The 72089-nt window shown below is 37.4% G+C and overlaps 1 protein-coding gene and 2 long non-coding RNA genes across 3 annotated transcripts in view; 1 reads left to right on the forward strand and 2 right to left on the reverse strand.

Annotated features, from left to right (window-relative positions):
- Positions 1 to 1095, forward strand: part of LOC139124319 (uncharacterized) — a 2021-nt gene extending 926 nt beyond the window's left edge. Inside the window, exons 1-3 of the long non-coding RNA XR_011549908.1 lie at positions 1 to 100; positions 390 to 576; positions 996 to 1095. The exon at positions 1 to 100 is cut by the window's left edge and continues 926 nt beyond it. This is a non-coding gene — a long non-coding RNA (uncharacterized lncRNA). The remainder of the gene's footprint in view (positions 101 to 389; positions 577 to 995) is intronic.
- A 22444-nt stretch (positions 1096 to 23539) lies between these two features.
- On the reverse strand, positions 23540 to 25612 carry LOC139123638 (uncharacterized). The gene is made up of 2 exons (XR_011549738.1): positions 25229 to 25612; positions 23540 to 23733 (listed from the first exon to the last, which is right to left on the reverse strand). It is a non-coding gene; the product is annotated as an uncharacterized lncRNA (long non-coding RNA).
- A 5513-nt stretch (positions 25613 to 31125) lies between these two features.
- LOC139123637 (uncharacterized) lies at positions 31126 to 35717 on the reverse strand. The gene is made up of 11 exons (XM_070689808.1): positions 34448 to 35717; positions 34132 to 34235; positions 33961 to 34028; positions 33639 to 33751; positions 33377 to 33486; positions 33012 to 33113; positions 32732 to 32824; positions 32301 to 32443; positions 32052 to 32204; positions 31775 to 31893; positions 31126 to 31411 (listed from the first exon to the last, which is right to left on the reverse strand). The coding sequence occupies exons 1-11, from the start codon at positions 34561 to 34563 to the stop codon at positions 31378 to 31380; spliced, it is 1155 nt and encodes a 384-aa protein (XP_070545909.1). The 5' UTR covers positions 34564 to 35717; the 3' UTR covers positions 31126 to 31377.
- Between the last annotated feature and the right edge of the window lie 36372 nt (positions 35718 to 72089).

Consider the following 72089-nt stretch of genomic DNA (forward strand, 5'->3'; position numbering starts at 1 on the left):
GATTAGTGACTACATCATTAGATGAGCAGACATTTGGTGGAGCCAGAGAGATGATGGAGTTGAATTTTTTGATGGGACTAACGAACAGGACAGTAAACAAGTGAGTATCACAATCAATTAACTGCTGGAGAAATTTGATCTTTTTATGAGAAATTTGGAAATTAAATGGCATTCGGAAAGATGTAATGATCGGTCTTTTAACGTGTCATGAACATTTGAAAAGCAAAATAATTAGAAAACAGTTGTTCAGCACAAAACGGCAAGGGAATCGTGATAAAAATCATTACAATGAAACGTGTCAGACTCAATGGTATTGAAAATAATTGACAAACATCACAAATATACTTATCTTGTTAAGTAATACTGCATTCATCCACAATAATTTGCAGGAGTGTCCAATACTCAAACACTTCAGGGCATCCACTCTCAGTAATGTCATGACCTCTGTTAAGCTGACCTGGAATGAAATCACAGATAAGGTTAAGAAAGGGCAAATAACCATACCACTTAGACGTGTCAGGATATATTCTAATGACAGACTGGTTGAAACTCTTGACCTCACACATGTACATGGTGGTAAGTAATCTACAATATACTTTTATATACTCTGATATATTGTGTATTGTCTAAGTTATCACTCAAAATTATGAAAAAATAGAACATTACTTTGTCAGTACTGTGTAATACTGTTGATGAATTGGTTATACAAGCACAAAACTATGCTAATTTAAATTGGCCTTGCATTCCCACACACTCTGCCTCTGACCTCCATGGACTATGAAACAATTGTTTGTCTGAGTTATCACTCTGAACAAGAAAAATACCGATGGACATGAACTTGTGTAAAGTGTAACAAAAATGGTTCAAGCATGATACAACATTGAAGAATGCCAGAGATATTCCCATTAGATTTGTCCATTAAAAGTATTCATCATAATTCTCTACACAGTATTAAAATATTAAGTGTATAATTTTAAATTTTGAGATACTTCTAGATTGCCATGAAGAACAGGATGAACTTCCTGTATCAACAAATGATGCATCAGAAGAAAGTTACAGAACAACTAATAGTGACAATGAGCCAAATGTTATAATGACAGAGGTAAATTTCTTCACAATGCCCATTATTATTTTGCTCCATACCCATATCAACTGAACACAGTACTGGTATATCATTCTTTGTTTATTACTTTATTATCAAATTACGTTGGCCTTTTGGCTATATACACTAGCCTGTGTGATGCATATGTCATACGAATAGCAGATCCCCCCCAAATACACTAGCCTGTGTGATGCATATGTCATACAAATAGCAGACCCCCCCCAAAAAAAAAAAGGAGGGGTAGTTAAAGGGCCACTATCTGTAACTTGGATGTTTCAGAGGTTTGTGTACATAAACTACAGTTCCTGTAGTTCTATCTACAAAATCCTAGAAGTATAATTCAAGTTTTATGCATGTTAACAACACATATGTTTACTGACCATTGCTATTCACAAATGAATTCAAACCCTTACTTGAATGCAATTACAATGCTTTGAACAATAAAAATATTAATTTTGAGCACTTGGGCTATACTTGAAGGTTACTACACTGATTTAACACTACTTTAGGAGCCAACAAGAAACATGGCTAATACTGAACAATATTCAAAACATACAGATATTTGAGCTTAAATGTGCATTTTCACTTTTACTTTTGTCCCATACAATTATTTGTGTCTCCAGAAGATGTATTACTGTGGTAGTGCCTAACACTTGTGAAGCTGTAATATACATACGGATAATTTCACTTGAGTTTTCAACTTTTATGTTTACTGTGTAAAACATAAAAGACCAGTATAATGTCCACAGAATGTACATAATTACATGCAAATATCACTAACAGTGTTATTATTATAAATTGAAGTCATTTTAAGACCTGCAGTCCTTTAGCAATAATAACAATGTCAGCTACACATACACAATGTTGACAAGTAATTCTGATTTTTGTCACTTTCAAGAACAGTCTTATTGAACAAAACTACAGAAAAGGTCTCAGAATTTACACCCATTACTTAAAGAATAGCTTAACAATAACCAAAAGAAAAACACTTACCTTACATATAGATTACTACAGAAGATACCATTGAACCAATTGATGAGATGATGATGATGATGATGATGAATGATGATGATGATGATGATGATGATGGTACTTGTGATAATGAGCTGTCACCTCCAGGCACATCAACAGCACACAGCACTTTGAATGCAAGAACAGCTGATGCAACACATCTATCGTCAGTGTTTCCTGAAAACAAAAGGCAAGAAACAGTGAGCAAAACAAGCAAAACTGTTGAATATCTTCAGTCTATACTGGGAAACATCACAGAGGTTGTACACTTAACCAAGTGTAGACACAAAGTTGATACTTGCAATGATCAAATGTATAAGGAAGAATACAAAACAGCTAAAGCACTAATTGGTACTAAATTACTCAAATATCACAGAGAAGCTTCTCTGAAAATTACAAAATGGGAGCGCCAGTTTTGTGTAGATCACCGGACAGCTACCAAGTATTGATAACTACAAAAAAAAAATAAAGAAATATATGACATATACCAGAACAGGGAAATTGCAGCAAAATTTCTTCAGCGTTGGGAAATTAAATATTGATCAGAATTAACAAACTAAATGCTTACCATGTGAATAGGGTTTTGTATACTACTGGTAGTATATGGTATTGTAATTGTCATAATTTCTGGTGTGTGTTCAGTAGTAAACACCAGTGTCAGCTCTGAGCTGACTCAAATTAATCTAGTGTGACTTGAGTTATTCACACTTGAGTTAAACAAGTAGTGTGCCAATGTGAAATCAGGGTAGGGGAGGGTAGACTCTGCCAGTTGTCAATGGGTGATCACTTATACATGCATTTGCATAAACAAGTGTCTGAGTCTTTTTATCAGTTGATCATCCTTCATAAAGATTTTGTGGCAGGCCTCATTATCATTACTCAGGTACTGGTAAATCACTTGTTTTACATGAAAAATTATGACAGACAGCCTTGAATTTTAATTTTGTTAGGATAGGTCAGAGGGATTGACACCTTGTGTTTGTCTGGCTGCAGGGCTTGAGCTGTTGAATGTTGAATGTTGTTACAGGCCTGACATGGTCCCAGTCAATAGATCTGAACCTAAACTATTTATAATAGTAATTACTAAGGAATGTACATATTCTTATCATTGTCTATACTATTTCTGTGTATTTTCACACTTAAGATATCTAAGTAGACTCTAAGAGTGGGAATTTTCAGGCTGCCAGTTGGTTTTCAAACCAGAATTGAAGTAAATACTTTTGATTATTCACTGTATACTAATATTACCTTCCTTTCTCCTTGTAATATAAATTTACTTCTGAGACAAGTCAATTCCGTGGCAAGACATACATGGAAACATCTTTGTGTTTGATATGTGTAAATAATCTCATGGAAAATGGTATGATTGAATATGACTCTTCATGATTGAACTAAATAATAAATTGATATTATGTACACACACCTCTTTATGTTAGTCATAGTGACATGTTGATCATGAGTTGTACATTCGTATTTCTTAAGCTAATGAGAGAACACTTTCTGAAGAAAACGTCAAATAAAAAGTAAGAGAAATTGTATTGAAAATCGAGCTGTGTACACTTGTTATTACTTGAGCCAAACACTTTTTCAAAGGCTTGGGGACCATCACACACACACACATACACAATCACAAATCACCACTCAGCAATATTAGAAGAATATGCTGGCAAAATGTAACATGTACTTTGATGACCGTCTGAAGTTGTCTCTTGTCAGCTATCATGGTTTGGGTGTACAATATTGAACTTCACATCGCTATGATTATCCTGTGTAGATTTTACTAATGATGACATACACTGCAATCAGAATTATGAAGAAAAGGACAAAAGGTGGGAAACTAATGGATGGATCATGGTTGAGCCTACTCATCAAAGCACCTCTACAGGCAGAATTAATGGGGTGTATGTGTGTGTGTGTATGTGTGTGTGTGTCTGTGTGTGTGGGTGTATGTGTGTGTTGGTGTTAGTTAGAGTGTGTTTATGTTTGTGAGTGTGTCTAAAACTGTTTAGATGGCAAACATTCGACAAGGCTGGAATATTTTGAAACCTGTCAATCAGGCGAATCGCTATTAAACTTATTGTTTGTTTTGTTCTCTTTTAGGTTGTGACGGTTTGATGCGATATTGATGTCGTCCATCTTTGCTTTGTAACTACCAAGGGCTGATCGCTAAGGCCGCTGAGAATATTAAGTGTACTTGTTACCATTTTAAAGTTACTGATAAGCATCTGGAGAACAGGTCCTGCTGTTGAAAGGGAAATATTTACTGGTGAACAGCTTAGATTAGATTCACAAAAACAGTTACAGGAAGTAACAATCTCCGTTGTTTTAATTGACCTATTGTCAGAAGAGTTTATAATCATGAACTCTACAGACGAGCTTGTCATTTCTGCAAAGTTATCGATTACATTAAGTCCCCATATATGGCAATATCGATATTTGGATTGTTAAACAATTCTTTCTTTGTATTGGTGATCTGTAAAATTAGGGAAATGCGAACGAAATCGAATGTTTTATTGGTTAATTTAGCTGTCTCAAATATTATTTTGCACATCTCCGGAATGATATTCAGTCTACCAAGTCATGTCCTTGGTACATTTGACAAGCTATCGCTATGCTCAAACCTTATTTTGTGTTCACCGCACTTGAAGCAAATTTTACGATTCTGTTGATCGCAATTGAACGATACATCGCAGTGTGCCATCCTTTTAAAGCACATATATATTTGAAGACGCCTAAATTCGTTATCAGCATCTCGGTAACCTGGTTGCTGAGCGCACTTTTTACATTCGGAATGGACCATGATTGCTTTCCATATTATACACCTTTCTCTCTTTATTGCATTACAATGTCTGCTATGTCGATCACTGTTTTTATCAATATTACTTTTGTGCCTATATTGTACATCTTAATTGCAAAAGAGTTATTTGGAAGAAGAATGTTATCCACTGTGCCTAGAGCACTGTCACTTGTAAAAGATTCAAAACGAGTATTTCGGACTGTTGTCGTTACGTCGGTTGTTTATTTCATCTGTGTTTTTCCATATACAATGGCCGTAATTGTCGTGGCAATAATATCCATGGTCAGAAATGTCAGTATCATAATGTTAGTGTTCACTACATGTGACATCTATGCCGCGGTATTTATTACCGGTGCCTGGGCAACGTTTCAGTGTTCCACTATGCCTTTCATCAATTTGCTGTGCAACTCAAAGTACAGAAATGCCGCCAAAAGTGTTTGCTGTTCATGTGTTGCTCATTCTACAGGACGAAACGAAAATTCTCCATTGCGGGTTGTTAACGGTTCAGTTTCAACAACTACCCTTTAAAAATTGTGCATGGGTCATGAAAATAGTTAAGAATTACACAGTATCAAATCGTCATAAACTGTGTGGTCTAGCAACATTGTTTAGGTTCAAGCTGCCATATATAAATATGACAAAGGAATCTATAGGAGCCGGGTACAAGCTGCCCAATGTCGAGCTGTCCGTCTGTTTTCTGTCTGTCTGTCTGTCTGTCGATCGGTCGGTCCATATGAACGTCCGTCACTCCCAATATTTATGTATTGTACATACATACATACATACATACATACATACATACATACATAGATACATAGATACATAGATACATAGATAGATACATAGATACATAGATACATAGATACATACATAGATAGATAGATACATACATAGATACTGAGATACATAGATACATTCATACATACATACATACATACATACATACATACATACATACATACATACATACATACATACATACATACATACATGCATGCATGCATGCATGCATGCATGCATGCATGCATGCATGCATGCATGCATGCAGCATGCATGCATGCATGCATGCATACATACATACATACATACATACATACATACATACATACATACATACATACATACATACATACATACATACATACATACATACATACATACATACATAAGACAGAAAGACAAAAAGACAAACACAGACAGATCAACGTATCAACGTACGTAGGCACGTAGGTATGTTTCGTCACAGAGAACATACATAACCGATTTTGGAGATTCAAAATGGATTATATCCCTGTGTTTGCTCTACAGGAAAAATGAATTTTCGATTTTCGAAAAAAATAGGGTAGAAAAAATTTACTTCACACCACGAGCGTTAATATTTATCTTTACGGCCCTGATACTGTTCTGCGGATCGAGGTCGCATGGCGGAAGGGCCCGCGTGTGCGAGGGCCAATACGCCATACGACCAAGGCCCGCAAAAGCAGTATCAGGGCCGTAATGGTTTCATCATCTACCGTATTGAATGATAAATATGTAGTTTACATAATATTCAGTATCATTTTGGAGATAAAAATGCTCGCGCTATCGAAAGTTCATCGCCATTTTTGTCATTTTTTTTCGGAAAAGTGATGGCCGCTTGCCTTCGCGGATAGACATAAAGACGTCATTTATTTACCTGCAGAATTCTAGAACGCGCAAAGCAACATGCGTACTCGTATGTGATCAACAGAGATCCAGGCTGCAATCGAGGTGTAAGAAGGACAAAAGCGTGATGTCAAATTATTGTAATTTATACTGAACAGGCACACACATAGTATACACAGGATGATATAAGCCTATGTCACCACTACGATCTAAGCGAGCAGACGTTTTCCTTATCCAATAGAACTATAGATTATCATCTCGCTACCATTTGCTATCATAATAATACCTCCGAAACGAAATGAAATCTGTCATATTGATCTACCATTAAGCTATACTCACTCTGAAGGCGTGGAGTTGTATTTCATCCCTAGCAATGAATTATTTCTGCTGAAAGAGGGGTCCTACACACTATGTGTACTGCATTTGCTCTGGTGATGTGATGAGATTTTGCGAGAGGCAAAGAACCATTTTAGGGATATCATATATGGGGAATTGGACAATGGAGAATGGGGTGATTGGAGTCATGCAGGACAATAATCTAATCTATTAATTTTGAGACTGACTGCAACTATCCGATTGACGGAAGGTAACATGTTGACAGAAAGACCAAGTCAATATAAGACTAAAATAACTATAAACGCCATTATGTATTGATCGGGTTTCAGAACACATACCACTTCTTGTTGATCAGTAAATCTTGCTAATGTTTTATGACTCTGCCATTGTATTTTAGTGTTTCTTTTGCAGTCTTGCTTTTATTCTGGTTATATGTTCTAAGTAGAAAATTTCTAGTCCAATGTTCTTTAACTGTATTTGTTGGTGTCTTGGCATATCATGGGTTAAGAAAATCTTGAGATGGATGATTTCTTTTGACAAATCCATAGTGAAATAGGTGAGAGATGTAACACACCACGTTAGTTACGTTTCACCGCTAACCCAGCAGCTTCTTCAGACTGACAACTCAAGCCATACAGCCTCGATCTTTTACAGCTGCTATCTGCTGCCGTTGAGGGCGTGTGTGAAGTGTGACAAACTTTCCGTATGCCTATGATAGATGGAGGAATAGTATTCGAAATGTTTGAAGGGCGGTATACAAACGTGAACGACCCTTGTACAGTTACTGTCCTAAAAGTTGGGACATACACTTGCATTTCTAGAACTTTCACTATTTAAAAAGGGTAAAACAGATTTGGAATTACTCTTGCTATATGACTGCTTGTGAGAAGCAGTATCTACTTCCTAATTAAAGTATGCAAAAATATAGAATGCTGGGCATATTGTCTATTATATTCCACAGCAGGGATTTTTACATACGTTTATTGCAAAATTCGAATACTGATTTTTATTAAAAATAGCAAAAAATCATGCTTTCAGTAGTTGGGATCAAAGTTAGTCAATACAATAAGTAGTAGTATTTGACAAAATATTGCAAAACTCACCTCAATGGGGATATAATGCAGTTAAAGGGAAAGCAGCACATTATTAGTTTTTGACAAACTTTATTATTTCAAGAGTGTAAAAGCTAAATAACTACCTGTCTGCTGCTAACAATAAACTACCCACAATGTTCATTTTGTTATGACCCTATAGAAATTCATTTCAGAACATACAGAATCTGCACATGCTAAGATGGTCATGAAATTGTATTAATTCTTAAAGATGGAAACACAATACACCATATTGAAACACTCTTTGCATGATTCTCATAGAAATGGCAAACAGATATCAACAAATCTTACATATTCTCTCCAATACAGCTTGGCAAGTGAATCCTAGCCATGGTTTTCAGTTTCATCTTCCAGTCACATACAAAATACCGCTGTTGCGGTTTCTCAGACATTACTGCAGCCTCGATTGCACCACAACCCAGTCCATGCCCCGGTACCCTTCCATGGAATACTTTGACATCATATCAACTTGTGCCTCGAAGCTGTCCTTCCCATAATCCTTCCTGATCTCATCTGTGGCTTCATTTCATAACTTGTCGCCGATTTTACGGACACTTTCCGGAGTGTAGATACCGGTGGCTACGATAAAGTTTGCAGGTTCAACAACGCAAACGGAAATTCCCCAGGGTTTCATCTCATATCGAAGACAATCCGAAAATGACTCCACACCGTGTTGCAAATGGTGTAGGCTGACCGACTAGGTGAATTGATGAGTCCAAGTATACTTGTCATGTTGACGACACGACCTAAATAGAAGGCAAAGCAATCAATATTTACAATAAATTACAAAATGAATTTTCATTTAGTTGTCACCGTCATCATCTCTCTGATCTATTATCGAACAAAAAGTGCAATAAGTAGAAAACAGTGCATTCCTGTGTTTAAATGTTGACTATTCTAGCAATAAACAACAACAGTAACAAATTACCGGCCGTTTCATATGAAAACATCGTGTATAATTAAATTAAGATAAAGTACTTAACACTACAGTTTTTTGTTTTGCTAAGGATTGTACAACATTGAGTGGCAATGATCACGTACGCCGACAACTATGATAAGACTCTGCAACACATTGTCTTTCAATCTTTAAAACGTATCTGACACTCTATCTATGTTAAACATAAATGTTAAAAAAGACATTAATTGTTAATGGAGAACTGGAATCGATTCACTTCATCGCTAGCTGTCTTTTGGTTCGCTATATATTGACATTGATATACTTATAAATTTCACTAGCCAAGTAAAATAAACTAAATGACGACGTCCTATTTGAAGAACTTGCTTTCTTTCACCGATTAGCAAATATCTTGACTATGATGCAGCTTCAACTGTTCACTAACCTCACGTGGAGCGACCGCGTTGGCAACTCTTTGTTAGATTATCCTATTTGCCAAGCCAAAAACACCCAACCCGCACGTTTACCGCCAGATATCTTATGGCAATTTGCCAGGTTGTGAAAGACCTCCGTACAGTTTTAGCGTATGTACCGAATAGAAGGTGTAGTCCAAGTTAATGAATGTCTGCAAGTAGGCTAAAGATAGCACTGTTTTAACGCGACAGGTTGATTAGCAGCTCATTAACATAATAAATGAACTCATGTTCTTTTATCATATATTGACATTATTTCAACGAATTGAACGGACTTGATAGATACATTGGTTATACTAAGTTAAAAGGGGGAATGGCTGTATCTTCAGATCAATTTTATACCGATTTTGTTTCGTATGTTATCTGCAAGTACCTGTTCTACTCCAAAAGTACGCTAAAATGTTGATGTTTAGCTTAGCCACACCGTGTCTGAATGTAATACATTTTTTTTATTTCAAAATCAGTCGACAAATGAACAAACTGACTTGACAAAATAAATACTGGGTAGGAACATGGTTTTGTTGTAGAATTACAAACTGACTTTGACGTCAACAAAGTAAGCGACAAGTCATGGAAAGTCACATTTGTTGGCCATTCAAGTTATGCCAAAAAGATGATAAAAAAGACAGGTACACCTTAACTTAAAATGACAATAGTTTTTTAATGCCGCTATACAACACATCAATTATCATGCATGAATTGCGTTTAGCTCTATAATAGACATCCAGGTTGTGAATAGCAAAATTTACAGGTATTGACACCAGAAATTTTCTAACCCAGGAGTTACCACATAGTTTTTGTGAAGCAGAAATTCTGCAACCGGTGTCTTCCCTCGATTGGCACCTTTGTCATGTATAAGACAACGAAAAAAAATAATTGCTCGAAATCCACTTCATTATAGCATTCAACAACCCGTGATCAATAGTCGAGTTGTATTTTCTCTAGCTATAGACAGCGCTCTGGCAATCATGTTAGACATATTAACACTGTTGTTCTTTTACTAGATAAAACTAACACTTGTTTTTAGTTTGCTTATTAGGTTGTAAATTATGCATGGACGTCATTATTTCTATCCCCGTCAAAATATGAAGTTTGATATAAACATGCTCTTCTATACTAACATTAATCATACAAAGCAAGACTAGTATTTACATTGCTATTTTGGTCATAATGTATGCATGGAAGTCGTTTCCTTGTCGCTATGAAAATATGAAAGCCTGAGATATACGTGTTCATTTATAGCAACAAAAAATGAAACATCGAAGTGTTAATTCTAAAACGAGAACATCTTGGCAAAAGAAAAATACCAGATACAATAAGTAAAGTCTAATTTTTATATATGAATCATGAGTATTGAACAAACTGAAAAATTATTATGTAATAACGTCGGAAATGATTATTTTCAAGATTCTTACCACACATTATGTCACCTGCGTATTACTGTCGTTTCTTACAAAAACAAATTTGTGTACACAGGCTCTGTCTCAAACACTTTATTTTCGTTCATGATTTGTTCTCAATTCGCCTTTTCTCTATTTCTGTCACATAAAATATATTCATGTTATAGCAGGCTATTTCACTTCACCGGAGGTTTCTTATGTACTTTCAGAGCGAACAATTTACATTTTAAAATGTCGACACAGGTTCTAATAATTTCAAGTAGGTTTATGCTTACGTTCAGTACGACGATAGGTGTAAAATATAGGCTGGAATGCACAAGTGAGTATTTTTACGTGTCGTGGAAAATAACCTCAGCCCTTCACGAACTTTACGAAGCCCACCAAAAATCGTGGCAAATTAGAGCTTTTCAAGGCTAGCCGGCCGCGCAGCATACAAAGCGGGCAGCTCTATGGGATCTACTAATGTAAAGTGGACATAAAAAGTCGTACCAGTCAGTTCATTACCAAGAATTATACATGTCCCTAGATGTCCCATATTCCGATTTTATTAGCTCAGAAAAGTATTTGTGACCGGATTAGGAAAAACGTGAAGTGAGTAAAGAGTCGTAACTACACCGTACTTCAATCGATGTCCATGTTGTTGCCGCGAGAAAGAATAAAACATCTCAAAGGTATTTGTATCTGTATTTGTATATTTTCGTTACTGGCTTGCATACTCATAACTGAACTTGTTTGAAAGACCTGCACGCATTTTTTTAATTTCTTGGCAGTATCTTGTGCTCAATGTGCGAAACCTACATGAAACAGGATCACGACTTTTCTAAGACGTCACGGTTGTAGATATATATTACGAGCGAATCGTAAACATTGATATGTGAACCTTCTTTATCGTGTATTTTCATGGCTATTGTCGGATTTTTGTGGCCCATTAATGGCTATACGTTTATTTATATTCAATATATAGATATTAAAACTCGTCATCAAGAAGGGTATGTCGTAAAGCGGTTCAGTCATGATGCACACGACTAGGACCGCACTCGTCAGCAGCGTAGACGACATGAAAACACAGTACGGGACAGTGGATGATGAGAGGTGTCGCGATGTCAGTCGAAATGCATGCAAATTTTCAATGCGTTTGTTTGTTTTGTTTTTTGTAAAGTACTAGTTGTCATTGTACTTGAGTGCAATGAAAAAAATCTAAGAGCAAACATTAAAATTTTAACCAAAATGATAAATGGCGTTTCGTTGTGTCACAAGTTCCGAAGACTCGGCTGTTTTACGTATATGATCGTACAAACGCGTACACGTGGCAATAAGTACTTGCGGTTACAGTGAAAATATGATTCGTATTTAACATGTTAAAATACAAGTTCATATCAGTACTCTCAATATGTCAAGACCAACCAATGTACGAGGAGTAACAATGACATGTGACATAACATGACGTGGTTCAAACCCCTTTCAGTAAAAACGTGCAAACTCGTCTGCAGTGTTTCCTTTCTGGAGACAAGCCTGCACCATTGGTTTCCTGCCAACAGACACTATTTCAATCTTTTCTGCAGCAGGTGAATCTAATTGTGTGAGATAGAATAAGAATACTCAACATCGTAGCTGAGAAACTCGTTCATGCATTCGTTACTTCTAGACTTGACTATTGTAACAGTCTGTTCTATGGCATCTCAAATGACCAGCTGACCCGTCTGCAGTCTGTTCAAATGCAGCAGCCCGTCTCGTCACAGGTACACGCAAATACGACCACATCACCCCTGTTTTCATTAATTTACACTGGTTACCTGTGAAAGCTCGTATTCAATTCAAAATTTTATTGACTACTTTTAAGATTGTTAGAGGTGATGCACCGCTTTATCTGACCGATTTAATTGATCTGTACGTACCGTCAAGAAATCTGCGATCTTCTGAGAAATTGCGTTTAACTCCTCCTCGCGGATATTTTAATAAGTCCTACGGTCAAAGAGCATTTTCGGTATGTGCTCCTTTGCTGTGGAATGCACTGCCTTCAGAAATTCTTTGTGCCAGAAATGTTACTTCTTTTAAACGTTGTTTGAAGACCCATCTTTTTACCAGTTTTACTCATAATTGTAGTTTTTTGAGTTTTTAGCTGTTTTGTATCTTTTGTATCTTTTAAATACTTGTGTTCAGCGCACTGAGACGTTTGTGGAGTGCGTTTTTTAAGAATTAAATATTATTGTACTTGGGCCTCAGCCCAAGTACATTTGTTTTCATTCCGTGGGAAAAAACTGTAAGGTATAACCATTTCTGGCTGAGACCAGGGAGGGCAAAATGTATTGGCTTCATCTTTCTTGGCATAATAAATGGCGTAATGATGTTAACTGAATGGAAGTGCTGCTCTCAGCCAGTCTTGAATAAGTGAGATGTGAATATAAATGCTTCTCTATCTGAGTTTTTGCCACAAAATCTTCTGAATATAATCAAAATGTGCATCGAAATGCAACAATTAATGCACCCTCCGTTTACTAGGCGATGGCACGACCCTTGCTACACCCACTGGACGAGCCAAAGTGGGAGGGGTAATTTCGGTTTGGTCGAACAGGAGGGCTCGAGACCAGAATTTAACATTTAAACTTGAAACATGTTTAATCACTGACAAGATGTGGATTAGTGTTAATCAAGAGAAAGTTTGAAAAGGAAAGGTTTTATATCCCGGACACATGAAAAACATTACGACTGGAAACTGTACCCCCGTTGAGAATAGTAATGCCCACAGCGATGGAGAACACTTATCCTTGAGCTGAGAAAACCAGACCATCATTTCGAAATAGAGCTCCAGATTCGAGAAGCTCGTTAAAAATAGCTAGGTACACCCCGTAAAGGGGTGGTTTCGAGTCTTGAGGGACAAATTTCGCCTCCTTCATTTAGAAATCGTACGTTTGTTTTTCCAGGGGAACACATCATTTGACACAAAATTTGCATGAAAAGGGGTCGCCAGTAAGCACGTGGTCAAATCTGGCATAAGAAACAATATGAAATGTTGGGTAAAGCCAGTCCAAAATAAACTGATTTGAACTTTTGTGTTTTGTAATTTATACCACTGCAGTAACATGACTTTTTTTGACAACATCACACAATGTAATACGTTTTGAAACTGAATACTCCGACGTATTCTGTGTCCCCTTTGCTAAAAAATACGGTATGCCGATTACCATGTAAGGAGATGATGACGTCAAGACAGATTTGTAGTGCGTTTGGTCTTGGATGGTGCACGAAGTTTTGTCGAGGTAGCTTGTGTATTTATTTCCTAAATGGGAGATATTAGGGTCGATCTAAAAGAAGGCCGAAAAATGTTATGATACTCTAAGCGAGCTGAACTCCAATGCGAATGGTTGGATAATTTGGAGGATGTCTAGACTGATCTCGTCTCATTTTATTTGGCGGTCAGTATTGAATTTCAACTGCGTCACAAGTTTGCGTCGAACGGTCAACGAACGATATTTTAGAAATCTGGAGACATGGCACATCGCAGTTTTATTTTAGTATTTTATATTTTACAAAAGATGTAAGAAGCAATGATTTTGTTGAAAATTCTGAAAAAAATATAGGAAGATTTGATCGCGAACACATTTTCACTTGGGGGTCAACTAGCCCTGCGTACGATGCTGTGTGTTCCGCTACAGCTAACCGCCCCGCTCACCACAGCCCTGCAAAGACCGTACGTTGGGTCGGTGACTTCAAATCCATTTTGGGACTTGACGTAAAAAGCCAAATTACTGCCGAAATTCAGCGTTCTTGGGCCCAAGTCGTATCCAGCCTACCTCAGCTACTCGATCGCTTCCAAAAATGACAGTCTTTTATTCACTTCTCGTAAATAACCGTCGATGTCGGCAACTCTCTCGCTGGCCCTGCGTACGATGCTGTGTGTTAGCTGTAGCACATAGCATCGTACGCAGGGCTAGGGGTCAACATGGGGTCGCAGCCATGTTGCCTCAAAACTTATTTCTGTCTGCACTCAAAACTCAAAAATGTCGCATATGAACCTGAAAAATCGATGTAATTTTGTCAAACTTCGGCGAAATTTCAGCCTATAGGTAAATTTACTGAAATTTGATCGACAAATAATCCTGAGCTTGAACGTACGTGACAGCTCGCCTTCTCCGGGAAGTCATGCATCCGGCCAGCTGCCCATATGGCCGGGTGCATGAGATTGTTTTCAAGCGACGGCGGCAGACCGTACGGGGCTCTGGATATGAACCTACCGCCGGTGTAGCTGTAATAACTATTGCGTTGTTTTAATCACCATGGACGAAGTCCGAGGGGACTTATAGGTTTGGTCATGTCCGTGCGTGCGTCCGTCCGTTCACGCCTAGTACCCAACCCCATACAGATGCACGTCGATTTGTTTCACAATGCTATCAAATTTGGCCGTGTTAGAGGACTTTTTAGTGTACACCTCCATAGACTCCCATGTATAAGGCAGTTCTCCATAGACTCGCATGTATGATGCCAAGAAAAATAAAAATTTAGTTTCTCATCGTATTCATACTGCTAAAGGATGCAGTGACACAGTTTTTTGTCCCCACGGATAAAGTCCAGGGGGCTTATAGATTGGCTCATATCCGTCCGTGAGTCCATCAGTGAGTCCATCGGTTCACTCAGATATCTCAGACATTTTGACAAATATCATGTGACCTTGGTGACCTTTGACCTCAAATATACATTATTGTCCATAACTCAGTAACCACAAGTGCTAAACCTTCCTATTTGGTATCATGGACACCTTATGATGCCACATATTGTACGCCATTAATTATGTGCATATCTAATTATGAGCGAGCCAATAGAGCAAGAGGTCTGATTTCTGGTATATAGGGATAAGTTAACAATATAATTTGTTTGACAAAACTTCACGTGACCTCAATGACCTTTGACCTCAAATATACATATTTGTCAACAACTCAGTAACCACAAGTGCTACACCCTTCATATTTGGTATGATAGGACACCTTATGACACCATATATTGTACCTCATTAATTATGCGCATATCTTATTTTGAGCGAGCCAATAGAGCTAGAGGTCTGATTTTTGGTATATAGGAATAACTTAGCAATACAATTATTATGACAAAATGTGACGTGACCTCATGACCTTTGACCTCAAATATATATATTTGTCCACAACTCAGTAACCACAAGTGCTACATCCTTCATATTTGGTATGATAAGACACCTTATGACACCACATATTGTACCTCATTAATTATGCGCATATATAATTTTGAGCGCGCCAATAGAGCTAGAGGTCTGATTTTTGGTATATAGGAATAACTTAGCAATGCAATTATTTTGACAAAATGTCACGTGACCTCGATGACCTTTGACCTCAAATTATATATTTGTCCACAACTCAGTAACCACAAGTGCTACACCCTTCATAAATGGTATGATGGGACACCTTATGACACCACATATTGTACCTCATTAATTATGCGATATCTAATTCTGAGCAAGCCAATAGAGCTGGATGTCCGATTTTTGGTATATAGGGATAACTATAGGGTAGAAATCTAAATATGCCCATCTAAATATTAGACATCTACCATCGAGAACAAAAGAATTTGCTGTAATTTGAATATTTAAGGAGTTTAAGCAATTCCCGCAATAAATAAAGAACCCCTGCCTAAAACTCCACAAAAGTTGCTAGACATATTTTGCCGTTGTCATGCCATTGCTTCGTTAATAACCAGTTAATCAATGCCTCATTGACAGGAGGAAATTCAAGACCATATTTGAATAGTAGTATATATTGTCCTCAAAATTACTCTATCACGGCCCAAGTACTCATTGCCTTCAGCAATACTGCCTTGTTATTATTATTATTATTAAAATGACTGACGACGAGACTTTTATATAATTCATTCAAAAATAAATTTGTCACTTCGTTAGTGCTCAGGTATGACGGTCCCTAAGCCAACGCTAGTACATGAAGTGAGTACGTAATTATGTCTGATGGTTGTGATGACAAAGATGATGCAGCGTATTATCATACTGAGCACTCAGTCGTGCTTACGTGATGAACTCTGTTCAGCTTCACTCTAGCTCTTACTTGGAAATAGCCTCAAGCTGTCTGTTGTGAACAGTCGTCGTACGCTGTCCAGTCCTAAGGCCAAACAAAAAATGTGTTGTTCTGATAACCCGACCTCACCTATTTTAAGAGCTATATAGACGCGGAAGTAAAATAGAGTTGAGGGATTACGAGAGCCAAGAAAACCGTTGATGCGGAGACGAGAGACGAGCAGGTCTGAAACCGAACTGTGCTTTAACGGTACAATTTGCTGTCAACGAATTATGATTCAGACAGTTCAGTTTCTATGACATTCAAACAAACATACATGTCAACCAGTAATCCAATTTGATGTTTGAATTGTTAACAGCTACAGGGTTTGAACCCCTGAAAAATGCGTATTTAAAAATAAAACTATTGTGTAAACAAATTGATACCGACCTACCTACCCTTATTTTGACAACCATGCTATCGGAACAGCACATATTGTTTTTTTTCTTTGGCCTTACCACATATCAGATGTACCATATGACAGTAATACTTGTGTAATTGAAGACGAACACGCTGGTAGAATTGAGACAGGTGACTTTATTTACAACACGGGAATCAACCCGAGTAATGCCCTCTGATAGTCATCTCTCTCTGACTGAATTTCATTTCTCATTTATTACAATTTAATGTTTACTTTCCTACGTAATCTACCTTCACTCTAAAAGTAATACACATCGTATTCTAATGACACACAATCTCGTGATACAAGGGATTGCTGACACTCCATGATTTGTTGTTTCTGAAAACGTAAATTCATTGCCAGTACTTTTATCGCCACCAGCGTGGGCGTTTTCTCACCTTGAACATTACGTGACATTACCTGAGAGACAACGTGTCGTACCAAGCCCCGTCGTACCTGGCCGTGACAGTATTATTTTACGTTAGCTGGAGATAGTAAAAGTTGCAGAGTTCTCATCTGGCATAAGGCGAATTGAGACGACTGTAGCGGCGTTCGTGCTTCCTTGACTTCAGAATAATACTATGAAATTGCACGGATGTTCTTAACGACCTCGCAAATTATCAAAATATATCTAGCGGTGAACGTTCGCTGTAGTGGTTTTGGCTAAGCAAACACAGCAACTGTTTTTTGTGTTCCAAGCGAAGTCAGGTAAGTTTACAGCTCCTGCCGTATCATTGCCATAATTCATTTGTTAATCAGCGAAAAGAGACCTGCTCTTTGTATGGGATGTTATCGTTGAGTCATGTTACTTGACTCATAACATAGCTACGTGAATGTCATAACATATTAACTGAAAGATGACGAATGGTAGCAATGGGGTTAGCCTATTGCAGTCATCATTTGGAAGTAAATGTCATTTTATAAGTCTCATATTGCAATAGTGTTAGTGTTTTTGAAGTTTGATTGACGATTTACATCAGAGTCGTGGTGTTGGTTCAGAATAAGTGTATCGCATTTGTTCACATGTCTTTTTGACGTACATGGGAAATCGTCATATTGTGTTCTACTCTTCAATATACTTGGGCGTTGTCAAAATACTAAGGTCATCAAAATGACAAGTACTGTTGTCCCGCTTTGCGACGTTAACAAAAACCATATTATTTATTATTAGTTTTTTGAGCAAGTGTTGTTTACTGGTGCCATATGTGTACAAGGCCAGCTTGTCTGTCTTCAACTCTACCTAAGGCCATAAAAATTGATGAACATTTATTTTCAAACGCAAAAGAGAGAAATCTGCCCTCGTCTTAAAAGGTGTGATGTTCATCAGTTTGTAGACACAATCACGTGAACAGATAAAATGAATGTTGTTACATATTAATACTGCATGATACTACTCAATTAGAGCTACATTAACCATATTAATCATGCTGCTCTTTATTCATACTTATAATCTCATGAGTATGAAAATGATTTACTGCATACTTTCCTTCATAAATCCGATAAAGTTGAAATTTTGATACACCGAATGCTGATAAAATCTACACACTCTGAGTTTGTTTAAAAATGTTTCCACCAAACGGAATATTTTGTATCAAATTTGAACACCACCTACAAATAGAATGGTACGTCCCATCCAACTAAATGACAGTGTAAAGCTATTCATCACATGAAAAGTCTTCTTACTTTTCGTTTGATGTGGATTGATCAAAATTACTGTCGGAGATTGCAAAAATATTGTCGCGATCTGGGTCTTACTGCCCTAGATTACTTTCTTTCAATAATTAAACGGCCTATCGCCCTAGAGATATGCCAATAATTTACTGGATACTTTCATTCATAATCCGCTAAAGTTGAAATTCTGATAAACCGAATGCGATCATAACCAATCAGACATACGGATTCGGTCACATGAACTTGTCAATCATTGTCTCGTGCTGTCCAAGTGAAATAAGCCGTCGGCTGGCAGGCGCAGGAAAGCTTGACCGCGCCTGACAGTTACGTATTATAGCCAGAGTTATTTGTAACTTTTTCAATAATATTTAGGAAGGGAAGGCAACAGATGACAGAAACAGTAGTTCTAATTATCGGAGGTATGGTTTTCAAAATATCTTGTTATTGGCGAGCCCGGAAAGGTCCGTTCGAAGGCGCCCACTTTGACCAAGACTAAATGTACCCGCCACAGCGGGCCGTCACCGGTAATGCATATATCAATGTTTCCACCGGTGGGGGTGCTGCAGGCCTAACTTGGGAATGTTGACAATTTCATTAGCCATGTCCAATTCCCCTCTTGGGCTATGATGATGTTAAATAGCCAGGGGTGGGGAAATATAGGTGATTAGCTGGCTAATGTGGACAATGAAAGCGGGAAAATTTGAGTCAAGACAAATTTAAACTCAGTCCGTGACTTTCTCTGGAGGATGGTGTTCTCTGCGTGATTGTGTACAATCATACACATGCACCAAGGACATGTTATTTGAAAAAGCCTAGCAGGTTGAATATACTCTCTTGAAGTTAGCAGCGCGAGTGGTAGGAGAGTTACATAAAATAGCTTAGTACCCTGCTAAGGGGCCGTCGATAATAAAAGCTGACGCACAAGAAACGTAATTCATTCGTTTTACTTGAAACCCCCTCCCTCCTCCCCTCAAAACGAAAGTTCTTTTGCGAAATCAATTTCGTATTATGATGCCGTTTCTGACAAACCCACATGCACCTCTCCGATCCGCACCCCCATGAAAAAATACCGGAAGGAACAGAACGAAAACAGTTCCCACTTTACGAAAAGTTGAGGTAAAATGAGTTTTTTCTTAAAAATCATGGAATCATTTTTTTTCTTTTCAAATTTCAAAGAAAAGTGCTTGAAAATCCTATTACAAATTAATGTGGTTTCATTTTTCTATTTTTCTATGAAAAAAGAGAGTCCATCTTGATACAAATATGGCCATGTAACATTTTCTGATGAAAAATGTGACCCGAGAAATTACTGCACATGAAATTCATTTTTTTCCAAGCAAAAGTCCACAAAACACATACGTGATTAGCAGTACTTGCCTTATATGATAAAAAATTTCAATTTCAGAGTTAAGGTGATTCAGTTTGTCAACCATTGTTGAAAAATTGCAACATTTATACTCTGTTCAAAATCTCAACTATAGTTGACAACACTTCAAAGTCAACTAATCTGATTAAACACTACTTATTATACTCAGTTCCAAATCTGAACAATTGTTGACGATACTTCACATGGTGAACTCGTCTGTTCTAATGCTATTGGCCATACTCAGTTATGACTGTTTAGACATTTCCTTAATTGAATCACCATCACTAGAGGACAATATGTGTAAATATAGAATGTGTGCACAGATAAAGGTGATAGTGAAATTCTTTGTGGAAAAAATGAAAGTGACAGGCATAAATTACATTCAATTACAATTCATAACCATTTATTGACATATATATAAGGAATTTAACATTTCAATGAGTACATGTAGTAGTAATATACATTACAAAAAATATTCACATATACATTTTACATTATGTTTAGAGAGAATCTGATTTGAAAAAAAAGTCAATGTTTGTGTTACATCAGGTACAAATATATTCAAACAAAGTATATCTCAAAATTACAGTTATAATTTGCCATACTTAGATTGAATGCTTTTCTACACTGAGCCATTAGGCTGCGTTGACAAACAGCTCTAGAGGGGGGATTCCAAAATAAGTTCTCAGATTTTTTCAAATACCCCCTAACAAATTTTAAATAAAATTTACAATGTGTTCAAAGCCCCCTCTCCTCCCTTCTGACTTGCTATAATTCTTAGTCACTCCCAAAGGAAGGCAAAATGTGGCCAATATAATGCTTTGTCTGAAAATATCAAATCATAATGCATGCGAGGCTATTGGGCAAATTATTACAATTTGTTCCCATAAAAACAAGCTATATCTTTACATTTATATGTGAGTGATAATTAATTTAAATGTACTTTGCTGAACTGGCAGGCAAAAAGTGCATATGTGTACAAGAAATGTTGATCCCTATACATTGGAGTCTATGACAAAACTGTGAATACTTTTTTCCTAATTTAAAACTGCAATATTGGTGCATTTATGGACCTGAATAATTGACATAATTATACTTGATTAGAAGATGGTAGTTACAATGTATATGTGCTTATGAGTACATGAAATTTCATGTACTCATAAGCACATATGTCACGCCGCAAATGGAAATGGCTGGAAATGAAAGTGCCATAGGTATTTGAAAGTAATTTGATATTCAATAAATTTTCAAGTCTCCCACCCTTTGCAATGTCAATTTTTTATGATCCCCCTGGCATGTTTTAAATTTTTTCAAGTCTCCCCTGAAATCTCCTGCCCGTCACCTCTAGAGGTGTTTGTGAGTGCAGCCTTAAGTTTAATTTCAACCCTTCCACCTTACAATTAACAAATCATTATTTTTGCAATGTTACAACAATTTAGCAATATCTAGTAGTAATGCTTTCAACAAATTCTCAACAGATAATACATTGTATATACATGCTACTGCAATGTAATTGACTGGTACAAAGCAGTTGATATACCATATACATAGTTCTTAGCAAATGAATGCAAATTTTTAGTGTCTTTGAATTATCATTGTAAGTTGATGGTCCTGATACATGATGATGAACCATACACTGGGTGGCCACAAAGTTAAGTGTAGCACTGGAGACCTACTATACTATTTTCAAATTGAAAGACAGAGTTTTACATCATACTACAAGTGACCTTGCAGCCAGCCTATATAGCCCTACACAGAAGTGTCAGAGAAAAATGAAAACCTAATCATGTAAGAACACATCTGATACAGAATAAAATGTAATCATGTTGATTGATACGAAGAGGCTTAATCATTACATACAGATACATGTATATGTAGCATCACACTTAAATAAAAAATACTACGGTAACTTATGAATGTGGATTGTAAAAAAATTATAATAATTTTGGAAGGAAATTTGATGAACAAGTCTTTGAACACATACACCCCTCTTGTTAAACTGGTATACACTTCAAAGGGTTTTAAAAGATGAGGAAAATGTACAGTTGTGAATGAAAACAAAATGCACTGCAGAGTGCCCTGTGTGGAGTCTCCATAAACAATTAAATTTTCAATTCTGTTTGTTAGTCCCTACATGTATGGAAATAAATGTTGTGTGCTAAAAAAATTTTATGTGACTTTGTAGCTGCCACAGAAACCTATATAGTCACTGAGGTGAAAAAGAATGTGATTGTTAGAGTTGCATTGTTGTCCAAATTGTTGCTTCAGTACTACTAATGTTGAATTCAGGTCAGCACAGATAGATATTTTTTAACCATCTTGACCTGGTGGTGAAATATGGACTTGGCAGGATAAGGGTTAATGTAATATCAATTTTCAGAATTGAATAATTTCTGCATGTTTATCATGGCCCATTTGCAAAATGTTGAAGATTCAAAGCAATGGCCTTTTCTATTTAAATTTTATTTTTTTTATAAAAGTATATCAATGCTCTCTTTTGACAGTAAGCATACATGTATCAAAATAAACATGATTTCATCTTTTGTTTTGGTTTACAGAGTTGAAATAAAAAATACTTCAATCATATATGAGTGTACATACATGTACATAAACATGTATGGGTCCTATCTCAGCCACCAGCAATTAATCCGATTGTGAACAAAATATTGCACATTATATATATATATAATATATATATATATATATTAGTACTCTGCCATAGAACAGTGTATAGAATTGAATGCAATCAGTTTCTAAATGTGTAACAACAGATCTTGACAAGCTAAAAACCACAAAAACTAGACTAAATTGAAAAGTCTGAAACTGTAAGTAAATAGTATTGCCAAACAAATTCCTGTATAATTAAACTGCTACATTCTTTTATAATGATGCAAAATACACATCACATAAAAAAGCTACATGTATTTAACTACATATATACAAGTATGAGCTAAAGACACCCCTTAGAGTCCTTGTTTCAATATTCAAAACAACTGAACCAGTATTTTGTCAGGGGAATTTCTCGAATCTTTGACCATGACTTCAATCTTACATGTATCAAAAGATGTCAATTTGAATTTTGTTCGCTACATGTATCCATTCTAAAACCAAATTGGAGGAAGGTAAAGGAAAACTCTGTTACAATGTTCTTAAATCAATGAAGTTGAAAGCTTCAAACATTTTTGAGTATTTGTAGAATCTACCTAAACTATAGTCCCTTGATTTTCTTTGACATATGATGTAGCTTTTCCATCAAGGGTTTGACTACTTACTCCTCAATATGGTCTTGAAGTCTTGGCAAGTATTCTGGGTCCCATCCGTTTTGTTTCCGTCATCAATCTCCTCTATCAACTCTACACACAATGAAGTACTGTTCATGTGCCCATGTAATTCTTTAACCTCTATTGTGTTGTTGGTGTCCTTCTCATGGCAATGATCTACAATCAAAGATAATAAAACACACATATTAGTTGAGCCATACAAACCAAACAGCATACAAAATATGTATTGACATGTAATTGAAAGAAAAAACAAAAATATTTAAATTCACTATGTACCATGTGTATAATTACTCTCATTTTCAGTACTGTACACCAGAACATTGTCAGCTCAATTCTGGCTGTCTTCACATTCATGACCATTTCATAGATTTATATCATGACACCTATGTGACTATGCTTCTATTTTTTTGTTTTTGGTGAGGGGTCCAAGGGAAAGTAGATCCAGCAGTTTAGTGAAGGTGTAATGAGTTGTTTGTCTCAAAGCAAGTGACACTGGCATTCAGTATTATTATTTCAGTATTCAGTATTATAGCTGGCCGTCACATGTACCTGTACAGTGTAGTTTTCACTTACTCTTTCATTTAAAACTCCAGAATTGCCTTTCAATTAAAAAACCAGAGTATGAAAGACCTACTTATTGCAAGTGTTCAGCATCAAATGTATGTTTGACTGGTACACAACTGTACATGTACTATTTATGTCTCTTTATATTTGTCAGTTCACATTTAATTCATTTCTCTCTAATCATTTAATATAATTAATTGAAAGCTCTATTGTTAGTGTTAAATGAATTTACAAAATATAAAATTGGTATATTGTGAAAGATAATGTGGTACTTTTGGTGAAAATACAGGCAATTATTCAGAATGCAATTAGTTCCACAAACTTGGTAAGGAACATGTAAGAGTAGTGTTAGTTATCAAATGCTTCATTGCACCATGATTGGATTTGTTTAAATGGCCAAGTTCTTGTCAGTTTTCTCAGGAAATTGCAAACTGTACACTACTTTTACATTGACAGTTTGCATCAACATGCCTAATTAAATTTGAGGTTTAAAAGATACAAATTTTTGTGCATGTCTCTGAAAAACCACTGAACTTAATAAACTTATATGTACTTATAGGTTTTCCTAACACAAGGCTAGACGACCTTCAATGCTGGCAAAATTCTGGTGCCACAATGAATGACTCTGACTCTGTGAGCTGGAAAATTTCAGTGAAATCCTAATATATTTCATATTTAAATACAAGATATTGGCAATGGGAGAAGTGGGCCTGAGGAACACACATGCATGTACTGTAGAAGCAGAGGTGCAATGTTAAAAGAAAATGTACCTTGGTAATTTGCAATATTATACCATGTATGTCTGTATAATTACACCATGGAGTATAAAAAGACCTGACGGCGATGCTGAATGTGATGAAATGAAAATGTTTACAGTTGAATGTCTGTTGATCAAATGGACATGCCTAAAATTTACAAAGTGTCCCTTGGCATAATACATATTTCAAAGTAACAACCCCCTCCCCCCCTCGCCCAAGGACTCCTCCCTTGCTATTTGAAGATTGAGCTTTACTGGTCAATGTTTGTTTGATTTGAACCACGGAACTATAAAAAGGGTGTTTGGATAAAGATTACAAACTTGACATACCTTTGTATAGGCATGGAAGGCACTACATTCCTGGCCGGCCGCAACAGTGAACCGAAGTGGTCAAATTCCTGAGATGAACAAGTGTGTCGGTTATACATACACGCTGTTTAAAGTCACGATTCGACTGTGGTCAAAAATACATGTTGTGTAAGGTGCTTGAGTCTAAAGCCGGCTGTTTTTTCTGCAACTGCACGCCATTATCCATGACATGGATAAGCAGGTCTGAGCGACGATCCACTGCATAAGCTGTCGCCTTGAAGACTGGTCGAATAAATGTTGAATTGTGTGAATCTTTGACGATGGTATGATACGCAGCATGGTCCCTCCACAAAATCGTGCACGCAGCCACTGTACATGACCACGGTCCCTCCACAGAAACCGTGACTAGACATGATGACTTATGCGTTCCGCTGGTTCTGTGTGTGTGTCGAGATTCGGTTCATATTTACCTTTCACCTTTGTGAAGGTCAAGGGTCGGGTAGTCCATTGTAAAAAGGGAAGGGCAGTAGGGATCAGATCTTGTACTGCCTGTTAAGCGTTAGGTGTGCTTTTCTCTCTTGAGTATAATTCTATTGTATATCACTTACAATCACTACTGTGTTTTCGTCCTGTGATATAGATTCAGCTTTAAGATTGCAATATTTTTTCTGGCGGCATGGCACAAGGAACTGACCCCTGCCTATTTTACATGTAATAGTATATACAGTTACGTCACAACACACCCAGCTTACATAGCAAAGCATGCACAGCTGCACTCAAGGACAAACAAAAAGCGGCTGCGAAGATTCTTTTGACTGTGAGAGTAGGAGCGAGATGTCTCAACCATGCCGAAATGCGATGTTTGACTTAGTTTGCTACCTCCATCGTTTGACTCAGGTCACCGATCGTTACTGCACCGGCACACGGCAGGTACTTTTCAATGGAGGTAATCCCCGGAGGTAATCCCAGCGCGTTGGACGACCTGCCTCAAATCATATGAACGTTGTACACTTATCGCGGCTAATAACAGCAGCAGCTTTACAAAGGAATGCAATGCAACAATCTGCAATTGAGACGAGAAGGAATACCCGACAAGCTGTAAACAAAACATCGGATGAAACAGTTGAAGGTATAGGCCTAGGTCATCTATTTTGAAATTTGAAGTTAACAATGGGTCAAACATTTAAACATGCACACCTATGGTGCAAGGAGAAACTCATCATTTACACGGGGGGGGATGCGGTTTGAGGTGTACCCATCTAAGTTGAGCTTGAAGTTTCCAAAATGTTGAGTAAAAAGGGGGTACCTTTAAGATACTTCACTAATAATATTATAAGCAACATATGCTCACTTTAGCAATTTTGCATTACTTTTATGAACCAAGTGTCAGTGACATCCAAAAACATTAAGCGACACTGTTGCATGAATATTCTAATGCCATAAAATTGTAGGTAAAATAATTTACTCCTTGTCAAGGCTTTGAACAAATTAAGATGAACACTTTGATAGTTTGTCAGGCCAATGTATGTTTATGTGCTGCATATAATTTATTCTATTTCAAACTAACAACAGCTTGGTAATTTTACTCCAGTGATATGAACAATGGTGGTTGTCATTACAATTGATATGTTACAATGCTTGTCATGAATTTAGTGGAAATTTTGACCCATTGTCATAGCAAGCATACTAAAATATTTGTAACTGCATTGGTGTTAATTGAAACACGAGGCTTCAAATGGAAAATAATAAGTTAACACACTGGAAAACGTTTTTACAGGTGTACAGGGAAACAAGATGTGTTGAGATGGACACGCATTATTTATGTCTTTACATTGCAACAGGCATGAACGTGCAAACATATGCACATCATAGTCCCTGTATGTACATATGTACATATATGTATATTCACACACGCAAATGTGTTAATAGACATGTAGTACAGACAGACAATGAGAAGACAATGATAGAGTGACTGTGTACAGGCATACAGTGTAGCTCTGAAAAATTGTGCAAGTTTTTCTGTGCAGCACACTTGCATACATGAATTCGGGGAATGTGGGTTCAAGTCCTACATGGGTAATTTTTTCAAGCCCCCCCCCCCCAAATTTACAGTGTAGAAACACTCAGATGTAGTTGTCTGACTTTTCTCATTAATTTCTACATGAAATTTCCTCACTACACAACACCGGGGAAACTGCCATATTACAAAACACCTTCACTTAAGCTTACTGCAGTACAGAAAGACAAACTGATGACAATGATGGGAGGGAGTTTGTACAGGCATACATTTACAAGTAGCTCTAAGAAATCTTGCAGATTTTCTGTGTAAGAGGACACACAAGCTGATATACAAACACATGCATATATGTAGACTGTACATTACCAAAACTGGGGAAACTGTTTAACTTGAAAGAGATACAAGAACTTAATTTACAAAAAGTTTTTGCTGGAGTAGTTGTAATGTACAGTCTATATATATATATATATATATATATATATATATATATATATATATATAATATATATATATATATATATATATATATATATAATATATATATATATATATATATATATATATATATATATATACACTCTCACACATACATACACCAGATGTATACAATGTACATGTATACAGACAATGTACACATGCATCAGTATCTGTTGCACATACACATGTACATAGACAAGAAGCACAGACAGACATGATGGAGGGACTATGTACAGGCATACATGTAGCTCTGAAAAATCTTGCAGGTTTTCTTTGTAATCAACAGAGGACACACAAGGTAATATACAAACACATGCATATATATGTATTGCAACTGCATATTCTAACTCAAAAGAATGTTGAAACACCCACTATTTAGCTTGTCAACATAGCATCTATATTTGTAAAATGCAATGTTATTTATTACATTTGAATTCTAGTCCGGACCAGAATTCATTTGTCAACAATGGCAATGAGTTTACACATGTACAAGCTGAATTGACAGGCTTAAAACCCTGCATGCAAACATACTTATGGGAGTAAGACAAGACAATCTGGCTGAAATTTGGTAAAGTCATCAACATTTAGCATTTCTGGGCCTTTTGTACATTTGAATTCTAGTCTGCACCAGAATTCACTCTTCAATAATGCACTTTTTACATGTACATTTTCAGTTAAACATGCATGTTCAGGCTGAAATGACAAGCTGAATACTGTGTATCTTTAATACCTTAGGAATAGAACATTGCAATAAAAAAGAAGAATAGTAAAAAACCATCACAATTTACAGTTTCTGTACTTTAAATTTATCTTCTGATTGAATATGAAAACACCTGGTGATCAAAAGATAGAAGTTTCAAATACTGATATATTATTGGATGGCACTGTATATATGTAGATTTATCCATGTTTGTAAAGAATTTAAGAGAATGTAATTACATATTTTGTAACATTCTTTGAAACCACGTTTGTGACAGTTTTTCAAAGTTTTTCCTTTATATTCTTTAATATCACTTTCATTTCAGGTGTGGACAAATATATAATTGTTCAAAGGTCAAATGAGAAAGTCTGTGTCAAATCAGACATTATTATTATTAGACTTTGAGACACAGAGGATAGATTACTGCTTTTGCACATGATAAGTGGTAGGGTGGAACTTTGTCATGCAAAAACACTTGAAGGGTCACGCTTTTTTGTAGCATCACTTTGAAAAGATTTACCATCCATAGTAATTTCAGTCCAGTCTTTACAAAGATACAAATGTATGTTGTTAATATTTTCTATGTATTTGCAATGATTTTCTATAAATGTATGTAGCCCTGTAAATTTGCATAAATCTTAATAGTCCTATGTGTTTGTAGTTTGTATGATCTTATTTCTGTCAATTTTAATTAAAAAATATGTTTATTTTAACGAGAAATGCATTATCTCTCCCGTTATATGTATTCAATAGTGTAAGCACTATTTTTATTTTAAAGCCATCGCTTGCGATCCCTGGGTCCGGGAGTGGCAATGAATAATGAAGGCAAACCCATGTTGACTTCGTGTTTAATCCATTATCGGCTTAGATAAGAACCCACTTCTACGGAAATCCTAATCCAGACAGTTTTGTTTGAATACAAATACCATAAGCTAACATAACAGACGATGTTACCGGTAGTTAGTTTTTGCTGTCATATTCCTTACGCTCAGTATTCATGTACGATACCGAGTGAACCAAGAAAAACCGAGTACATAGCTCTGCGTACGATGCTGATTGTTCCCGGCGTTATACGGCCTCCCACCACAGTCCTACTGACTGCATGCCACAGACAAAGCCGGTCACCGCGGTCCCAATTTGGGCCGCGCATGAAACACTACTTTCGGTCGAAATCAACTCAATTCCGATCTATGCCTGCCTGACTACTCAACCGCTCACAGACTGGAAAAAAAATTGCTCTCGTGATGTCCCAAACGCTTAGTTTGCCGGCGATGCACGGCCATGGGCCCACTGTAGCCGGCCATAACTACTGTGTGGTTCGGAATACAGCACATTTGGTTCCGGTCACTCGTCCTGTCAACATCGATCTCACCTCGGTGCGTGAATATGCTATTGAATGCGATCACAAAGGTAGGTGGAAATCGTTCAGCGGGATGTGCTGTAATTCAATATTCATTGAAAAAACCACGTTACTTAGGTAAAAAGGATAAATATACGGAATAAATGTGAGGTACTGCTTCGTGTTTCACAGATCCACATGGTCGATATTGTTGAGTTCAATGAACGCATACTTCCGGGCTGAGGCCTAAGGTCTGCGTTATTGGGCTGAGTGTTACCGGCGTTATACAGCCTCCGGCCTTATAGCACCGGTGACACACAGCCCTGTCACGTAGAGCTAGGTGGAGGCTAGCATTTGGCAAATTCATGACAAATTCATGACATTTTAGACCACAGTCATGTGTGTGTACACGACGCGACGGTTACTGTGTGAATTTCTTTTCGATTGCATACCATACAACGGCCACCATGTACCACTGCACTACTGACACATGCGACTGTGTTATAGATGGCGCTACTGAGCCAACAATTTGATCAAGGCAGTAATACTCAATGATAGTTGCAGTTGGCTTCTGTAAAGTTTCTGAGTAAAGTTTCCTTGGCACGGATTCTACTACTTTTGATATGAGTGCTCAAATGTTAGAGACGGCTGTGTTGGCGATTTGGACTAAATATTAGAGGACAGGTGTGTGTTTTGCGTACTGTGGCAGGTGGTCAGATAGTCAAGTGTCGTCACAGCAGCTACCGGAATGGCTACCAAACAGCCCCACAAAATAACCTCACTTGGAGGCTGGGGAGGAAGGTTGATCGTAAAATTTATAGTTGATTTATAAAAATTGAATGTCTCGTCAACGAGATACATAGACTTTATGTATTTGTTAGAAAATCCCTAAGTCCCTTGCCAAAAAATGCATATGAAACAATTTATGATGTTTTTAAAAGCTCAATACGTTTCATAGTGCATGGGATTTGTGAAAAGAAAACAGTTTTAGGTGGGGGAGTTATTACCATTTATCAAGGTCGGATATATTGAGTTCCCGCCTTTAGGTTCACAATATGACACTGACACACAACAACACAATTTACCCAATGCTACACAACCAACCACCTTCGAATATATTTGACGTAGTGAGTTTGTCAAAGTCGGATAAATCTTAGGGTGTAAGGTTTACAGTCGTTGTGAAAGAACAAAACGAGCATTATTTTATGTTGTAACTTGTCAATGGGCTCAGCAGATATCATGTACTCTTACACGAACGAAAATATGTTTTCTAAGTAAACTATACAGGTAAATGGTCGGGACATCTGCCCACAAACACATTGTGATGGCCATGTTTTCATTTCAAAATTCCACTGGTTTGGCGAAAAAAACAATGACAATAGCTATTTCTAGAATCAAAAAGTGTCATTTAATGTCGTAAAAATGTAAACAGTTGGAAATACACTTGAAAATTATTTGTTGACGGTTAGCAGAATGGCTCTATAAGAGGGCAATGGCTGTGGCAACCAGATTTTATTAATCCGCAAAAATGGTTCGCATTAAGGCTCTCCAAACGTTTTTCTTCCACACTGACGTCTTCCTTGGCAAGTTCCGAACGTTCAGCTCCCTTTGGTTGGCTCGGATGTTTCGTTGTCTCCTCACCGATGTCGCAGGTCGGTCCACATTTTCATTCTAAAAGTGTGGAGCACATTTTGTGGGTGTCAAATTTTAAATTAAAAGCACGCCTGCGATATAAAATATCACGCTCATGTATGCAACATGCTTAGCGCCATGCTTTTAAAATTGAATAAAATGTTAATCAAAATGTGTCCTTTTGCATCTGCAGTTTTGGAATGATCACCGAAAAAATTGCATTTACGCTTTCGTCTTAGTCTTGTTACGATGAAGTGTAAATGGAGTAATAAATAAATTAAAACACGTATACAGTTTTGTTGTATACAGTTATGAATTAAATGACATGTCAGTTATGATCATTATACACCTATCTTGTGTGTCTAAACTAACGGGTTGATAAGCATCTTGTAACATACATACCCAATCAAGGCAAGCCATGTCGCTTCGCAATTTGTATCTGCTGTTGCCGAAGGCCACTCGCTTGTTCGTATGATCAGTAACACATTGTTGTAACTTTCAACATAATGTGTGTCTTTGCACTAAAAAGAATAAAAATGGAAATAGTATGGTTTCACATGTTCTGAAACTAATTCACATTCAATATATCACTATTGTGTGTGTGTGTGTGTGTGTGTGTGTGTGTGTGTGTTATAAAGAGACGCTTTTGTTCAGTCATTTCATAAATTCATACACTTACATCAATGTAATCATCAGGCTGTCTATAAACAACACTTCTCCTTATGAAGTCTGTCAATAATTGCACTGCAATGGGACTCTCAATGACTCGGAAAGAAGGCTCATAGTCATCAGTTTGGCATCGAGAGGTACCATGACAACCGATGTGGTCATTCTACGGAGAAAAAAAACAAAATGAATCAATTATGTTTTGATTAAACAAAAATTGCAAACGAGTCTGTGATACAATTTATGTCACTCATAGCATTACCTGGTAGTGATTCACGATGTTATCAAGCCGCTGCCTGAGTAAATGACGTGCCTCTAGCCTGGTTTCTTCATTGTCTCCTTGTTCAGAAATGTATGCCTTGGCGTGTTTCATGCTCCAATAAATGTGAGTTTTGATGGAAGCACCTGTGGATAGAATAATTTCTATTACTACTTGGAAATAAAATGCATCGGAGCACATAGTTATTTCAATTAATGTACGTCATTACATGGCATTCAAACTATAGGATTTCATAAGCTATGACATCACGCATTTTTCACAAGTCTTGCATAGCATAGTGATGACGATGATTCCATGTTAAAAACTTTGGTACATCGCATAAGTGCACATTGTCACGCTCGCATTTGACAAGCGTTTTCAATACTTAAAAATACGAGAGTTTGAACCTAAAAAAAGAAACAAAACATGTGTACCTTTATCAGACAAGTCCATGTGCCAGGTCCTCCCATGATTTCTTTGTGCACCAGAAGTTATTTTCTTTACTTCTTTTCCGATCTGTTTCGTGACTAAAATGGACATAATGTAAAATAAAAAAATAACATAAAACCAATTATATCAATGCTTCATAACCTAAGCTTACTGACAAAAATAATAAATATGGATAGCTACACTATATGTATGTAATAATATTACAACAACGGTTCCTAATGGGACAGTTAATGAAAGAATGAAGGCGTGAATGAATGAACTTACCATGCCAAGTATCATTAGAGTTCCTTGTATGTGGACGCTCTTCTCTGAGAAATTTGTTGACGGATGCGTTTCGGTCATGGGCATGAATCGCCACCGGTACAACTGCGAATAAAGTTGCTTTTATTATTGAATCTGTTCATTTTGAAAATAAGTTCTTCATTCTACTCTCCCAGCCGTAGGTCAAGTCATGTCCTAACTCTAGTAGTCATCCTATATTTTTTATGATTGAGTGATGTTCAGATATATCGAACATATGACTATGGGGTTAGAGATTTTCGTGTAACTAACCTACTATGCATCGTAAGGTCGTGCATTTTGTACAATACCCAGTTTTGCAGACAGATAACAATAATGATGTTACTAACCATTTTCATCCGCCCACTCGTAAAAGCGTCGCACACCTATCATTTCGTGTCTCTGTGTACAATTGTCGTCGTCTTTGGTTACACACGATTTATATAAGCATTTGTGGGTTCTGTAAGAGAGAAAGAATTCAGTTGAAGTTCTATTACACTTCGTAAACTTTAAAGTTGATATAATGCACATTTTTACACATTGAAATACTGCGCATTTACGTCACGGGCCTGATGCGCTTATGAAAGATACAATAATGACGATTACCATTACCTGTCGCCAAGAAATATAACGTCGCTTTGCCTGGAATTTTTCCTTGTTGCATGTCGAGCATCTGACATTACTTCAATACTGCCTCGGCTGTTTTCCTCATACGAAGCAATCTCCTGCGAGGATAGATAGTTCAGACATATTACATCATGAACTAATCACATTGTTTTTCGAGTCGTTCCGATGGATACATGGACTTGTACTCCTACACGACAGTGGTATGATGAAAGTACTTTGATATCAGTAATTATTGTTATAAGGAATGATGTGATCTTCAATGCCAGTGAAAATGTAAGAAAATTGCAACTGTAAGAAAATTGTATACCTCCAGTAATGCATCATTTCTTGACTCTTCAGCAGCTTGTTCCACGATTGGACGATACTGACTCAGGACTGAAAGACAAGGGGGAGAAATAAGAACGAGGAGAAACGATGTAATTCCTGTTGTAAAACTTGGCAATAAATAATTATGAAGTACATTTGTATTTATACTCACATGTTTTCTTGTAATATCCATGTAGTAATCCAATGTTTGCAGTTTTGCAGATAGCTTCGTACTGAGCTTCAAGGATACCACTGGTTTCAACACCATGGAGCATCCTTTTTAAAGAAAACAAATAGGTATACAATTAACACTTCGGTCGACTGCAAATTGTCGTGCCTCAAAAATACCTTATTGATTTCACTGTTCCCTAACTTCCTTTCAGTGCACAAGTCTTCTTATACGAAACAAACGCACAAGCTCTCGAGTATAAGCATAAATATAAAAGCTTGCGACGGTGACAAATAACGAAAAATGTCAGTTTACTAACCTGTAATTCACGAGAAGTTTGCCGTTTGGCAGAGTCGGCGAAGAATACCACGACCAACGGTGTTTCGTTCGTGTGCCATTACAACGAAAGTGGAGGCGACCTGCATGGCCCATCATGTCTGTTCTGTCGGATTTAAACTTCCCTCGCAACACTGCCTATGCTCTTGAACTCTTGCTACCAGATTGTTGATACTGGAGGCAGTGCACAGAAACATCTTTTCTTCTGTCTTCGCCTCGTCGGTCAGTTGAAAATGGTTCACGCCGTCTTCATTACTGCCACCAGACTCAATCTTCTGCTCCGATCATTCTTCGTGATAAAGAAATTGGTGATTTCGACTAACACGTCGTAGTTAGACAGTTTCCGTGGGTGATCACCAAGTAGGTCACGGATGTAAGACAATGAAGTCTGAAGTTCTGTTTTCGCATCAACAGACGGCGCAGCGAACTCTATACACCCACGTTTGCTATTGTTTCTCACTCGGCGCTGGTTTCGTTCACGGATTGCTTCGGGGTTATCAGAGGGACGGGCCCTATTTTCTCTATCTACCAGTGCCATAGTCAACTCGAAAATGATAATAATTAAAATATGCAACACTTTTGAAAAGGGTAATAAAAAAAACAAAAAAAAAATGGCAAGCATAAAAATCGGACTAAGATATCTAAAGTTTCTGGTATATACACTAATCACAGGCAAAGATTCAATATATACAAAATTTACACACAAAAAAATACTGTCAGTTCGACCGAAATATACGCGGGGGCAAAATTTACACGGAACTACACTAAACTTTCCTACCCCTTCTTACAATGAAATGAGAGTTGTAAAAAAACCTGCAAGTTACAAGGGACGTCGGCGTGAAGCAAACAGTGGAACGACCAGTACCGGCAAAAACGCTGGAATAATCATAACCGTTGAAAGTCAGCTATATATAGACCCTGGGATGCCATGAGTATTAGAACTTGGCGCTCAGTTGTCTGGGTCGAACAAAAAGGGAAGCTATCGTTGTTTATCTATATCAAGGAAGGAAGAAAGACACGCGTAGACCATATCTTACGAAACAGTGACTATGCGGAAGCAGTAGAGATAAACGATAAGGATAGATGATACAAGTGACAACAGTTTATTTACACAATGAATAGACCGCATCATCAGTACACACACCTTGCATGTTCAGTATCGTTAGTCGACATCACCGGTAGACTTGGTTCAAGTCGGTGAATTTAAAAAAAATGAAATCATGTTAAAAGTTTCTCTCTCTTGCCTTTCATATAAATGCAGTTGGAATTTGCAGCCCAGGCCAGGTTTTCCTGGCAATCGAATGCGTTACCTTGTGTATGCTCAGTAGTGGGTTAGTTTCTGCCGTGGTTCCAGAAGAAACTCCCCTGTATCACGTACATCCGACTCATCGCGTACACCCACTCATCAAGCTCACCCCACTCTAACATTCAAAAATCACAGACTTGAACCAAGTTTGGGGACAAGGTTTTTTACGAGAGTAAAACGTCTCTTTGATACGTAATTGGTTTTCATGTGGCACTAATATTTCCCGATTTTTTGCTGTCGTTAGGTAATTGTCAAAACAGAGCATAGTGAGTATCGTTGTCTAAAGCAATTCACACCTATCGTGGAATCAATCTGGAAGACGTTCACAATGTGACAAGATATGGAAATAGGCAATACGTTCATACAAGCATGCGGGTAGTAAACACCTGTGTTCTAAAATTCCATGATTAGGATGATTGGCGACAGGACTCCACGGAGAACAGATTATTTTCACCTTGACTACCGTGGTTTCAGTGACATGTGTCTTTTGCAATGATTTGAACGCTTATCAGATCGATGGTCCGAAACCTTTCCAAGACCAATGCTAACACTGTAATATCATGGAGGTAGAAGGAGAGAAGCCTTGGTTGTCCAAGAAACCGTAAAAGCAACAACAATACGTCGAAATTCTTCATTACTGCTCCTTCATATTTTCCCTAGCCTAAGGCCATGGCATAGAATATGTACATGAAATTAACTACGGTATCCAACAAGTAACCCAGAAAGCGAGGCCACGTTTTTTTTCAGTATTCATATTTTTGGGACAATAATATGTAAGCGGAACAAGTTATACATGTCAACTGAACATAAGACGAAAGGTGACGTTGACGTAAAACGACTCGAAACTAAAACACTGAGGATCAAGTGGGTTAGTTTCCGCCGTGGTTCCGGAAGAAACTCGATCCCCTCTATCACGTACATCCGACTCATCGCGTACACCCCACTCATCAAGTTCACCCACTCTAACATTCAAAAATCACAGACTTGAACCAAGTACTGGGACAAGATTTTTTACGAGAGTAAAACGTCTCTTTGATACGTAATTGGTTTTCATGTGGCACTATTATTTCCCGATTTTTCTGTCGTTAGGTAATTGTCAACATAGAGCATAGTGAGTATCGTTGTCTAAAGCAATTCACACCTATCGTGGGAATCAATCTGGAAGACGTTCACAATGTGACAAGATATGGAAATAGGCAATACGTTCATACAAGCATGCGGTAGTAAACACCTGTGTGCTAAAATTCCATGATTAGGATGATTGGCGACAGGACTCCACGGAGAACAGATTTATTTTCACCTTGACTACCGTGGTTTCAGTGACATGGGTCTTTTGCAATGATTTGAACACTAACGCGATCGATGGTCCGAAACCTTTCCAAGACTAATGCTAACACTGTAATATTGTCCCTCAAACCGTAAAAGCAACAACAATATGTCGAAATTCTTCGTTACTGCTCCTTCATATCGTAAGGAGGAAACAAATTCGAATTACAGTCAACTCGCACTTTTTCCAACCCGCCCAGAACAAACTCGCCCGATTTCAACTCGCCCGATTCCAACTCGCCCGATACCAACTCGCTCTATGCCAACTCGCCCGTTGTTTTGAGATAGGGTGTTGTAGATTCCATGTACGATAACCCGATGGCCCGAGGCCAGCTATTTTCATGTCATGCCAGGCCAGTAACTCGTGAAAGACGGTCCTGCTGTTCCTAAAGAAGTGAGCCAGTACGCAGTAACTATCCCTATACGTAAAGACGCCGAACGAAATTTATTCTTTCAAGAGATTTGCAAAACGTGAAATTCGCAAATAAAAAGTTTTCCGTGTTGGCACATATTTCAACCGCAACCGTGGTTCTCAATGTTAGAAATAATTGTTGTTAGAAATAAAACGTTTTATACGTACCAGGTACTCATAAAATTGCAAAATAGTATCGGGCGAGTTGACATCGGGCGAGTTGAAATCGGGCGAGTTGGAATCGGGCGAGTTGGAAAAAGTGCGAGTTGACTGGTACCCAACAAATGAATAACAAATTCTTCCCTAGCATAAGGCCATGGCATAGAATATGTACATGAAATTAATTACGGTACCCAACAAGTAACCCAGAAAGCGAGGCCACTTTTTTTCAGTAATCATATTTTTGGGAAATAATATGTAAGCGGAACAAGTTATACAATTGTCAACTGAACATAAGACGAAAGGTGACGTTGACGTAAAACGACTCGAAACTAAAACGCTGAGGATCAACACGAGAGACAAAATAACGATACAAAACGAAGGTGGGGTGGGATTGGGTGGTAACAAGTGTAAATCATAAATCATTTTTACCATTCCGTAATTGGTATGTATGATAGGTGCATTCAGCGATTGAAAACATAGTAGATTTAATAAATATGAAAGACACATTGAAATTGATAAAGTGGAAGCAACACGTATTTTTAGTATTATTAGATATTAAAAACAATTTTTGTCAATTGTTTCAAATATATATCGTACCGAATACAATTGCCATTAATAATTACGTTTTTCTGTATGTTGATAATGTTAAGATTTTGTCAACAGTTTGGGGTAAATGTAAATGATATTTTTTTAGGGTCACGTGGTTTCCTCACAAAAACCTTCGCCCAGCTTATTGGTCGATAACCAAAGGTAAGCGTCATCGACACTTATCTATTTGCATATTTAGTGACGCATCAAATGATCTCTTGAGAGTAATTTTCACATCATTACAGTTCGCGAACAGACCATGAGTAGGCAATTCTCTCTCTCTCTGAATCACGAGCAAGAGGCTGTCATACGTGGCATTATAACCCAGTTTGGATGGGAGATCGATCTGGAAGAAACGCATGGACGTCGAAGAGAAGCGGAGGTAGATACTATGCCGCAGGAAAACCGCCGACTGTCCACCGATATCCCTATACAGAGGGATCAGAATGCAGAAGAATGTCGGCACTGCTTTTGCCAGCCCTGTGTAACAACAGTACGGCAGAAGTGGTTGGGAACTGGACAGCAGGCTTGCGACCTGAACGCTGGCATCAGAAGAAATTTGTACAGAAAATACTGGACTCTTCTGTGCAGGAGAGGTACCTGGCTAGATGCCAGGTACATTGATCGCAAGGCACGTCTGATGCGGGCCGAAGGGGCTGTTGTCACAAAGAGGGAAATTATGCCCGATTGTGTTTTGCAGCTCATACGGTCCCTGTACCCAAATCCTCCGAATCGCTCGTACATGGGTCACCGTTGGCAGTAAGTCGTGTCTTTGACACAAACCAAACGGCCCTTTTGAGGGCCACCACATCTTCCAAAAAGAGAACTACCGTAAATACTACACTGGCTTTTGCCGTACACACATACCTAAATTATGCGCATTGTCACAAGCAAAGTTTTATGAAATATTGAATGAAAACCTTCTTAGCTAAACTGCGGCAGTATGTCTTCGGCCGATTTCGGGGTTTTATTGATTGAATGCTATTTATTTGGGGATTGTTTTTCATTGTGTATTTCGTAAGTGATCCGGTGTACACAGCAAATGTTTGATCGTTAGCACGTTCTGCGCGTCACTTCGTGATTGACAGCAGTTTGAAATGGTCAACGGCTATGTTGTCGACGCCACTGATCGTGTACAGAAAGAGATTTTTCATGAATAAGCCGCTTGAAACTGTAAAACAGACAGTATTTGGCTCACAACCTTATGTCTAAAGTATTCACAAAAGGTACTATGGTGGCACAGCGCTATATTTATCTCCGTGGATAAGATTTATGCCAGTTTTCTGGAGCAGTTGCTCGCGTTCCTTCCGTGTGTCAGTCATTTAAAACAATGAACCCACTGAAGTTAAGCTGCCTTTTATACCCAAGTAATGGCTTTAAAGTTATTTATGCACTGCTGCACATGGTAAAACCACGACACTCACCAGTAAATTTTTGTCACTTGAAAGTGAACAGGTGACATGAGCTTAAGTTCAACTCCACGCTGCCCTGGAAGATATCCCATAATGCATTGCTGTAAGTCCAATGCTTAAACTGGAAATCAGCTCATTTGGCGTCAAGACACCAAGGCGAGCAGATCGGCTTCTCTCATCCAGTCTTGCTGTATGTGGCAAGCAATTGCGATAATCACGAATGCCTTATTCCCAAAATCAGTAAATGATATGTTATAATTCATCCCCACTTCAGTGACACAGGTTCCCTTGTCAATAAATGACAATGGGGCTGCTTGGGTACCCCAGGCCTCCCACAAGTATTACGCGGCGTGCACAAGTATCAGGTTGTTGTAGCGAATTCGAAGCAAGCAGCTTTTCTCACAGAAACAAGTTGCATAATGTACTCAGTAAAACGTTGTCAGGTACATGTAACATGAAAAGTGACTGAAGGTCAAAGTGACTAAGGCACCGGGATTGATCTGACCACAAACAACAACAAGAGGGTGTGAATACTTGGGTCGAAACGGACAGGGGTCGAGGTTACCTGGTGCCCCGGCCCCAAGCTGCAGGCCTGGCTATGTAAGGCGTCCACATTTTAGAAAATCACTAAAAGTAGGCAGAAATAAAGCCCCCTTACGTCAAAATGCTAGGGATCGATAGGGGTCGGCTGACAGTTTGACACATTTCGTACCATTAAGAGTCGAATGATACTACATCGATTGGGTTGACCATACGAATTTTACCAAAAAACGTCCTGGGAAAAGTGAATGCATGGGATGTTTGACCAAACTTTACAAAGCATCAATTTTTCGATCAAAAAATTCATGCGTAGAACTAATGAAAATTCGTAAAAAATACCACTGCCTTGTACATCAGGCAATAAAACATCGCTGGCGTGAAAATGAGTTTACTAGAAAATACATAGTGGCTCTTAAAATTAGCTTGAACATTTAGCGTATTTACCGCTATATCGCTAGACGGCCGTCATTTGTGAAGGGAGGATGAAGTGGTGAATTCTGGGATATCTTCCAGGATGGTGTGGTTCAACTCGAGCTTCAAAATGTCAACTAAAGTTGAACTTGAACTTCAAAGTGAACAAAAGTTGAATTACCTTAGGCACAGTTGGATTCCAAATGACAACTAAAGTTGAACTTGAACTTCAAAGTGAACAAAAGTTGAATTACCTTAGGCACAGTTGGATTCCAAATATCAACTAAAGTTGAACTTGAACTTCAAAGTGAACAAAAGTTGAATTACCTTAGGCACGGTTGGATTCCAATATCAACTAAAGTTGAACTTCAACTTCAAAGTGAACAAAAGTTGAATTACCTTAGGCACGGTTGGATTCCAAATATCAACTAAAGTTGAACTTCAACTTCAAAGTGAACAAAAGTTGAGATGGCGAAGGCAATTGTACCATGGGCTTTCTAAATGTACACTTTTGTCAGCTGACAAGCTTTTGGACAGAAATTTTGTAAAAAATGCACAAAATAGAGGAGTTGCTTCATTTAACATCCAGTTTTAGCAAATTATAATGAAAAATGAGAGAAAATAATTGTAGTCAAATGTATAAGAGGATTTTTCCTTTAAAAATCTGCAAACTACCTTGAGCAATTTGATGCATGCAATTTTTCTTTGAAAAAACGTAAGTACAGGTGCGTTTCATTATTTAAAAAATTTTATTTCTGAGAAAATTAATGAGGTTGTGTTGTTTCTAAAATGTGCAAATTCATTGGTCAGTTTTTTCCTTCATTTTTATGCCATTCACAAGAGGTAAAATTATGTACATCACCAAAATTATTTTTTTCTCTGTGAAAATGGAAATTGTATCTTTGTGTCAAAATATGGCAATCTTGTCAAATGCAAAGAAAAATTAAAGTTATTTAACACAAATTCAAGAATTCACAATTTGGAGATAAATTATCCAAAACAAGCAATCAAATGCCGCTACTTTTCATTTTCACATGAAAATTGAGAAAAACCTGACTTTTTCGTAAACCTCCACTTTACGCATTTCACTTTTTAACACAGAACATTGTAATGTATTTGGCACGTAGGAAAATGTTTCACATACATGTTTCAAGTTGAAAAAGGATACAGGTTTTTATTTCACATTCATGTCTTTTCGCTGTCTTTTCTGTCTCCGTATTTTGTGGTCATTCTGTTCTCGATGAACCCGAAAATAGTTTTGTGTTCTCGCTGCAAAGTCGCATTTCGAAAATAATAGAAAATCCTTATGCTAAAAAGAAATGAACTTTTACCCCTCCCCCTAAACGAAAGAATTGCGTTTGTCGTGCGTCAGCTTTTATTATAGACGGCCCCTAACTGTAGAGGGGTGCATAATTTTTTTTTAATGTAAACACTATGTCTTTTTTATTGTAATATAATAAAGAACAGGAGAAAATACCTGGTAAATATTTTGATATGATGAGTGGATTACTTTCAACATTTTCCAAACAATAAATATGCTTCAGTTTGGCCTGTGTTGCATTCATAGAGAATAGACACCATGTCTTTTTTATTGTAATATGATAAAGAAAGGAGAAAATACCTGGTATGTATTTTGATATGATGAGTGGATTACTTTCAACATTTTCCAAACAATAAATATGCTTCAGTTTGGCCTGTGTTGCATTCATAGAGAATAGACACCATGTCTTTTTTATTGTAATATGATAAAGAAAGGAGAGAATACCTGGTATGTATTTTGATATGATGAGTGTATTACTTTCAACACTTTCCAAACAACAAATTTGCTTCAGTGTTGAATCTCTTGCATTCATAAAAAAAGATGAAGTTATACTTTTCAAAGGACAAGTATCGTAACTTTTTTGTTTTTTTCCCATACAAGTCTTTCAAAAGAGTATACAATACAGTGTACATATAAGATTAACTGACATTTAGACGAAACACCTTTGAGAGATCAAAGCTATCGACAAAAAATGTTTGGTTTTGAACATTGAGGAAATCCTCCATGGTTGTGAACTACGTCCGATACAGGGACTAGATTTTACACGGCAGCTCAATTGTGCTACTTGCAGTCGACAGTCAAGTTGATATTAAGTTGCCTTTGTGACCGCGATATATCGACGCCATGGCAAGTTTACAATTCATTAAAAAGAGCGCTCAGGGGCCGTCTCAGATTGTCGCACATGTTGGAAAATAGAAAGTCGTTCGTTTACGGAGGGAGAGGGTTTAACCTCCATTGTATCAGTGAAAGTTGCTAGCTTTCATTTTGTGATCACAAGTTCTTTGCGTGTAAAAATAAATACAATCTGCACACTCGTGTCAAACTGAATCCGAATCATTATGATTCGTAGCCCGAAACACATCCTAAATCTAAACCATTCAATCGTAAAAAGTATCATTTTTTGAATGTTCTATAAGCGTCTGTCTTCTCTAGTAACCACATCTGGGTAGTCATTTTGCTCCTAATTATCAGTGCAAAATATCGAAACAAAACATCCCATATAGCTGGGCAAGTTACTCTCTTTGGTAAACCAGTTGCCGGCTCAAAGCAACACTTCGAAAAGCACCATAATGCCTTTGAAAAGTTCTTAGGAGGCTCATGTTTGTACACCAGGGCGACTTGTCGACAACTGAAAAAGAAAGAACAGATATGCACAGAAAGATTGGAAAAAATTGTTCAAGTTTGACGCTGGAAAGCCAAGATTTGTGACTATCTATAGCGAAACGAAAAAGGAAGGGGGGGGAAGGGGGAATAAAATAACACCTCAATGCAGTAAAACGCCCCGTCTAGATTGATTGCTTGAAATTGAAATGTGGCATGGGGATACATATTTTTCAGTATTTATAGAGCAAAATGCTATATTGTACCCTTAAGCAGACATCAACATTTCGCACTTTTGAACTTTCGTTTAGAGAGGGTGTTTTGATGTAAACGAAGTTATTTCGTTTTTTGAACTTTTGCGACAATCTGAGACGTTCTCTTTTCATAAGTTACGTCGATGTGCGTCATCTTTCGTATATAAGCTTACTCCCAGAGGCCCAGAGAAGGCTGCAAATTTATTCGACATATAGCATTTTACGACAGACATGCAAAACTTACGGTCATACTGGGCCGTAGGCCCGAATGTCGCAAACAATTTACGTCATTTAAGGTTTAACGGCACCATGAACTGCTCTATTCCCGATATTTTTACAGCAGTGTTGAGTGTCTTTCGAACTTTTCAAGATGATTTTGGTTATTGTAAGCTTTCAGGGGCTATGAGAACTAGAAATGGCTTAGGCAAAACTTTGCTCAACGTTCGATCTCCATAGCAATTGTTTATGAGTTCGGCGTTTGTCATGCCTAATTTTCCGCTGAAATCTTTATGCGGCAGCATAAGAACCGCGTAGGTTTTGAACGCTTAAAATGAAAATCAAAGCCAAGAAAACGGAGTGAGTTTGATAATGTGAGAATTAAGAGTTATATGTACTTTTGTGTACTTTTAAATTTCGAATCTGTTGAAGTATGGAACACATTGATCTAGTATAGTGATAGGGCGTAGTCGTTATTGTCAGGCCCAACAGGCGCCAAATTCCACGAAGAAAACTCACAAGATGAGTTTGAATATGATATTGCACTATACTGTTTCAATTCCATCCTTTCCATTGCTAAAATCTGCAATGCGAGACGTAATTCATACTGAACGGAACTGAAATTTCAAGCATAATTGTATTAGCCACCGCGCGCCCCGCGTACGTTAATGCATGGGATGGGCGCTGAACGATGGCAACGGACACTGTACATATACACCCAAGTACGTAATTGTGGATTTTTCACAATTCAGTGTGCCAATCTTCACCAAATTTCCCATGCATGTAGGATATTAGTTGCTTTGACGATTGTTTGATGGCATTTAATCGTTATGTTGTCACGTGACTTCAAACTGCCCCCGAAAAAGCGACATTTCGTGAACGCTAGTACACCTCAAATTCCAACCGTGAAGTGAAATATATTCCATTGAATAGTTGATTTTTTGAATACAGACGAACGTATTCTGTTCATTTGTTGTATGGCAATTGATCACTTATGATCAATAAAGTCATCGTGTTTACCTCAACTCTATGATATTAAAGATCATCCAAGACAACATAGGGCTGGTGGTGGCATTGCTGTTGTTTATCGAGAAGACCTGTTCAATGTTAGTAAGATTCATGCTGGGGAAGAATGTTCTTTTGAATTTGCCGAATGGAGTGTTACTGGCAAGAATGGAAAGATAAAGCTTGTAACAATATACAGGCCTCCATATTCAACTGTTCATCCAGTCTGCCCAAATGTCTTCTTACGTGAATTTGAAAATTACCTGGATAGTATCTTAACCTGCAATGAGCCAATCCTAATATGCGGCGACTTTAATATTCACGTCAACAAGGCTGAAGACCAATCAGCCCAGAAATTTAACAACATCTGCTTTGCAAGGGACCTCATTCAACATGTGTCTATTCCAACCCATGAATCCGGAAATACGCTTGACTTAATCATTACAAGAGATGACAATAGACTTGGTATCACTTCACCTGAGAGTAATCACTTTATTTCAGATCACTGTTTTGTTCCACTTACTTGAGTCGTGTTGACAGGAGTATCGATAACAAATATGTTACACTTCGTGCTTATAGAAAGATCAACCTCACAACATTCAGAAATGATATGCTATTGTCTGCTCTTTACGACCCAGTAATTTTGCAGAGTAGTGATCTTAATAAGTTGGTTTCCACATATAACACTGTATTAAGCAAACTCTTAGATACGCATGCTCCAAAGTTTCGAAACGAGTAACAACTAAACAGAGTTTACCTTGGCTAAATGAGCACATTACACGTGTCAGAACACTGAGGAGACGTGCAGAAAGAAAGTGGAGGCTGCATCAAACAGTAATCAGCAGACAAACTTTTAAACAGTTTAGAAATCGCTTTTGCCGGGAGCTTGATTTTGCTGGCTCTGAATATTACAGAAACAAAGTCAATGACTGTCATGGTAATCATAAAAAGCTTTACGGTGTCATTAACTCATTGCTAAAACCACCTTGTATTACACCTTTACCAGATCACGCCACAAGTTTTGAGTTGGCTAATAGATTCAACAGTCATTTCCTAGAAAAAGTTGACAAAATCAGAGATGATCTTGATTGTCAAATGGGAAGATATGTACCGACAGTAAGGTGTACTTCTAGAGTAATTACTCAGAAATTTGAAGTTTTCAAACCAGTCACGACTGATGAAGTAAGGAAGTACATATTAAGATCACCATCAAATCATTGTAAGAGTGATCCTATTCCAACTGGTTGCTCAAAGAGTGTGTTGAAGAATTACTTCCTATTATCACCTGTATGATAAATTGCTCTCTTCAAAATGGAATGGCATTTTCCTGATAGCTGGAAAGAAGCTATTGTAATACCATTGTTGAAAAAGCCAGGTGCTGGTACAATTCTCTCCAATTACAGACCAGCAGTCAGTAACTTAAGCTTTGTTTCAAAGCTTGTTGAACGGGTCGTTGTTGACCAGTTAACAGCTCACATGCAAGCAAATGCCCCATTACCTGTGTGTCAATCTGCATACAGGCAATATCATAGCACTGAGACTGTACTCAGCAGGGTAACTTCTGACATATTTCAGTGTATGGGGAAACAACAGGTGGCACTAATGGTGTTGCTGGATCTCAGCGCTGCCTTTGACACAGTAGATCATCAAATCTTGCTCCACACTATGAAGGCTGAATTTGGATTAGATAACACAGTTTTGCATTGGCTTTCATCTTATCTAAGTGATAGAACACAAAGAGTACTGATATCCGACAGTTTGTCTGAAAAGTGTAGTATCAGATTTGGTGTTCCACAGGGATCTTGCCTTGGACCGGTTCTGTTTACAGCTTATTCAAGTACATTGTTCCACGTCATTAACAAACATTTATTATACAGTCATGGTTATGCAGACGATACACAGCTCCTGAAAGTGTTTGCACCGAGAGCTGATGATGAGACCACAGCACTTGAATGTGTAAAAAACTGTGTTTGTGATATTCAAAATTGGATGTTGGAACATAGGTTGAAACTTAATGACAACAAAACAGAAGTTGTGATTTTTGGTACCAAACAACAGCTCGCCAAATTAACTTGTGACTATGTTCAAATTGGTAATGACAGAATCAAAATTGTTAACAAGGTTCGTAATTTAGGAGGATATCTTGATTCGACCTTGTCGATGGAGCACCATGTCAACCAGATTTGTAAAAAAGCCAGTCACAGCTTATACAACCTCCGACGTATTCGTCATTATTTGAATCAAGACACTACTGAAATTCTTGTTCACGCTCTCATTAGCTCCCACCTCGACTACGCCAATTCAATCTTATATGGCATGCCAAATCAGCATTTTAATAAATTACAGCGTGTCCAAAATGATGCAGCAAGAGTGGTAATGCATCTGAGAAAGTATGATGGTGTGACTGACTCACTGATCCAACTACACTGGCTTCCAGTAAAGGCCAGGGTTAATTTCAAAATATCTTGCAGGTCTTTAAGGCTCTAAATGGTATGGCACCACAGTATATTTGTGACTTGGTAGAAAAAGTCAGCGTTAATAGGTATAATCTGCGGATAAATTTCGGTATGAATCTCGTAGTACCAAGATCTTTCAACAAGTATAATGATCGTGCATTTGCAGTCTGTGGTCCAAGGTTATAATAATAATAATAATTAATAATAATAATAATAATAATAATAATAATAATAATAATAATAATAATATTTGGTTCTTATATAGCGCACATATCCACAAGTAGATGTGATCAAGGCGCTTTACAATTATTATTACCCCTGGTCACTGGACCTAATATGATACCACTCAACTCCCTGGGGAGCAGACAACAGCTCACATGTGCAGCCAATAAGCGCAGCAGAGCTAAACACACACATAACAACCTCTGTCCTACCAGGTACCCATCACTCCTGGGTGGGGAGAAGCAATGAGGAATAAAGTGCCTTGCCCAAGGACACAACACCACAGCCATGCCGGGATCGAACTCACCATCCTGTGATCGTGAGTCCACTGCTCTAGCCACTGGCCCATGATGCCTCCTTTTGGAACTCACTCCCACTTGAATTAAAGTGCATAACAGAAATTCAACCTTTTAAATCAAAGTTAAAAACTTTTCTTTAAACAATTTTATCAACTGCACTGATTAATTTTAATATTATTGGACATTTTATGAGATTTTTGTTTAAATCTTGTTTTGTATTTTTATTGAATGCAATACTTTTTATTGTTTTACTTGATGTAAAGCGCTTTTGAATATTTTATTGTAGAAAAAGCGCTATAGAAATATATTAAACATTAAACATTAAACATTAATAACTCTCAAATGCAGCTGATTTCCTACGATTTGAAGTATTCATGCGGTATCGCCATTTTACGGGTGATTTCAAAACAACTATAATGCTTTCCTCACATTGCCAGTACATTTTTGCATAAAAGATTCACTCAGTAACTTGAATGGGAAATATGAATCCTCAAAACGCATGCTCTGTATCTAAGCAAGCCAAAACAAATATGGGTTCGCCCACTGATTTCCCTTTGGATATCCTTACGGGCAATGTTTTTGCATAGCCGGTTGGTTTCAGTGGAATTCTTTGCAAATTGACAAAAACTACGAAATAGGTATAGTATATTTTAGCAATGTTCTCGCTCATTTTTAAGATGGTTATTTTCAAACTCAAAATAAATCGTCATGAAACACTCAAAATACACGATTTTCGTCAAATATTCCGGTCAGTGCACGATATCACGATACAAGCGTATGGCTATTTCGCATTCTATTTTGCATATAATTTGCATAAAGTACGAGATTTGCTACAATTTTTGGCGGACTTTTTCAAAAAGTTGTCTGCTGCTCATAAAAGCTGTCTGCTACAGAGGATTTCCCGTTGGCATTTGGTGTAAATTTCTGGATATTCTGGTCATAATGGTGTGTTGTGGATTCCTTATTGTTATTGCTGCACGAAGTACAAAGGAAGTCATGACAAGTAAGAAGTCTATGGTGTGTCAACCATCTAAAAATATCAGCATGCGGGAAAGGTATGGACGGTATCGTAAGACAATACATATTCATCACAGTATGTTAGTTAGTAGGGACAAATTTCGGCGGCAAATTCCAACTTTCGAAAAAATGCTGTCAGTAAAAGGCAATTGGGAAAGTGCAATGCAAATGGAGAGAAAGAACGTTTTCTGACACATTTTTCATTGAGTGCATGGCAAGGCTTGCCAGATTAGAGGAAGCGAAGACACACTGCTTTGGATTGCACTGCTTGCAAGACAACAGGGGCTGATGTTTACAGACTTAACAGGGTACTTGGAAAAAAAATAGTTGTTCCAGTGATAAGTGAATTAAGCCACAGCTGCCTTATCATCAACCACCATGACATCGCCCAAAATGAATGAAAAATCACCAAACGTTATGCAGAAAGTAGCTAGGGCAGCAGGATATATTTATGACAAACTGAACAGTGCATTTCAGCAAAATTACAATATTGATTTTAATAAGGCTTTAACAAAGGTAAACTCAGCACAAATTCAAATGAGAAAAACACCAAATCAGATAAGAAAAAACACCAAATCAGATAAAAGAAACTCAACAGAAAAGAAGGAGACTGTACAAACAAGAAATAGAAGACAAACTAACTGAAAATGATAAAGATCTGCAAAATGTTCTTGCATCTGGTCAGTCATTTGCCAGTTATGACCGTACTCGTCTTGCCAACCATTATGAGTGTCTCAATGATGCTACTGATAGAGTATTTAATTCAATTCAGCTAGAAAAACTGGGTAAGAAGTCTTCTTGCAACGCGGTTGGGCATCTGGAAAAACGAGAATGGGATAAAGCATTATTCATGAAAGAAATGTTCGAATATAAAGAGGGAGCAGATGTCAACTGGTCAGCCCTGGGACGAAAATACAATGTGACCTGTCTTCAATCCAACTAAAATTGCTCATAATGCTGGTCAAATCTTAAAGGCATATGCAGAGTCACAGGGTATTGATGTAAACAAATTTAACACAACAAAGGAAGTCCAAGGCAGAGAATATGAAAGGAGGGTAAGAAAGGACCAGGGGAGAGGTGACCGTACCCCAGCCAAGGAGTGCTAAAACACTGCAGGAAACCCTGAAAATGAAAATCCTCAATGGTGAGGTTGAAATAGGTGAACTGGTGGCACCAACAACATTTCTAAAAGAAACAATTGATAAAGATGGCCACCGGAAGGAAGAAACCTTCACAGTATTTGCAAGGAAAATACCATTAAGGAAAATACAATCAACAGAATTGAAGAGGCAGGAGAAACTTGGTGTGTTGCGGGCAAATACTGACGATTATTTTGACCATCTGGAAGAGGAGGAACTGATACAGCGGCTTTTGGATATAAATGAATATGACAACAGTTATAATACAACCCAAATGAAAGAAAAGCTAAAAATGTTGCAACGGAGGCGTCATTTCAAGATGTGGCATGATCATAGTAGCATAGCAAACCACTCACACATTGTATTCATGGTCACATGGCTGTAATGACCCAGCCACATTCTACACCCGTGCAGAATATAAGCAGATCCATGGTACAGATGTTGATGTTGAAGCCATTGTTCAACAATCCCACCTTTATATCATGGGAAGATCTGGTCCAACAGATGAAGAACAACTTGGATACACTGACACCCGTATAGAGGACTTGAAAGCTTCAACAACACCAGTGTCCATTGATGAAATTCATGTGAAATTTGATGACATCAACAGGTTTTTCCATGGAGATGGTCCAGCACAAGAGTTTCAAGAGGGTCAACCGAAAGGTGGCCATTATCAATGTGTGTGTGGTATCGATGTACGTCGGAATAATGATCTTGTGCATGCATTTAGAATTCAACCCCTCTCAATGTCAGAAAAAAGGAACTGGTCACCAGTGGTCACACCTGGAAGACAAAAAATCCAGGAAAAGTAAAGCCATACCAAAGCCTGAAGGTTGATTCACTGAGAAAAGAACTCTCAAGCAGGGGTCAGGAGTATGAAGAAACAGCACTAAAAGATGAGCTCAAAGAAAGACTGGACAAGATACGTCATGGTATGCAGAGAGGTCATTCACTTCTCTACAAGAATGAAGATGAGGACTCAAGCAAAATAAACTGCAAAAACAATGAGACTCTAAAGGCCGAACCACTACACGACATCAAAGGTCATGCCAAGAACATCCTTGATGAATTACCACATCTTGTGAGTAAAGTGGAAAGAGATGAGTTGGAGAAGTTCATTCAGCAGCATTAGGCAATGCAGATGAAGTACGGGGATCTGACATAGAAAAGCAGTTATTCTAGTTACCAAGTATATAGAAGACAAACAAGTAAAAGGCAAAGTAAGTGAAAGATATATCAAGCTTAATGAAAACTCTGGCTGAAATAAGTCACATCTCCTACCTGCATGACGTGTACAGATGCCCAAAACTCGTCCTGCGCCTGTAAAACATCACATTCTTACATGGACTTCTGTGCATCAAATTAATAAGTAAACCAAAGACCATGACACAGAGAAAATTCTATGGAAGATATTATCATAATGTGGTTGTTCATTTACCAGAGCAGTACAGGTTCATTTCTCTTTATTTCTCCAACACTTAAAGCCAGGAAAGGGTTTTCAATACCATCCGCAGGATTACCAAATCAACGTCTCCAAAACGGCCTGGAGAAATTATTGGAAATGTCTTCATTAGATTACATGCAGAAGAAGAAGCAAGACTTCATCTCCCACACTTGATTCTGAAATTTCAAAACCGGGCAAGTCTCTTTCCTTTGGTGGAAATACGGTCTTTCCATTAAACTTGATGAGAAAGCATACCTTGATACAAGCTCACATGGAGAGGATTAGTGACTACATCATTAGAGGAGCAGACATTTGGTGGAGCCAGAGAGATGATGGAGTTGAATTTTTTGATGGGACTAACGAACAGGACAGTAAACAAGTGAGTATCACAATCAATTAACTGCTGGAGAAATTTGATCTTTTTATGAGAAATTTGGAAATTAAATGGCATTCGGAAAGATGTAATGATCGGTCTTTTAACGTGTCATGAACATTTGAAAAGCAAAATAATTAGAAAACAGTTGTTCAGCACAAAACGGCAAGGGAATCGTGATAAAAATCATTACATGAAACGTGTCAGACTCAATGGTATTGAAAATAATTGACAAACATCACAAATATACTTATCTTGTTAAGTAATACTGCATTCATCCACAATAATTTGCAGGAGTGTCCAATACTCAAACACTTCAGGGCATCCACTCTCAGTAATGTCATGACCTCTGTTAAGCTGACCTGGAATGAAATCACAGATAAGGTTAAGAAAGGGCAAATAACCATACCACTTAGACGTGTCAGGATATATTCTAATGACAGACTGGTTGAAAACTCTTGACCTCACACATGTACATGGTGGTAAGTAATCTACAATATACTTTTATATACTCTGATATATTGTGTATTGTCTAAGTTATCACTCAAAATTATGAAAAAATAGAACATTACTTTGTCAGTACTGTGTAATACTGTTGATGAATTGGTTATACAAGCACAAAACTATGCTAATTTAAATTGGCCTTGCATTCCCACACACTCTGCCTCTGACCTCCATGGACTATAAAACAATTGTTTGTCTGAGTTATCACTCTGAACAAGAAAAATACCGATGGACATGAACTTGTGTAAAGTGTAACAAAAATGGTTCAAGCATGATACAACATTGAAGAATGCCAGAGATATTCCCATTAGATTTGTCCATTAAAAGTATTCATCATAATTCTCTACACAGTATTAAAATATTAAGTGTATAATTTTAAATTTTGAGATACTTCTAGATTGCCATGAAGAACAGGATGAACTTCCTGTATCAACAAATGATGCATCAGAAGAAAGTTACAGAACAACTAATAGTGACAATGAGCCAAATGTTATAATGACAGAGGTAAATTTCTTCACAATGCCCATTATTATTTTGCTCCATACCCATATCAACTGAACACAAGACTGGTATATCATTCTTTGTTTATTACTTTATTATCAAATTACGTTGGCCTTTTGGCTATATACACTAGCCTGTGTGATGCATATGTCATACGAATAGCAGACCCCCCCCCCCAAATACACTAGCCTGTGTGATGCATATGTCATACAAATAGCAGACCCCCCCACAAAAGGAGGGGTAGTTAAAGGGCCACTATCTGTAACTTGGATGTTTCAGAGGTTTGTGTACATAAACTACAGTTCCTGTAGTTCTATCTACAAAATCCTAGAAGTATAATTCAAGTTTTATGCATGTTAACAACACATACGTTTACTGACCATTGCTATTCACAAATGAATTCAAACCCTTACTTGAATGCAATTACAATGCTTTGAACAAAAAAATATTAATTTTGAGCACTTGGGCTATACTTGAAGGTTACTACACTGATTTAACACTACTTTAGGAGCCAACAAGAAACATGGCTAATACTGAACAATATTCAAAACATACAGATATTTGAGCTTAAATGTGCATTTTCACTTTACTTTTGTCCCATACAATTCTTTGTGTCTCCAGAAGATGTATTACTGTGGTAGTGCCTAACACTTGTGAAGCTGTAATATACATACGGATAATTTCACTTGAGTTTTCAACTTTTATGTTTACTGTGTAAAACATAAAAGATCAGTATAATGTCCACAGAATGTACATAATTACATGCAAGTATCACTAACAGTGTTATTATTATAAATTGAAGTCATTTTAAGACCTGCAGTCCTTTAGCAATAATAACAATGTCAGCTACACATACACAATGTTGACAAGTAATTCTGATTTTTGTCACTTTCAAGAACAGTCTTATTGAACAAAACTACAGAAAAGGTCTCAGAATTTACACCCATTACTTAAAGAATAGCTTAACAATAACCAAAAGAAAAACACTTACCTTACATATAGATTACTACAGAAGATACCATTGAACCAATTGATGATGATGATGATGATGATGATGATGATGATGATGATGATGATGATGATGATGGTACTTGTGATAATGAGCTGTCACCTCCAGGCACATCAACAGCACACAGCACTTTGAATGCAAGAACAGCTGATGCAACACATCTATCGTCAGTGTTTCCTGAAAACAAAAGGCAAGAAACAGTGAGCAAAACAAGCAAAACTGTTGAATATCTTCAGTCTATACTGGGAAACATCACAGAGGTTGTACACTTAACCAAGTGTAGACACAAAGTTGATACTTGCAATGATCAAATGTATAAGGAAGAATACAAAACAGCTAAAGCACTAATTGGTACTAAATTACTCAAATATCACAGAGAAGCTTCTCTGAAAATTACAAAATGGGAGCGCCAGTTTTGTGTAGATCACCGGACAGCTACCAAGTATTGATAACTACAAAAAAAATAAAGAAATATATGACATATACCAGAACAGGGAAATTGCAGCAAAATTTCTTCAGCGTTGGGAAATTAAATATTGATCAGAATTAACAAACTAAATGCTTACCATGTGAATAGGGTTTTGTATACTACTGGTAGTATATGGTATTGTAATTGTCATAATTTCTGGTGTGTGTTCTGTAGTAAACACCAGTGTCAGCTCTGAGCTGACTCTAATTAATCTAGTGTGACTTGAGTTATTCACACTTGAGTTAAACAAGTAGTGTGCCAATGTGAAATCAGGGTAGGGGAGGGTAGACTCTGCCAGTTGTCAATGGGTGATCACTTATACATGCATTTGCATAAACAAGTGTCTGAGTCTTTTTATCAGTTGATCATCCTTCATAAAGATTTTGTGGCAGGCCTCATTATCATTACTCAGGTACTGGTAAATCACTTGTTTTACATGAAAAATTATGACAGACAGCCTTGAATTTTAATTTTGTTAGGATAGGTCAGAGGGATTGACACCTTGTGTTTGTCTGGCTGCAGGGCTTGAGCTGTTGAATGTTGAATGTTGTTACAGGCCTGACATGGTCCCAGTCAATAGATCTGAACCTAAACTATTTATAATAGTAATTACTAAGGAATGTACATATTTCTTATCATTGTCTATACTATTTCTGTGTATTTTCACACTTAAGATATCTAAGTAGACTCTAAGAGTGGGAATTTTTCAGGCTGCCAGTTGGTTTTCAAACCAGAATTGAAGTAAATACTTTTGATTATTCACTGTATACTAATATTACCTTCCTTTCCTCCTTGTAATATAAATTTACTTCTGAGACAAGTCAATTCCGTGGCAAGACATACATGGAAACATCTTTGTGTTTGATATGTGTAAATAATCTCATGGAAAATGGTATGATTGAATATGACTCTCATTGATTGAACTAAATAATAAATTGATATTATGTACACATACCTCTTTATGTTAGTCATAGTGACATGTTGATCATGAGTTGTACATTCGTATTTCTTAAGCTAATGAGAGAACACTTTCTGAAGAAAACGTCAAATAAAAAGTAAGAGAAATTGTATTGAAAATCGAGCTGTGTACACTTGTTATTACTTGAGCCAAACACTTTTTCAAAGGCTTGGGGACCATCACACACACACATACACAATCACAAATCACCACTCAGCAATATTAGAAGAATATGCTGGCAAAATGTAACATGTACTTTGATGACCGTCTGAAGTTGTCTCTTGTCAGCTATCATGGTTTGGGTGTACAATATTGAACTTCACATCGCTATGATTATCCTGTGTAGATTTTACTAATGATGACATACACTGCAATCAGAATTATGAAGAAAAGGACAAAAGGTGGGAAACTAATGGATGGATCATGGTTGAGCCTACTCATCAAAGCACCTCTACAGGCAGAATTAATGGGGTGTATGTGTGTGTGTGTATATGTGTGTGTGTGTCTGTGTGTGTGGGTGTATGTGTGTGTTGGTGTTAGTCTGAGTGTGTGTTTATGTTTGTGAGTGTGTCTAAAACTGTTTAGATGGCAAACATTCGACAAGGCTGGAATATTTTGAAACCTGTCAATCAGGCGAATCGCTATTAAACTTATTGTTTGTTTTTTTCTCTTTTAGGTTGTGACGGTTTGATGCGATATTGATGTCGTCCATCTTTGCTTTGTAACTACCAAGGGCTGATCGCTAAGGCCGCTGAGAATATTAAGTGTACTTGTTACCAGTTTTAAAGTTACTGATAAGCATCTGGAGAACAGGTCCTGCTGTTGAAAGGGAAATATTTACTGGTGAACAGCTTAGATTAGATTCACAAAAACAGTTACAGGAAGTAACAATCTCCGTTGTTTTAATTGACCTATTGTCAGAAGAGTTTATAATCATGAACTCTACAGACGAGCTTGTCATTTTCTGCAAAGTTATCGATTACATTAAGTCCCCATATATGGCAATATCAATATTTGGATTGTTAAACAATTCTTTCTTTGTATTGGTGATCTGTAAAATTAGGGAAATGCGAACGAAATCGAATGTTTTATTGGTTAATTTAGCTGTCTCAAATATTATTTTGCACATCTCCGGAATGATATTCAGTCTACCAAGTCATGTCCTTGGTACATTTGACAAGCTATCGCTATGCTCAAACCTTATTATTGTGTTCACCGCACTTGAAGCAAATTTTACGATTCTGTTGATCGCAATTGAACGATACATCGCAGTGTGCCATCCTTTTAAAGCACATATATATTTGAAGACGCCTAAATTCGTTATCAGCATCTCGGTAACCTGGTTGCTGAGCGCACTTTTTACATTCGGAATGGACCATGATTGCTTTCCATATTATACACCTTTCTCTCTTTATTGCATTACAATGTCTGCTATGTCGATCACTGTTTTTATCAATATTACTTTTGTGCCTATATTGTATCTTAATTGCAAAAGAGTTATTTGGAAGAAGAATGTTATCCACTGTGCCTAGAGCACTGTCACTTGTAAAAGATTCAAAACGAGTATTTCGGACTGTTGTCGTTACGTCGGTTGTTTATTTCATCTGTGTTTTTCCATATACAATGGCCGTAATTGTCGTGGCAATAATATCCATGGTCAGAAATGTCAGTATCATAATGTTAGTGTTCACTACATGTGACATCTATGCCGCGGTATTTATTACCGGTGCCTGGGCAACGTTTCAGTGTTCCACTATGCCTTTCATCAATTTGCTGTGCAACTCAAAGTACAGAAATGCCGCCAAAAATGTTTGCTGTTCATGTGTTGCTCATTCTTCAAGACGACACGAAAATTCTCCATTGCGGGTTATTAGCGGTCCAGATTCAACAACTGCCCTTTAAAAATTGTGCATGGGTCATGAAAATAGTTACGAATTACAGAGTATCAAATCGTCATAAACTGTGTGGTCTAGCAAAATTGTTTAGGTTCAAGCTGCCATATATAATTATGACAAAGGAATCTCGGCCGGGTACAAGCTGCCCAGTGTCAAGCAGTCCGTCTGTCTGTCTCTCCGTCTGTCTGTCAATCGGTCGGTCAATATGAACGTCCGTCACTCCCAATATTGTATTGTACATAGATACATAGATACATAGATACATACATAGATACATAGATACATAGATACATACATAGATAGATAGATACATAGATACATAGATACATAGATACATACATAGATAGATAGATACATACATAGATACTGAGATACATAGATACATTCATACATACATACATACATACATACATACATACATACATACATACATACATACATACATACATACATGCATGCATGCATGCATGCATGCATGCATGCATGCATGCATGCATGCATGCATACATACATACATACATACATACATACATACATACATACATACATACATACATACATACATACATACATACATACATACATACATACATACATACATACATACATACATACATACATACATACATACATACATACATACATACATAAGACAGAAAGACAAAAAGACAAACACAGACAGATCAACGTATCAACGTACGTAGGCACGTAGGTATGTTTCGTCACAGAGAACATACATAACCGATTTTGGAGATTCAAAATGGATTATATCCCTGTGTTTGCTCTACAGGAAAAATGAATTTTCGATTTTCGAAAAAAATAGGGTAGAAAAAATTTACTTCACACCACGAGCGTTAATATTTATCTTTACGGCCCTGATACTGTTCTGCGGATCGAGGTCGCATGGCGGAAGGGCCCGCGTGTGCGAGGGCCAATACGCCATACGACCAAGGCCCGCAAAAGCAGTATCAGGGCCGTAATGGTTTCATCATCTACCGTATTGAATGATAAATATGTAGTTAACATAATATTCAGTATCATTTCGGAGATAAAAATGCTCGCGCTATCGAAAGTTCATCGCCATTTTTGTCATTTTTTTTCGGAAAAGTGATGGCCGCTTGCCTTCGCGGAAAGACATAAAGAAGTAATTTGTTTACCTGCAGAATTCTAGAACGCGCAAAGCAACATGCGTACTCGTACGTGATCAACAGAGATCCAGGCTGAAATCGAGGTTTAAGAAGGACAAAAGCGTAATGTCAAATTATTGTAATTTATAATGAACAGACAGACACATAGTATATTCAGGATTTCACTAGAATTTGGAAATATAAGCCTATGTCACCACTACGATCTGAGTGAGCAGACGCTTTCCTTATCCAATAGAACTATAGATTATCATCTCGCTACCATTTGCTATCATAATAATACCTCCAAAACGAAATGAAATCTGACATATTGATCTACCATTAAGCTATACTCACTCTGAAGGCGTGGAGTTGTATTTCATCCCTAGCAATGAATTATTTCTGCTGAAAGAGGGGTCCTACACACTAAGTGTACTGCATTTGCTCTGGTGATGTGATGAGATTTTGCGAGAGGCAAAGAACCATTTTAGGGATATCATATATGGGGAATTGGACAATGGAGAATGGGGTGATTGGAGTCATGCAGGACAATAATCTAATCTATTAATTTTGAGACTGACTGCAACTATCCGATTGACGGAAGGTAACATGTTGACAGAAAGACCAAGTCAATATAAGACTAAAATAACTATAAACACCATTATGTATTGATCGGGTTTCAAAACACATACCACTTCTTGTTGATCAGTAAATCTTGCTAATGTTTTATGACTCTGCCATTGTATTTTAGTGTTTCTTTTGCAGTCTTGCTTTTATTCTGGTTATATGTTCTAAGTAGAAAATTTCTAGTCCAATGTTCTTTAACTGTATTTGTTGGTGTCTTGGCATATCATGGGTTAAGAAAATCTTGAGATGGATGATTCTTTTTGACAAATCCATAGTGAAATAGGTGAGAGATGTAACACACCACGTTAGTTACGTTTCACCGCTAACCCAGCAGCTTCTTCAGACTGACAACTCAAGCCATACAGCCTCGATCTTTTACAGCTGCTATCTGCTGCCGTTGAGGGCGTGTGTGAAGTGTGACAAACTTTCCGTATGCCTATGATAGATGGAGGAATAGTATTCGAAATGTTTGAAGGGCGGTATACAAACGTGAACGACCCTTGTACAGTTACTGTCCTAAAAGTTGGGACATACACTTGCATTTCTAGAACTTTCACTATTTAAAAAGGGTAAAACAGATTTGGAATTACTCTTGCTATATGACTGCTTGTGAGAAGCAGTATCTACTTCCTAATTAAAGTATGCAAAAATATAGAATGCTGTGCATATTGTCTATTATATTCCACAGCAGGGATTTTTACATACGTTTATTGCAAAATTCGAATACTGATTTTTATTAAAAATAGCAAAAAATCATGCTTTCATTAGTTGGGATCAAAGTTAGTCAATACAATAAGTAGTAGTATTTGACAAAATATTGCAAAACTCACCTCAATGGGGATATAATGCAGTTAAAGGGAAAGCAGCACATTATTAGTTTTTGACAAACTTTATTATTTCAAGAGTGTAAAAGCTAAATAACTACCTGTCTGCTGCTAACAATAAACTACCCACAATGTTCATTTTGTTATGACCCTATAGAAATTCATTTCAGAACATACAGAATCTGCACATGCTAAGATGGTCATGAAATTGTATTAATTCTTAAAGATGGAAACACAATACACCATATTGAAACACTCTTTGCATGATTCTCATAGAAATGGCAAACAGACATCAACAAATCTTACATATTCTCTCCAATACAGCTTGGCAAGTGAATCCTAGCCATGGTTTTCAGTTTCATCTTCCAGTCACAGACAAAATACCGCTGTTGCGGTTTCTCAGACATTACTGCAGCCTCGATTGCATCCACAACCCAGTCCATGCCCCGGTACCCTTCCATGGAATACTTTGACATCATATCAACTTGTGCCTCGAAGCTGTCCTTCCCATAATCCTTCCTGATCTCATCTGTGGCTTCATTCCATAACTTGTCGCCGATTTTACGGACACTTTCCGGAGTGTAGATACCGGTGGCTACGATAAAGTTTGCAGGTTCAACAACGCAAACGGAAACTCCCCAGGGTTTCATCTCATATCGAAGACAATCCGAAAATGACTCCACACCGTGTTTGCAAATGGTGTAGGCTGACCGACTAGGTGAATTGATGAGTCCAAGTATACTTGTCATGTTGACGACACGACCTAAATAGAAGGCAAAGCAATCAATATTCACAATAAATTACAAAATGAATTTTCATTTAGTTGTCACCGTCATCATCTCTCTGATCTATTATCGAACAAAAAGTGCAATAAGTAGAAAACAGTGCATTCCTGTGTTTAAATGTTGACTATTCTAGCAATAAACAACAACAGTAACAAATTACCGGCCGTTTCATATGAAAACATCGTGTATAATTAAATTAAGATAAAGTACTTAACACTACAGTTTTTTGTTTTGCTAAGGATTGTACAACATTGAGTGGCAATGATCACGTACGCCGACAACTATGATAAGACTCTGCAACACATTGTCTTTCAATCTTTAAAAACGTATCTGACACTCTATCTATGTTAAACATAAATGTTAAAAAAGACATTAATTGTTAATGGAGAACTGGAATCGATTCACTTCATCGCTAGCTGTCTTTTGGTTCGCTATATATTGACATTGATATACTTATAAATTTCACTAGCCAAGTAAAATAAACTAAATGACGACGTCCTATTTGAAGAACTTGCTTTCTTTCACCGATTAGCAAATATCTTGACTATGATGCAGCTTCAACTGTTCACTAACCTCACGTGGAGCGACCGCGTTGGCAACTCTTTGTTAGATTATCCTATTTGCCAAGCCAAAAACACCCAACCCGCACGTTTACCGCCAGATATCTTATGGTAATTTGCCAGGTTGTGAAATACCTCCGTACAGTTTTAGCGTAAGTACCGAATAGAAGGTGTAGTCCAAGTTAATGAATGTCTGCAGGTAGGCTAAAGATAGCACTGTTTTAACGCGACAGGTTGATTAGCAGCTCATTAACATAATAAATGAACTCATGTTCTTTTATCATATATTGACATTATTTCAACGAATTGAACGGACTTGATAGATACATTGGTTATACTAAGTTAAAAGGGGGAATGGCTGTATCTTCAGATCAATTTTATACCGATTTTGTTTCGTATGTTATCTGCAAGTACCTGTTCTACTCCAAAAGTACGCTAAAATGTTGATGTTTAGCTTAGCCACACCGTGTCTGAATGTAATACATTTTTTTTAATTTCAAAATCAGTCGACAAATGAACAAACTGACTTGACAAAATAAATACTGGGTAGGAACATGGTTTTGTTGTAGAATTACAAACTGACTTTGACGTCAACAAAGTAAGCGACAAGTCATGGAAAGTCACATTTGTTGGCCATTCAAGTTATGCCAAAAAGATGATAAAAAAGACAGGTACACCTTAACTTAAAATGACAATAGTTTTTTAATGCCGCTATACAACACATCAATTATCATGCATGAATTGCGTTTAGCTCTATAATAGACATCCAGGTTGTGAATAGCAAAATTTACAGGTATTGACACCAGAAATTTTCTAACCCAGGAGTTACCACATAGTTTTTGTGAAGCAGAAATTCTGCAACCGGTGTCTTCCCTCGATTGGCACCTTTGTCATGTATAAGACAACGAAAAAAAATAATTGCTCGAAATCCACTTCATTATAGCATTCAACAACCCGTGATCAATAGTCGAGTTGTATTTTCTCTAGCTATAGACAGCGCTCTGGCAATCATGTTAGACATATTAACACTGTTGTTCTTTTACTAGATAAAACTAACACTTGTTTTTAGTTTGCTTATTAGGTTGTAAATTATGCATGGACGTCATTATTTCTATCCCGTCAAAATATGAAGTTTGATATAAACATGCTCTTCTATACTAACATTAATCATACAAAGCAAGACTAGTATTTACATTGCTATTTTGGTCATAATGTATGCATGGAAGTCGTTTCCTTGTCGCTATGAAAATATGAAAGCCTGAGATATACGTGTTCATTTATAGCAACAAAAAATGAAACATCGAAGTGTTAATTCTAAAACGAGAACATCTTGGCAAAAGAAAAATACCAGATACAATAAGTAAAGTCTAATTTTTATATATGAATCATGAGTATTGAACAAACTGAAAAATTATTATGTAATAACGTCGGAAATGATTATTTTCAAGATTCTTACCACACATTATGTCACCTGCGTATTACTGTCGTTTCTTACAAAAACAAATTTGTGTACACAGGCTCTGTCTCAAACACTTTATTTTCGTTCATGATTTGTTCTCAATTCGCCTTTTCTCTATTTCTGTCACATAAAATATATTCATGTTATAGCAGGCTATTTCACTTTACCGGAGATTTCTGATGCACTTTCGGAGCGAACAATTTAAATTTTAAAATGTCGACACAGGTTCTCATAATTTCAAGTAGGTTTATGCTTACGTTCAGTACGACGATAGATGTAAAATATAGGCTGGAATGCACAAGTGAGTAATTTTACGTGTCGTGAAAAATAACCTCAGCCCTTCACGAACTTTACGAAGCCCACCAAAAATCGTGGCAAATTAGAGCTTTCAAGGCTAGCCGGCCGCGCAGCATACAAAGCGGGCAGCTCTATGGGATCTACTAATGTAAAGTGGACATAAAAATTCGATTCGTACCAGTCAGTTCATTCCCAAGAATTATACACGTCCCTAGATGTCCCATATTCCGATTTTATTAGCTCAGAAAAGTATTTGTGACCGGATTAGGAAAAACGTGAAGTGAGTAAAGAGTCGTAACTACACCGTACTTCAATCGATGTCCATGTTGTTGCCGCAAGAAAGAATAAAACATCTCAAAGGTATTTGTATCTGTATTTGTATATTTTCGTTACTGGCTTGCATACTCATAACTGAACTTGTTTGAAAGACCTGCACGCATTTTTTTAATTTCTTGGGAGTATCTTGTGTTCAATGTGCGAAACCTACATGAAACAGGATCACGACTTTTCTAAGACGTCACGGTTGTGTATATATATATTACGAGCGAATCGTAAACATTGATATGTGCACCTTCTTTGTCGTGTATTTTCATGGCTATTGTCGGCCCATTTGTGGCCCATTAATAGCTATACATTTGTCTATATTCAATATATACATATTAAAACTCGTCATCGAGAAGGGTATGTCGTAAGCGGTTCAGTCATGATGCATACGACTAGGACCGCACTCGCCAGCAGCGTAGACATGAAAACACTGTACGGGACAGTGGATGATGAGAGGTGTCGCGATGTCAGTCGCAATGCATGCAAATTTTCAATACGTTTGTTTGTTTGTTTGTTTGTTTGTTTGTTTGTTTGTTTGGTTTTTTTTGTAAAGTACTAGTTGTCATTGTACTTGAGTGCAATGAAAAAAATCTAAGAGCAAACATTAAAATTTTAACCAAAATGATAAATGGCGTTTCGTTGTGTCACAAGTTCCGAAGACTCGGCTGGTTTACGTAATATGATCGTACAAACGCGTACTCGTGGCTGTAAGTACTTGCGGTTACAGTGAAAATATGATTCGTATTTAACTTGTTAAAATACAAGTTCATATCAGTACTCTCAATATGTCAAGACCAACCAATGTACGAGGAGTAACAATGACATGTGACATAACATGACGTGGTTCAAACCCCTTTCAGTAAAAACGTGCAAACTCGTCTGCAGTGTTTCCTTTCTGGAGACAAGCCTGCACCATTGGTTTACTGCCATCAGACACTATTTCAATCTTTTCTGCATCAGGTGAATCTAATTGTGTGAGATAGAATAAGAATACTCAACATCGTAATAATGACTGACGACGAGACTTTTAAATAATTCATTCAAAAATAAATTTGTCACTTCGTTACTGCTCAGGTATGACGGTCTCAAGCCAACGCTAATATAGATAATGAATACATAATTATGTCTGATGGTTGTGATGACAAAGATGATGCAGCGTATTATCATACTGAGCACTCAGTCGTGCTAACGTGATGATAGTATTGTCGCAACTCTGTTCAGCTTCACCTTAGCTCTACTTGGGAATAGCCTCAAGCTGTCTGTTGTGAACAGTCGTCGTACGCTGTCCAGTCCTAAGGCCAAACAAAAATGTGTTGTTCTGATAACCCGACCTCAACTATTTTAAGAGCAATATGGACGCGGAAGTAAAATAGAGTTGAGGGATTACGAGAGCCAAGAAAACCGTTGATGCGGAGACGAGCAGGTCTGAAACCGAACTGTGCTTTAACGGTAAAATTTGCTGTCAAGAATTGTGATCAGACAGTTCACTTTCTATGACATTCAAACAAACATACCTGTCAACCAGTAATTCAATCTGATGTTTAAATTGTTAACAGCTACAGGGTTTGAACCCCTGAAAAATGCGTATTTAAAAATAAAACTATTGTGTAAACAAATTGATACCGACCTACCTACCCTTTATTTGACAACCATGCCATCTGAACAGCTCATATTGTTTTTTTTTCTTTGGCCTTACCAGATATCAGATGTACCATATGACAGTAATACTTGTGTAATTGAAGACGAACACGCTGGTAGAATTGAGACAGGTGACTTTATTTACAACACGGGAATCAACCCGAGTAATGCCCTCTGATAGTCATCTCTCTCTGACTGAATTTCATTTCTCATTTATTACAATTTAATGTTTACTTTCCTACGTAATCTACCTTCACTCTAAAAGTAATACACATCGTATTCTAATGACACACCATCTCGTGATACAAGGAATTGCTGACACTCCATGATTTGTTGTTTCTGAAAACGTAAATTCATTGCCAGTACTTTTATTGCCACCAGCGTGGGAGTTTTCTCACCTTGAACATTACGTGACATTACCTGAGAAACAACGTGTCGTACCAAGCCCCGTCGTACCTGGCCGTGACAGTATTATTTTACGTTAGCTGAAGATAGTCAAAGTTGTAGAGTTCTCATCTGGCATAAGGCGAATTAAGACGGCTGTAGCGGCGTTCGTGCTTCCTTGACTTCAGAATAATACTATGAAATTGCACGGATGTTCTGAACGACCTTGCAAATTATCAAAATATATCTAGCGGTGAACGTTCGCTGTTGTGGTTTTGGCTAAGCAAACACAACAACTGTTTTTTGTGTTCCCAGCGAAGTCAGGTAAGTTTACAGCTCCTGCCGTATCATTGCCATAATTCATTTGCTAATTAGCGAAAGAGACCTGCTCTTTGTATGGGATGTTATCGTTTAGTCATGTTACTTGTCTCATAACATAGCTACGTGAATGTCACGATATTAACAACTGAAAGATGACGAATGGTGGCGATGGGGTTAGCCTATATTGCAGTTATCACTTGGAAGTAAATGTCATTTTATAAGTCTCATATTGCAATAGTGTTAGAAGTGTTTTTGAAGTTTGATTGACAATTTACATCCGAGTCGTGGTGTGGTTCAGAATAAGTGTATCGCATTTGTTCAAATGTCTTTTTGACATACATGGGAAATCGTCATATTGTGTTCTACTCTTCAATATACTTGGGCGTTGTCAAAATACTAAGGTCATCAAAAATGACAAGTACTGTTGTCCCGCTTTTCGACGTTCACAAAAACCATATTATTTATAATTAGTTTTTTGAGCAAGTGTTGTTTACTGGTGCCATATGTGTACAAGGCCAGCTTGACTGTCTTGAACTCTACCTAAGGCCATAAAAATTGATGAACATTTATTTTCAAACGCAAAAGAGAGAAATCTGCCTCGTCTTAAAAGGTGTGATGTTCATCAGTTTAAAGACACAATCACGTGAACAGATAAAATGAATAATGTTACATATTAATACTGCATGATACTATTCAATTAGAGCTACATTAACCATATTAATCATGCTGCTCTTTATTCATACTTATAATCTCATGAGTATGAAAATGATTTACTGCATACTTTCCTTCATAAATCACGATAAAGTTGTAATTTTGATACACCGAATGCTGATAAAATCTACACACTCTGAGTTTGTTTTAAAATGTTTCCACCAAACGGAATATTTTGTATCAAATTTGAACACCACCTACAAATAGAATGGTACGTCCCACCCAACTAAATGAGAGTGTAAAGCTATTCATCACATGAAAAATCTTCTTACTTTTCGTTTGATGTGGATTGATCAAAATTACTGTCGGAGATTGCAAAAATATTGTCGCGATCTGGGTCTACTGCCCTAGATTAGTTTCTTAAACGGCCTATCGCCCTAGAGATATGATAATAATTTACTGGATACTTCCATTCATAATCCGCTAAAGTTGAAATTCTGATAAACCGAATGCGATCATAACCAATCAGACATACGGATTCGGTCACATGAACTTGTCAATCATTGTCTCGTGCTGTCCAAATGAAATAAGCCGTCGGCTGGCAGGCGCAGGAAAGCTTGACCGCGCCTGACAGTTACGTATTATAGCCAGAGTTATTTGTAACGTTTTCAAAAATATTTAGGAAGGGAAGGCAACAGTAGACAGAAACAGTAGTTCTAATTATCGGAGGTATGGTTTTCAAAAGATCTTGTTATTGGCGAGCCCGGAAAGGTCCGTTCGAAGGCGCCCACTTTGACCAAGACTAAATGTACCCGCCACAGCGGGCCGTCACCGGTAATGCATATATCAATCTTTTTACCAAGTTTTACTCATAATTGTAGTTCTTTTGAGTTTTTAGCTGTTTTTGTATCTTTTTGTATCTTTAATTGTGTTCAGCGCACTGAGACGTTGTGGAGTGCGTTTTTAAGAATTAAATATTATTATTATTATTATTATCAATGTTTCCACCGGTGGGGGTGCTGCAGGCCTAACTTGCGAATTTTGACAATTTCATTAGCCATGTCAAATTCCCCTCTTGGGCTATGATGATGTTAAATAGCCAGAGGTGGGGAAATATAGGTCATTAGCTGGCTAATGTGGACAATGAAAGCGGGAAAATTTGAGTCAAGACAAATTTAAACTCAGTCCGTGACTTTCTCTGGAGGATGGTGTTCTCTGCGTGATTGTGTACAATCATACACATGCACCAAGGACATGTTATTTGAAAAAGCCTAGCAGGTTGAATATACTCTCTTGAAGTTAGCAGCGCGAGTGGTAGGAGAGTTACATAAAATAGCTTAGTACCCTGCTTAGGGGCCGTCGATAATAAAAGCTGACGCAAGAAACGTAATTCATTCGTTTTACTTGAAACCCCCTCCCTCCTCCCCTCAAAACGAAAGTTCTTTTGCGAAATCAATTTCGTATTATGATGCCGTTTCTGACAAACCCACATGCACCTCTCCGATCCGCACCCCCATGAAAAAATACCGGAAGGGCACGTTAATTAATAAACCTCCACTTTACGCATTTCACTTTTTAACACAGAACATTGTAATGTATTTGGCACGTAGGAAAATGTTTCACATACATGTTTCAAGTTGAAAAAGGATACAGGTTTTTATTTCACATTCATGTCTTTTCGCTGTCTTTTCTGTCTCCGTATTTTGTGGTCATTCTGTTCTCGATGAACCCGAAAATAGTTTTGTGTTCTCGCTGCAAAGTCGCATTTCGAAAATAATAGAAAATCCTTATGCTAAAAAGAAATGAGCTTTTACCCCTCCCCCTAAACGAAAGAATTGCGTTTGTCGTGCGTCAGCTTTTATTATCGACGACCCCTAACTGTAGAGGGGGTGCAATTTTTTTTTAACGTGTCTTTTTTATTGTAATATAATAAAGAACAGGAGAAAATACCTGGTATGTATTTTGATATGATGAGTGGATTACTTTCAACATTTTCCAAACAATAAATATGCTTCAGTTTGGCCTGTGTTGCATTCATAGAGAATAGACACCATGTCTTTTTAGTCCCCACGGACACCGTCCGGGGGGACTTATAGGTTTGGTCATGTCCGTGCGTCCGTCCGTGCGTCCGTCCGTTCACGCAGATATCTCAGAGACGCCTGGAGCGATTTCGTTCTACCTCATACAGATGCACGTCGATTTGTTTCACAATGCAATCAAATTTGGCCGTGTTAGAGGACTTTTTAGTTTTCACCTCCATAGACTCCCATGTATAAGGCAGTCCATAGACTCCCATGTATTAGGCAGTCCATAGACTCCCATGTATAAGGAAGTCCATAGACTCCCATGTATAAGGCAGTCCATAGACTCCCATGTATAAGGCAGTCCATATATACTCCCATGTATAAGGCCAAGAAAAATAAAATTTAGTTTCTCATCGTATTCATATTGCAAAAAGGATGCAGTGACACGGTTTTTAGTCCCCACAGATACAGTCCAGGGGGCTTATAGATTGGGTCATGTCCGTCCATGAGTCCATCCGTTCACGCAGATATCTCAGACACTTTGACAAAATGTCACGTGACCTTGGTGACCTTTGACCTCAAATATACATATTTGTGCATAACTCAGTAACCACAAGTGCTACACTCTTCATATATGGTATGATGGGACACCTTATGACGTCTTATATGTACCTCATTAATTATGCGCATATCTAATTTTGAGCGAGCCAATAGAGCTAGATGTCTGATTTTAGGTATATAGGGATAACTTAGCAATACAATTTTTTGACAAAATGTCATGTGACTTCGGTGACCTTTGACCTCAAATATACATATTTGTGCATAACTCAGTAACAACAAGTGCTACACCCTTCATATATGGTATGATGGGACACCTTATGACGCCACATATTGTATCTCATTAATTATGTGCATATATCTAATTTTGAGCGAGCCAATAGAGCTAGATGTCTGATTTTTGGTATATAGGGATAACTTATCAAGACAATTTTTTTTCCAAAATGTCAAATGACTTCGGTGACCTTTGACCTCAAATATACATATTTGTCCATAACGCAGGAACCACAAGTGCTACACCCTTCATATTTGGTATGATGGGACACCTTATGACGCCACATATTGTACCTCATTAATTATGTGCATATCTAATTTTGAGCAAGCCAATAGAGCTAGATGTATGATTTTAGGTATATAGGGTTAGACTATAGGAGAGAAATTATTTGACAAAATGTCATGTGACCTCAATCACCTTTTACCTAGAATACACGATTATGTCAATAAATAAGTAACCACAAGTGCTATGTCCTTTATATTTAGTAGGATGGGAGACCTTATGACAACACATGCTTTACCTCATTAATTATGCACATATATAATTGTGGGCAAGCCAATAGAGCTTTAGGTCTGAATTTTGGCAAATATGGATTAATTAGCAATACAATTTTTTTTCAAAATGTCACGTGACCTTTATGACCTTTGACCTTGATTATGCATATATATGCATAACTCAGTAACCACAAGTTCTTTACGCTTCAATTTTGATAGGATAATAGACCTTAAGATGTCACATCTTGTAACTCATTTATTATGCACTATGTATTTCTGGCTGGCCAATACAGCTATAGGTCTGATCTTTTTTCCTGATTTAGAACCATAACTTAGACATGCCTCTTGTTTCAAATTGGGAACAATGACATAGACCTATGTGTCCGTATATCTGAACATATACACTACAGTGATACTTCTTATGACCACGTTTCCCTGCCCATCAAGATTAATACTCCTATTACAAGTGGGGACTATGTCATTGTCAATGACTTGTTTATTGTAATATGATAAAGAAAGGAGAAAATACCTGGTATGTATTTTGATATGATAAGTGTATTACTTTCAACACTTTCCAAACAACAAATTTGCTTCAGTGTTGCCTCTGTTGCATTCATAAAAAAAGATGAAGTTATACTTTTCAAAGGACAAGTATCGTAACTTTTTTGTTTTTTTTCCATACAAGTCTTTCAAAATAGGATTAACTGACATTTAGACGAAACCCCTTTGAGAGATCAAAGCTGTCGACAAAAAATGTTTGGTTTTGAACATGGAGGAAATCCTCAATGGTTGTGAACTACATCCGATACAGGGACTAGATTTTACACGGCAGCTCAATTGTGCTACTTGCAGTCGACAGTCAAGTTGATATCAAGTTGCCTTTGTGACCGCGATATATCGACGCCATGGCAAGTTTACAATTCATTAAAAAGAGCGCTCAGGGGCCGTCTCAGATTGTCCCACATGTTGGAAAATCGACATTCGTTCGTTTACGAAGGGAGAGGGTTTAACCTCCATTGTGTCAGTGAAAGTTGCTAGCTTTCATTTTGTGATCACAAGTTCTTTGCGTGTAAAATAAATACAAATACAAAATGCTATATTGTACTCTCAAGCAGACATCAACATTTCGCACTTTTGAACTTTCGTTTAGGGATGGTTTTTGATGTAAACGAAGTGAAGTTATTTCGTTTTTTGAACTTTTGCGACAATCTGAGACGTTCTCTTTCATAAGTTACGTCGATGTGCGTCATCCTTCGTATACAAGCTTACTCCCAGAGGCCCAGAGAAGGGCTGCAAATTTATTCGACATATAGCATTTTACGACAGACATGCAAAACTTACGGTCATACTGGGCCGTAGGCCCAAATGTCGCAAACAATTGACGTCATTTAAGGTTTAACGACACCATGAACTGCTCTATTCGCGATATTTTTACAGCAGTATTGAGTGTCTTTCGAACTTTGAAGATGCTTTTGGTTATTGTAAGCTTTCAGGGGCTATGAGACCTAAAAATGGCTTAGGCAAAACTTTTCTCAACGTTCGATCTCCATAGCAATTGTTTATGAGTTCGGCGTTTGTCATGCCTAATTTTCCGCTGAAATCTTTATGCGGCAGCATAAGAACCGCTTAGGTTTTGAACGCTTAAAATGAAAATCAAAGCCAAGAAAACGGAGTGAGTTTGATAATGTGAGAATTAAGAGTTATATGTACTTTTGTGTACTTTTAAATTTCGAATCTGTTGAAGTATGGAACACATTGATCTAATATAGTGATAGGGCGTAGTCATTATAGTCAGGCCCAACAGGCGCCAAATTCCACGAAGAAAACTCACAAGATGAGTTTTGAATATGATATTGCATTATACTGTTTCAATTCCATCCTTTCCATTGCTAAAATCTGCAATGCGAGACGTAATTCATACTGAACGGAACTGAAAATTTCAAGCATAATTGTATTAGCCACCGCGCGCCCGCGTACGTTAATGCATGGGATGGGCGCTGAACGATGGCAACGGACACTGTACATATACACCCAAGTACGTAATTGTGGATTTTTCACAATTCAGTGTGCCAATCTTCACCAAATTTCCCATGCATGTAGGATATTAGTTGCTTTGACGATTGTTTGATGGCATGTAATCGTTATGTTGTCACGTGACTTCAAACTGCCCCCGAAAAAGCAACATTTCGTGAACGCTAGTATACCTCAAATTCCAACCGTGAAGTGAAATATATTCCATTGAATAGTTGATTTTTTGAATACAGACGAATGTATTCTGTTCATTTGTTGTATGGCACTTGAGCACTTATGATTAATAACTCTCAAATGCAGCTGATTTCCTTACGATTTGAAGTATTCATGCGGTATCGCCATTTTACGGGTTGATTTCAAAACAACTATAATGCGTTCCTCACATTGCCAGTACATTTTTGCATAAAAGATTCACCCAGTAACCTGAATGGGAAATATGAATCCTGAAAACGCATGCTCTGTATCTAAGCAAGCCAAAACAAATATGGGTGCGCACACTGATTTCCCTTTCGATATCCTTACGGGCAATGTTTTTGCGTAACCGGTTGGTTTCAGTGGAATTCTTTGCAAATTGACAAAAACTACGAAATAGCTATAGCATATTTTAGCAATTTTCTCGCTCATTTTTTAAGATGGTTATTTTCAAACTCAAAATAAATCGTCATGAAACACTCAAAATACACGATTTTCG

The sequence above is a fragment of the Ptychodera flava genome (genome assembly GCF_041260155.1).
Source record: "Ptychodera flava strain L36383 chromosome 23 unlocalized genomic scaffold, AS_Pfla_20210202 Scaffold_23__1_contigs__length_28996876_pilon, whole genome shotgun sequence".
Taxonomy (NCBI): Eukaryota; Metazoa; Hemichordata; class Enteropneusta; family Ptychoderidae; genus Ptychodera; species Ptychodera flava.

Coding starts and splice junctions, on each gene's coding strand:
- LOC139123637 (XM_070689808.1), bottom strand. CDS start 34,563: ATGATGGGCCATGCAGGTCGCCTCCACTTTCGTTGTAATGGCACACGA. Junction 32,205..32,300: donor ACATCGTGAATCACTACCAG/GTAATGCTATGA, acceptor TTTTCTCCGTAG/AATGACCACATCGGTTGTCA. Junction 31,894..32,051: donor AGCCTGATGATTACATTGAT/GTAAGTGTATGA, acceptor TATTCTTTTTAG/TGCAAAGACACACATTATGT.